This window comes from Apus apus, chromosome 1 (assembly GCF_020740795.1).
Source record: "Apus apus isolate bApuApu2 chromosome 1, bApuApu2.pri.cur, whole genome shotgun sequence".
Classification (NCBI taxonomy): domain Eukaryota; kingdom Metazoa; phylum Chordata; class Aves; order Apodiformes; family Apodidae; genus Apus; species Apus apus.
In genome coordinates, this window is record NC_067282.1 from 73,207,394 (window position 1) to 73,271,387 (window position 63,994).

Below are 63,994 nucleotides of genomic sequence, written 5' to 3' on the forward strand. Positions count from 1 at the left end.
TGACTGAAAGAACAGGGAAAAGAGAATATTTTTTCTCAATTCTGATTATCTTCATTTTACTTACATGATGAAATGAGAAAGCATGTTTTCAAATGGAATTATTTGGAATCAGACTAAATGCAGGATGTGTCATTCATCTGAGATGTAGAAACTTCTGGACTTGTTTAGGAAAGCATTGCTTTAAAGGGAGTTCCTCAGAAGAAAGCAATTAAATGTAATTTAGGAAAAAAAATACATATTGCGGCATAAATGATGAAATACAATTGCAAAATTTATAGCTTTCTCTCCTGGATTTATTTTTTCTGGTTGGACCTTCTCCACAGACCTGGATGTATCCTGAGCAGCAATGGCTAATTTTACTGGGAAAGTTTTTAGTGGTTTTGGGTGTGGGAAAATACCTACCAAAAGGACTTCTTGCTGTTCAAATCAGACTTTCAAAGTTCTGATCTGACTCAGATTTGCAAGGGTGAAAAACAAGTGTATTGAAAGCCTATAAAAATCAATGGCAGTCTTTCTTTTTTACTTCACTGACCTTTAAAAATTACTTTGAAGTTGATATTCTGCCCTCACTAACTTTGGTGATTCCTGGATGAGATCCACATAAAGTGTTTCCTTCCTCTGGAACACTTATTTAAAAAACAAGGAGCTTCTCTGTACCAGCACCACTGGTAAAGTGGAACCAGAACTCAGACAACTTTACATTGGATCAATTGTATTTATTGATTAAAGTACTTTGAGCAATCCTGGTGAATGCCTGTATCCCTCCTACCAAAATATTGCAGATGCTGAGAATTTTTCTTCTTTATCCTTGATTCTCCCCAAGGAATTTCTGCTGTCTTCCTCCACGGGGCTCTGTGCACGCACTGACTGCAGATTGGAAAGGTCATGATGTTTTAAAAAGTGACCTGAGTTTTCTCCTTTACAGGTGGCAGTAAAAACCTGGATATTTTCTTTACAGCCAATGATTTTGTATAAAAAACAAACAAACAAACAAAAAAACAACAACAAAAAAAAACACAAAAAACCCCCAAACAAACAAACAAAAACACACAAAAAACCAACCAACCAAACAAAAAAACAACCAAGAGAATTAAGACTACATTCTCTCATGTAGCTTAAGTACTGCCTACCCGTAAACAACTACAGTGGCAAACAGGAAAATACGTATCTGTGCACACACTCTTGTGAGGTTGATTCCTTTGCACTTTCATGGCTACTACAGAGACATTTTCCTGGTTTCAACGTTAGAAGCTGTACTTCAAAATGTATTAAGGTACTAAATGTAAAGGCAGAAATGTCAGTCTCAGGTGTCCATTCACTTGATCCCAACTAGTTGGGACAGAGGTTCATATGCTTCAAGTGGTTGTGTTTAGAAAAGCCTTTCTTTCTATCTAAAGTTACCTTCTACTAGCACTGTCACAGGGTACAAGTTCTTGGAAGCTGTACTAACAGGATTGTTTCTCTTCCTGCTTGTGTGATCATTTTAGCCTTAATTATAGCTGTTCATTTATTAAAATAAATAGCACAGGAATATAATAATTTTTACATTCCAGCTGTTCAAACAGTCTTTTTATTTTCTTTGTGTGCATGGTTCGGTAGGCAATTTATTGTATCCGTGTTCCTTTTATATTTATACTCTTTTTTTGTAAGAAATGTGCTTTATATTTTCCAGATATGTTTGGGAACTATGTATGGAACCATCAGTAGTTCAACACAAGGCCAAGCAAAATATGATCTTTGGCCTTTTATTAAGAGCACAGGTGACCAATGATGTTAATAGATTTCTGATTCAGATACTGATTTACATGGTATGCTTGAGACTGCTGCTGTGCAGCTTATTATTCCACCTGTCCCTTTGCTCTTCCCTTTGTGAATTACCTTCTTGCCCCTTGTGGAGAATGGCCTGTCTTCCCCCACATAAGACTAAATAAAATGCCCTTTTCCCTAGACTTGGCTTAAATGCTTATTAATATCCTATGTGTCTTCTCCTAAAAGGATACTAGTACCTGCCTTTGTGATAAACACCACACTCCATTTAACAGCCTCCTTTGAGCTAAGAAGCTCTGTTTCCTAAATCAGACAGCTTACAGTGGATGAGTGAGTGTAGATTCAAGGCCAATGCCTCCCCATCCTCCTCCAGTGAAGGCAAAGGAGGGCTTCCTTGTTTCCATCCTCTAGAAGAAGAGTCAAGAGGGCAGAGAGGATCTGACCTCAAGCTGTTCTCCCATGCTGTCAGTCCTGAGGAGACACAGGGAAGGGGAGGCTTCTTGCAGCAGCAGAGAGATTCAGCAGTGTTGGTTGGAATTCAGGGATGATTCAGAGCATGAGTTACAAAAAAAGTGGTTAGGAGCTGTTTATTATTTTGATCCATTTTTATACATTACTAACTCAGACTGGAAGGAGAATAGGATCACTGAATCTAAGTGGGGTCTTTAAAACAGAATTCTTCTTTTGTAGTTTTTTGTTGTTATCTCACCATCTCACTCATCAAACCAGGCTAATGGCTTTCTTGCATTCAGTGCTGGAAAACACATAATGAAGCACAGTTCTGGTTATAAAAAGATAAAAGACAAAGGAAATGGTATTTTGCATCTACTAGGGAAATGGGACACAAAATATGAATGCCTTGATTTTCATCAGCATTTAAAGTTGGCAGTACATTTGTCTGGTCTTAAAGTGGATATAGACCACTTTTAAACCCTACTTTAGTACTGGAATGGTGTAAAATGTTCTTCTAAATCAAATTAAACACAGGGTCTTCTGACCATTTGTCTTCTGACCACAGACACTGTAAAATTCTCATGTAGTCAAGAAATCCTGCAGCTTTCCTGCATGTTGACAGGTTTAAATAACCAGGAAGAGTGCATACAAGGTCTGCTTCAGCTAACTTATACATGGGAATGCCAGTTGCCTACTTATAGCATATAAAACTTCTCATATCCCAAAAACGGCAAGCCTATATAATTCACCCCAAATAATCCTGGAATCCTGAGTCCGATTTGTGAAAGGAGCCAATGAATTCTGCTTCAAGATTTTAAAAATCAGATGTGTTTCCCTTCAAAAGCAAGAAAGAAAATATTTGTGAAAGTGTGGTTGCTCACAGAAATGCCCCCTCAACCTGACTCTCTTGATTTTCTCTGTGTTCTCCTTCACACAGACCAATTGTCAGCATGTTCTAAGCATATCATCCAGCTTTCAGCATACTGTAAGATGCTCACAGAGGAAAATACGCCATTATTATGAAATACAATGTGCTGTCCCATAGGAGATACTTGGCAGAAGGAAGAAAATAAAGACAGTCTGAAACTACAGCTAACATTTGCAAACTCTGTTACAGAGCCTGCAAAATAGGAGAAATACTAGCATGTTTCAGATATATTGGCTCACCTATGTGGGGAAGAAAAGAACAGTTTCCCACACCTATGTTATGCACCTTGTGATCTAGACACAGGTCTAACCCCCAGTTCACAAGTAGTCATAATGGGAGAGAATAGATTAAAGGCAAAGAACATAAAGACACAAAAGAAAGAGAAGAAGCTCTCCTATTTTATGATCCGGGATGTCTAAAATGAATCGTAAAAGCTGGCCTGTCTTCAGAAATGTTTGGTTGAAGTTCCAATATCCTGATAATGCTTCATGAAAAACATTTTAAGCACTCTATGTAGTGGCAATTGTGCATGTGTTTTTACGTTGGAGGGTCTGCATTTTAGGTCTTCACCTTGGAACAGAAGTTCCTTTTTCTGCTTATGAAGAACTACTCATATGGTAGTGATACTGGTGTTATAAGCAATGTACTGAAATGCTGGTAACCTAAAACAGGAGCTAAAATGTTAAGATATCAAGAGAGGCAGAGTGCTTGTCTGGAAAAATTTAGAATGTTGCTCTGAATAATAAAAAAATATCTCCTTTCCACTTAGACAGTAAATAAACTAAAACAAAAATAAATGCTGTCCACAGGTATGGCAAAAATAACTGATTCTTGTGACAACCATGAACAGATGCGTGAAGAAACCTTCTTCCCAAGGTTCGCAAAGTGCTGCTTCAGGGCATCAAAAGGCTTTGTAGCCTGGACTGATGGCTGATATTCTACTGAATACCACACACACGCTACCAACCACCAGGGAAGTTGGAGATAAAGTGATTTTGTCTGAATCCTTTCCCCTCACTGCTTTGCACACATCAGCAGACATCCAGTCCCATGCAGAACTTTCCAAATTGCAATCACACGTTGTGCTTCCCTGAAATGTGCAAGCCATCTGCCACAACTCTGTTTGGTTTTGGGCCATTTCTTTGTGAATAGGTGCTTATCAGTTTCTCTTGTTATTATTTGTACTTTGAGGTAGGCAATGCGGAATCCAAGACCACCAACGCTGTCTTTGACCAGATGCATACAGAATTATTTTCTATAAATAATGGAAGAAGTTTCTGAAAACTGTATTCCTATTTATATTTCTGTTGGATTTTTCATTAGTTCTGGCTTGCGCGTTTATTTTTTAATGTGTCAATGAATAAGAATTGCAAAGTATTCTAAGTATATTATGACAATAGTGCTCATAACTTCAAAGAAAAAGACCTGGTTTATAAATAAGGGTGAAGACAGAGTTTATGATTGGCTACAAATGTATGTTAGTGTTTGAGAACCAGTTTTAGCAAGTGTTTTGAAGTATGTGAAATATTAGTAAGCAGTACTTTTTTTCCCCTGTGAATAGCTGAGATGGCCATCATTGATATATGGGAGGCAAAAGGACAGTTTTGTTTTGTTTTCTTTTGTTTTGTTTGGGTTTTGAAGAAAACCCTGCTGAAGAAGTGGCTTTTTTATTCCTTTGACCTACATGAGCTTAAGTCTTGGTCTGCTCTCCCATGAAGAATTCCATAGCCAGTAGTTCTAATCCCCAAATCACTCTCCCTGAACACTGCCTAAAAACCAAAATACGTCTTTCCACATACTGTCTCAGTAGGGCACAGCTGCTCTTTGGGTTGTGGACAGAAAGGTGATTTGATGCACACTTCCTTTGTACATGCACATGAATATGTGCATCTACATTACTTTTTTCCACAGGAGTTATCCAGAACATAGTAGAAAAAAAAAAAAAAGCTATTTTCTCACAAAATGGAAAAGGACTTAATGCTGCAATAACTTGAAGTATTAGTTTAATGGAACTTCTCTTTGAAGGTCACAGGTTTGTGTATGTGTGAAAATAAGATGTAAAGTCAAAGAATCATGAAATAATTTGGGGTTAGAAATGACTTGCAGAGCAGAGCCAAGTCTGAAGTTATTTCAGGTTGCTCATGGCCTCATCTGGTCTGGTTTTAAATACCACCAAAGACAGAGAACTCACAGCCTCCATGGACACGAAATGTAATGTTGTCAAATGCTTCCATATTTTAAATGGGAATCTCCATGGCCAGCGTAGTATTTCTACAGAGTATCTAACATTTCATATCCATCCTTGCACAGTTAATTTAGATTTTCCTTTTTCAGAAGACTTCAGGGCAAGGGAACATCAGGCAGGTCTAGGACAACTATCTGCTGCCAGCTGGCTGCCAACGCCATCTGTCCAGGAGACAGCTGCCCACTGGACACTTCTATATCACCAACTCTCTGCCAAGACAGCTCTACATTGCTCAGCAGAAGGTGTTCAGTTGGCAGTGTACAGTTGGCAGCATACAATTGTCCCTTTTCAGTGTCAGACATACCAGTGTTTAATAAATAGCCACACAGATAGGAAGGCAGTAGACACAACTTTTAAGCTCAAGTACCTTTAGTCAGACAGACTGAATCTCTAAAAGTTTTTTTAATTTTTTAAATCAAAAGTGTTCAGTCCATTTGGGGCCCAGTTGCCAGGAATGTTTTAGTAAACAAACTTATTTTAAAAGAAAAAAAAATATTCAGAGGAAATTAATTTAGACGTTTTAGCCAGAAACCTGAACCTGAGTTTTAAGTTTATCCCATGACCATAATGCTCCATCCAAAGAAATAAAAAGTGTTGTAAGCTTGCAGAAGACAGCAGTGCAAACAAATGACAAACTGAGACTCAGTAACAGATAAATTCAGGAAGATTCGCAGGTATTCTGCAAATATATTTCAAGCAGAAAAGGCAGCAATATGTGACAGACTCAATACTTATAACAATTCTTCATACACCTCTTACATGGTTGCAGTCTGGAGAACATGTTGTTTTAGGAAACTACAAAACCAGGTTGGCTGCTTAGTTACAGAGTCATCCAGTTTCTTAGTGTTTCTTTCTTAACCTACATTGTTTGCACCACTTCTAACAATAATCACTAGGGAAATCTCTGCCATACACACAAAATTTGCAATGATTTTGTCCTGAGTGGAGTCTCACTGGTGCTCTCCTGTACCAAACCACTGGTGTTCACTATCTTCCAAACTGTTTACGGAGGGCGGGTACGAGGGGAATGCTTTGAAATGTTTGGCAGCACTTTAAAATCACTAAGGTAAATTCTTTTAAAAGTATATGTCTACCCATAAAGCCAGATGCCTTAGAATCTTGAATTCAGTTTACGGATGTCTGAGAGAGAAGAGGAAAGTGTAAGTAATGCTTCTTTCTCCATCTCATTTGAAATGTTCTTATGCTTGTCTGGATAAATTTTCACAGGGTGATTTTGAAGTATGGTATAATTTAAGGAGGAAAAGGAAGCAGTTCTCCTACTGTGGCAGGCCAGAAGGCCACCCAGTCCATCAGATAGTCCTGTGAATGGGCACAAAGTATTGGATTTTTAACTTATCAGACATCTAGGAGTAAATTCCAGTTTAATTCCAGTAAGTTCCCATGCACGCTTGCCACCCAGAGGGCCAACCACATCCTGGGCTGCATCAAAAGAAGTGTAGCCAGCAGGGCCAGGGAGGTGATTCTGCCCCTCTACTCTGCTCTGGTGAGACCCCACCTGGAGTGCTGTGTACAGTTCTGGTGCCCTCAGCACAGGAAAGACATGGAACTGCTGGAGAGGGTCCAGAGAAGGGCCACCAAGATGATCAGAGGCCTGGAGCATGTCTGCCATGAAGATAGGCTGAGAGAGCTGGGGCTGTTCAGCCTAGAGAAGAAGTTTAAACAATTTGGTGGGGCAAAGGGAATCACTGTTCCTACTGTTGGTAGGTAAGTTGTCCAGTGGCAGGAGTTTTGGATTTATCACTAAATCACTATCTTGTTAGCATCTAATCTTTCTCAGGTACCTCCTTTTAGGGCTCTAGTCAACCCTTCAAAAGTGGTCTTTGCTGCAGTCTAGAGGAAGCTGTAGGAAGCAGAATACAGGCTGGATGTCTGGGTTCTTTTGCCAAAGCTTCTTGGCTTTTCTGTGCTGAACTTGACTCATTTTTCTTATGTTTTGACCTCTTTGACACTGTTCTTTAGAGGCTCTGTATTGCATGTACTAGAGTTGCTGATGCAGCTGAAGACCAAACAGTCACAGCAAAAATCTAATGGCTTATTCATCAGGTTATCAAGATCCAACTTATCTTTTAATAGCCAACACCTTTCTTAGCTGCAACTGTACGTTACTTGGTTCTGAAGTACAGAGGCAGCAAACATTCTCTTAAAATTATTTTTTTTCATTCTTTTCAATGTGGACAGAAATGGTTAATGGACTTCATTACATTTTTTAATCACCCAGTCTTTTTATAGCATGATTCTCATTAAAATGTCCTGACATTTCTGTTCAACAGAAATAATAATAGTAATTTTTATTCCTTTTAACACTTTTATTCCCAAAGTGCTTCAGAGACTGATAAACTACAAATAATGAGTAACCACAACTGAAATGCAGCCAATTCTGAGGTAAAACACAGCAGCTATAAAATGGCAAACCATAACATTTCAAAATTGGTTAGGAAAGGACAGAAGGAGTAATAATATATGCAAGAGAAAAATCTGAGGAAATATAAGAATACAAACCAGAAATTCGATCAGTACATGCCATATTTAAAGCTCATACTAAAAATAAGAATTGCAGGGGGAAGGTTAGTAGCTGAATGTTCTTTTGATCCTACATTCAGCTTATTGCCAGTTGCACTTGGTGTGTGATAAAAGCAACTGGACTGTGGGACCAAAATGTGAAACATTAGGATTTTGTTTCACATCACACCTATTATTAGGAAACCGTTTTTTCCAGTAAGAGCTATCCTATGCAAAATAAATAACTACCCAGGAAGAGAAAAAGGCATGGGGAGGATCCATCAAGTTCAAGCCAAGGAGCACTCTGTGTTGGTCAGCACTCGTATTCCCTGTCCCACCTCTTCCACAGAGGGAAGGATGTCATGGTTGCTAATTCACATTAGGGCACATGGTGACTTGATGCTTTCCCGTGTTCTCCCTCAGTAATCTGTACGGAAAATGAGGTATCCAACCACCCACCATTTAGTTTGCAACTGTTACTATAAGAGGCCCTCAGTAAACTCTGCCTTGTCTGTATTCTTTTGCATTGGACAATGTAGACCCAAATGTGCTATTAGTCTTTTCCTGGCAATTTTTCTTCATCCACTTCCTGCATTTTCTGAGGTAGTGCTTAGCAGCCCCTACTGCAGAGCACCATGGTGCCAACCCCTGCACAAACATCCAGCTCACAGGCCCTGTTGGTCAGTAGGTCTGTTCCAAGGGACACCATAAACTTGTGACACTGGTGAAGGAAGCTGGTAACAACAGCTAAATGGTGCCTCGTACAGCAAAATCTTGACTTTAGGTTGCAATAAGACACCCCAGTGTTGTACATCCATGTCAGCCTAGGTCTAGTTCAGCAACAGAAGCAGACCTATACCCCAAGCACTGTTTTCCCTGAACAGCTCAGGGCACTAGGCCCAAGTGAAGGCACAGCTCCAGGGAAGGGAGACCAGGGGTGGGCAGAGCTGCCTACCTCCACTGTTGGGGGGACTCCAGTAGGCACCCTACTGAGGAGAATATTGTTGATTCCTATGATTAAACTCTCTCCTTTTTCTATCCCTGGGCTGGCATTGTCTCTGGAATCTGGAGGAAAACCTCCAGATGTGTCTGGGGAGAGAGGGTGAAGAAGGGAACTGCTCTATCGTTAATCCAGGGTCGAATTTTGCCACATCTGGCCTGAGGACAGAAAAGGAATTTGGGGCATTGTTCCTTCCCTCCATCATTAGGACAACAAAATTTGATATTGCATATGTTGCTAGAAAGTCTGGAACTAGCTTTTGATAGGCAGTAGAGCTTTAAGTCTTTTTTTAGATCCCTGCTGCTGTTTAGCTTTCTTGAAAAAAAAAACACCAAAAACACAAAAACTGATTTAGTGCATAGCCTGAAATTCAGATGGATACTCCATGTCACAAAACTATTTTGCTTATTCCAGCTGAAATGTGAGGAAACAACCTAGCCATTGACCATATATTAGACCCATCTGCTAGCCATTATAACCTCCAAACCCAGATGTCTCAGACCAAATTGTTTAGCAGATGGACATTTCACAGGAAAAGCATGGTGTTCAGTCTGTGTAGTAGGTGTGATGGGAAATATGCTGTATTGGTGTCCAGCTAGCACAAAGGCCAACTTCATTCTCTTTCCTCCGTTGACATTCTTCAGCTTCTTTTCCACATTTTTTTCTATTTGTTCAGACAATCTGATTCTCAAAACGATGGAATGATGCCTGCAGCCTCCTGGGTAAACTGGTGCTGTTAGCAGTTCAGCCAAATGCTTTACTATAGCTTAAGATTCCACCAGAAATCCGAAGCACTCAAGTGTCCGTACACTCCAGCTCAAGCAGACAGTGTGTAAATGTTTAGTCTGAGGTATTTTATTTTATTATCTTGTTTCTCTTCTATTTGAGAACTAACATTTAACCTGTCCTGGATTTTTACTCTTTTTTAAAAATTATTGTTATTCTGTAGTGGTTGAAAAATATAACAAAGTCAGTTTGCTGAGCCTGTGTCCTCCTAGTTTCAGAGAAAGAATAAAAAATTGTAAATTCTCTAGGTTGAGGGTGTAGGACATTTTTGTTGTGGTGTTGTGGACTCTGTTTCTGCAAAATCTGCGATTTGTGTAAAAATAAGTCCCTTAGGCAAAATATTTTCGGAAAAAGTTGTGGGTTTTTACTTGTTGAGAATTTTATTCAATATGGACAAAACATTTTTCCATTAAATGCTGGAGAGGTTTCAATGTAATGGGCAGCTGGGAAACATTATAGATCAAATTAAAACCTTCTGAATTTGATTTTTCATGGTGGTTGGTGATTATTACTTATTACAGTACATGTTAAATTGCCTTTGCTTGCTCCTGATGATTTAACTTAGACAGTCACTCCTGAGTAGCTGAAAGGTTTGAGCAATGGATTTGATTCCATTTGGAAAGAGGCTCCCAGACTTCAGCATAAGTTATATCTTTCTGATCAAGTATTTCCTGCCTTTCCTGGCTGGAGGTTTTTCTTACAATGAGATAGCTTGAAAGGAAGATCTCATTGTTATTTATTGTGGTGATGTGTGGGTGCTATTTTTTAGTTTTACTAGGTGACATAATGTTGTCTATCTTAAAATAAATGCTTTTTGAGAACTTCATTTTCACAGACATTTCAGATCAAATCCAGCTGAATCACTGGGCCAGCAGCCACCTCAAATAATTGAGGCCATTAATTTCAGAGTGACATCAATATTCAGTCTTCCCAGGAAGCAGAAGATTCAAGATTAGTTACCTAAGTTAGGATGTTGAATTGCTATTTAGGTTATTCAACTCACTTAAAGGTGAATTAAATCAGTGCTGGAGTATCCAGTCACGTATCATGGAAGCAGAGAAACTGACCTCATTGGTCTATCTACAGTACATCTTTGTGTTTATAGTTGTGGTGACCAGTAGTACCACAGCTAATGAGCTTTCAGAATAATTTTTATTTATATATTTTCAAGAGATCTGACGGAGAGCAGCAGACTCCTTATTTAGTAGATCGCTGGTCTAGAGGTACTAGTGAAAAGAAAGAATTTTCAGTAGCATGAATTCTTGTGTTGTTCACCACGTAATTTATTCAAGAGTGACTCCGGGCCTAAAAATGCTCAATAGGAGCCTTTCTTCTGCTCTTCATCCATTCAATTTCGTTTTAATTTGACATAAGATTTGACAACTGCTTCAGCAGTATTTTTTGTTAAGTCTGTATTTAACTAGTTGGGCAGAACTGCAACAACTTGTAACAAAGAAGTCTTAAAACTAAGAGGAAAATATTCTAAAGCTTCAACCAAAGTGGGCAATTTCTCTGTCCACCAAAACTTCCTTATGATGTAAGAACAGGCAGGATTAAGAACATGAACTTTTTACTTCTCTGTTTAAAAATAAGATGGTTCTTCCTTGTTGCTCAGATCCTTTACCTTTCTAAACTTTATTCCTTTTGGCATTGTACAAAGGTACCTCCATTATTTAACTTAGCAGAAACACAGAGACTTGGTGCCCCAGAGTTCAGGCAGGGTAGGAAAAATCTCAGGCAAAGTACTGCTCTGTTGGGTTGAAAGAGAAAGCTGTTTAACTCTGTTGCCATGTTACATGGGGGAGGAGCGTGAGCCACACATTTAAAGGGGGTGCTAAAGCCTTTCTTGTTACCCTTACTAAGTAAATCCATGCTCCTGGTTTCTAATGTCAAGATGGATTGCATTCCTTTAGTGCACTGCTTTCGGTATTGACCCAAAGGTCCATTAAAACCACTGGGTTTTCCATGTGGCCTTCACGAGAAGAAAAAAACAAACAACAAACCCACAAAAAACCCTTAAAAAATTAAATGTATTAAACAAAAACTTGAAACCCTTTTGAGAATTTTGTCTCCTTCCCATACAAACCTGGGCAAATATTACAAAATATGTTTTGTGAATTTTCATTCTAAATTTTAACTGGTCGCTTAATACAAAAACAATCAAGATACTTATCTGCTTTGTTCTACCCAATGTATGGGCAAAACTTCCTATAAAACAAGACTTTGTTAGTTCTTCCTCTGTAATCATATAGGAGCTCCAAAAATTTGACATTTTTTTTGCCCTTTAGTTGTAATGTAATGGTCTTCCTTATGATATGAGAATGAGGATATATGGCTGTGCATCTGGAAACTTTTTCTACTTATCTCCAAGATCTTAGTACAAACGATACTAACAGGCGACCAACCAAGGAAATTATGATGCTTGGACTGTGTCTTTGAAAAGGATGTTTTGAGTGATGCATGGCTATAATTTTGCAGATTGCATTCAGATGTCAGAACTGGCAGTCGCTTCTCCAAACAGCAGGTGTTCAAGCTGACAGACAAGATGGTAATAATAACCAACAGAAAATCTTACAAGGAATTCTATATAGCACAAGGTCCATGTTTGACTACATGCAGAGTCATTAGGCAGTGGAGGTTTTATTAAATCCACAGGCTGATAATAACAGAGACTGAATTCAGTCACTGAACTTGGGGAAAGACAGTAAGTGATGTTTATGAATGCTTCTTTATTCCTTATTGAAATGGCAAAGACTTTCCCAGTGCAATCTCCATATATTTACCCCAAGGCTATTCCATGTAAGCACCCCTGTAAGCACTCCTGAGACAATTATCTGTCCTAGCTTCTGGGACTGTCTCTCTGAAAAATAAAGTTAACAAAAAGATGGCAATAATATATGAGCTATGTCCCGTAAAAGTTCTGAGGCATAGAAGAGGGCACAGGAGACAAATTTACAATTTGATTTATCTTTAACCAGACTAAGGCTACATCAAAGTGTCCAAAACCTTTCGTAATGCAGCTCACATAGAAATGCTATGGGATAGTTTAGAAAGAATCAACAGAGTATTTCAACATAAAATTGGCAGAACAACCACCAAAGAAGCATTAAAATAAATTTAAAAATGCTACAACAACAACAACGGAAGAGTCTGTTTTGATGATGTCTCTGTTTTCAGACTATAGAAAAGATGCAGGGCTTGTTCTAAACTGCTGGATGATCCTTGACAGACCTGTGCTCCTATCCTGACACGTACATATTCACTTAAAATATACATTGTCAAAATTTCTTCCAGGATAATATTAAGCTAAAAAGGTGGGTGATCCAAAGAAAATGTGCTTGCTGTCCAAAATGCCTGTTGTTCCCTCACTTCAAATATTGACATTTGTCTGGGTGCTTCTCGTTGTTTAGGTTGTCCACAGACCAATTTAACTGAGGCCAGCTTGCTGAGAAACAGGACTTGTTTCAGTAGGAACTTTCTTGATCATTACCACTTTTTACTGCATTGTCTCATTTAATTTTTTAATTGTAATCAGTCAATGTAACTCCCAAATTGCTGAAGCATGCTACCTGAATTTTACCATGCCACACTGTTCTGCCTTCACAGTAATGTTAAGTGCACCATTTTTTCTACATTTGTTTTCACTTAATATTTAGGTATGCATTACTAGATCAATGTTGTTCAAGGGTCTGTTCACTGGTATGTTTCTTGGGTGTTTTAATTCACTGCTATATGTTTGGTGTCAGAGAAAGGCATTAAAATAAAAGTGTCACACATTATTACAGATCTATAGTCAGACAGAAAGTAGCTTTCTTTCTATAAAAATGTTTATTTCAGTCTAGTCTTCACGAAGAATGGCTGAAAGATCTTGGGAGAAGACAAATTCTCATAAAAACTTGCATTTTTTAAATGTGCTTTAATCTGTCTTTCTTGTTTGTAGCTTTTGCTTTACAATTACTTTATAAATTACTTTATTGCTCCTATAGTTATATTGTCATTTCAAGGGGCAAATTAATGGCACAGAAGAATACAAAAAGCAAGGAGAAAACTTATTTGATTCCAGAAAAAAAAAAAAATTCACAGTGAAGGAGATCAAACACTGGAATAAGATGCCTAAAGAAATATTAAAATCTTCATCCTTGGAAATATACTAGATTTGGCTGGATGGGATCCTGAACAACCTGCGCTAACTTCAAAGACAAATCTGCATTTAGCAGGGACTTGGACAAGATGACCTCCAGAGGTTCCTTCCAACCTAAATCATTCTCAGAGTCTGAGAATATTTTGTTCTTTTGTCAATAGTTTGTGAAGCAACTGCTAGCATACAAAGGCTTATAAAATACGAATTTTTTAAGGACAACAATAAAATGATAATAGTGTTGGGGTTTTTTTGCCTCTGAATGTTCTTTACAGTGTCACAAAATATTTCACCAAGTAACTAGAGACTGAATTCACTATGATTTGTACTGGGGAGGTTTCTACTGCTACTCCCTGGCTAATGGGCCTAACTCCTTTTACTTTTCGATGGCCTTTACCTTCCACTGATTTTGCAGGCACTTTACCAATTAAAATATCATGGATGAACGTCCTAATGAATGGTTCATTCCATCTCCCAGCAGTGGAAGAATCTTTCCCGCTGAATGCTGATAGTGCTTTCCCTTGTCCAATTTTAAGTCTCCCAAATGACAGGGTTTCTACTATCGCGTTCCATTGCATTTGCCAATCTAATTATTAAACAACAAAGAGATCTCAATCTCATGAAGTTTTCCCTAATCCAACCTATGTTTTCTCCTCTTATCTTTTCCTGTTAATCTTAATTCTATCTCCCATATTATATTGATATACCCGTCTCATTCCTTGTGTTTAAATTCTTTTCATTCTTTTTAGCAGCTTATATGTTATCACATTCATTTTCCTCTGGTTGTTGCTCTTCCCAGCCATTTTTTGCCTGTCTGAAGTATTTTTGATCACTGGGCATATGGAACTAAGCAGTGCCTTCAAAGCCCATGTGTACTGGAGCCAAGAAGCATTTAGGTTATTTTTCCCTGGTTCTGTGATGAGGTACCTCTGCAAAAACAGGACAGAAGTGCATGTAACTTTCCTTTCCTGAATTTACAGTGCAGCTGTAGAAATCTATCATCCATGGTCTCCATCAGGGCTCCTTCAACATTGCTTCTTCCCTATGGAACAGTCCCACTGTGCAGGTGTGCTTTGGGACGTCAGTGATGGTTCTTTAAGGGAGGTTGTTAAAATCACTGGGTTCATACTTCTCATTGGAAAAATAGAAACAGAGGATAAATGCAGTGAAATGTTCTGTATGCATTGAAACCAGCCAAGCCATGGGATCTGGCTCTAGCACAGCCTTTCTTTCAACATGTTTAAAATATTAATAGATGCTACCTACATGCCATGCAACTGTATGAAAGCACAGACTATGCAGAGATTTTCATGCAGCTCTTAACTCATATCATGTGTTATAAAAAGGTAATCTGATGAACATGGGACCAAGTGAGAAATACTTCAAGCACATGAAGCAAACAAGCAGAGAAAGGGAGAAGAGAACCAACTCAGTGTGGGAAAGGGGTGGAGGGAGCAGGCCAAGGAAATGATAACTCCCTAATGTAAATATGCCATATAGCTGTCCCACTCAAAGTTCACAAGATAAACTAACGGCTATCCAAATTCTCATTCCCTTTGCTCCTGCCAATCTTCACTCTGTCTGACTCCAGCCCTGAGGAGGCCTGCTGAGTGTGTACCTCTGTGTGTGTGCAGAAAAGGACCACTTGTACCTGCTTATCTTTCAGGTATGTTCTTCATTCAGCACTACCAGGAATATGTTTCTGTTTAGCCAGAAAAAAAGAACATGTTCTACTTCACATTGAACCTCCCTTGAGGGAAAAGCAAACAACCATGTTTAAATTGCAAGAATAAAAAGTTCACCAATTGAAAATAGTCTGATGGATCTCTAAACTCAAAACAGAAGCCTGGGAGGTTTGCCCACCAGTGCGAAAATGTGAGTCTGAATCACCAGAAAGTGAGGCCAGCATGCCAGCAAAGCTCTTGCTTCACTACATCAGGAGAAATCTGGGGCCCTGTGTTAACTGGCAATTCATCAGTCTCTGAGAGTTATCTACACACAGGCAAAAACTCTGCGCATCTACATTTCTACATCAGCCATGGTGAGGCATGCTGGCAGTCTTGCAAAGAGATGAATATTCAGACCACTCCCCAGGGGTTGTTACCACACTAAGTCTGACCTGAGAGTCACAGATACAGAACCCAACGTGCATCGTGTAGTGGCCCATCTACACCAGCTTCTGTTTATTATGAAGCTTGACCATAGAATCTATTAGATAAACCAGCCTTTTTTAAGCCTCTAAATAATAGCTGTGCTGCAGTTGTAAGCCAGTCACGTCTGTCAAAAGCTTGGGAAAAGCTGTACTCAGTTCAAAACAGTACTTTTATTTCCAACTTTTTAACAAAGACCAGCTTCTAAATATGATATCTTTTTGCTAGGGTTTCTGGAAGTCAACCTTTCTGAGTGTTTTTCTTTGGCATCTACTATTCCAGCGAAGAATTATCTTAATAATTTTATATAGAGTTGGTTAGTTTTTCATCTCACAGTTATTGGAAAAACAATGCTTATGAATTGTCAGTTTTTCCAATACATTCCAGTGTGCATCTCTAAATTTAAAGCGATAATGATTACCTTTTTTTTTTTTTTACTTTTTTTTGGGGCACATCTTAGGAACAACACAAATTTTCACTCTAGCCTGCCTGTGACCTCTGTCCTGCCATGTGTTTTGCAAGCAAGCTTTACACTGGCCTCTCTGCTTGTTCTTTGTGTTAAGTGATAGCAAAAAGTCTTCCTCTCAGTGGACAAAAGGGTTATCACCTTTTTGCTCTGTCTGGCATCTGCTCACAAACGGAAAACCCACAAAAATGAGAGACAGATTTCATAGAGATGGATCAGAGCTCTAAACTAGTTTGCTGGACTCAGCAACAGAAAAGCTACTAAGCAAGACTTTTAGAAAAACCTCTTCTGATGCTGCATCTCTCAGATTAGGAGGAGTGGAAGGTACAATTACATACTCTAAACGAGTGTGATTTTCAGGAGATACAGATTATGAAAAAGTTCCCTTTAAAATTATGTCAAAGTATGAAATTCTCCTCAAGCCTTTTTTTTAACAGCAGTTTTTTTCCTGTCTTTCTTTTGTCTGTGCCTGATCAAAATAACCAGCTTGTTCTAAGGATCCTTTTCTTTAGCTGTGTAATTTCCACACGTAATATGTAAACGTCAAGTAAAGAGATGCTGATATCTCAACAGGATCTTAAAAAGATGCTTCCCTCTTTACATCTAATATTTCTGTGATGCAGGAGTAGGCATCTCAGTTATTGACATAGATGTGAAAAGATGTATTTTTTATTTGTGAGACTGTAATCTGAAAATGCTCATTAGATTATATAAAGTAGTTATTTTTATTTCCTTGAGAATATTTTTGGCAAAAAGTTAATTGTTCAGAGATAAAAATCTTAGTAAAGCATGATTTTCCCATAAGGTGTATGCTCTGTTTTACTTTTTTGCTAATCTTTGCCCTTTTGCCAAAGGAAGGTGAAATATCATAGACCCATTGAATTATATGTGTTGGACCTTTAAAGGTCACCTAGTCCAAATCCCCTGCAGTGAGCAAGGACATCTTTAACTAGATCAGGTTGCTCAGAGCCCTGTCCAACCTGACCTTGAAATCCAGGGACAGGGTAGCTACCACTTCTCTGGGCAACCTGTTCCAGTGTTTCATCACCCTCATTGTAAAATTTTCTTACTTACATCAAGTCTAAATCTACCCTTTTTCAATTTGAAAACCATTACCCTTTGGCCTATTGCAATATTTGCAGTTCATTGTCAGGGAGCGAAAAGGATCAACTGCTCCCTAATGGCTGGGACACTGGGAGAGCTGGGGGCTGCCAAGGACAGCAGGGCAAGGCCTCATCAGTCCTTGGTCCATCCCACCACAAGGCCAGGCTGGGGGGCTGTTGGGGGCAATCCCAGCCCTGGGCGTCAGGCGCATCTGTGGTGATATGGCAAGTCCAAGGCTAAGCTGGAAGTGTAATGCAGTGAGTCAGGGTGAGGATTGTGTCTCATGAGGATAACCAGGACCAGACACAGCCTGTTGATCACCAGGCACATCCAGCATGATGGGCAGGCATGAGGCCAGACTGTGGGGTCAGGATATGGGTCTGGATCAGTGGAGTCCATGGGCAGGCACAAGGTGCAATGTGGTGGGGGCCATAGCTCAGGCTGGGGCCAAGCAGAACCTAAGCTTGGAGCAGCTTCCACAGGAAGGGGTGGTCATCCCTGGCTGAGTCCTCCTCAAAGTCTCCAAAGGAAGGGGCCAGTCCTCAGCTGCACTACTTCTAAGTCAGCCACAGGCCCCAGCAGCCAAACCTATACGACAAGGGATGTTGTCACAGTGCTTACATTCCTTTTTTTAGAAATATTTGAAAACAGTATTTTTAGAATCCACAAAGATGTCTGTTTCTGGTGAAGACTATTATTATTCATAGAAGATCTAAGGCCAGGTAGCTACATTAATGTCTTTTTTAAGGGGTGACAAAATTCAAATGAAAGACATCCAGTTGCCTAATGTGCTTCTCCATGCAGTAACAAGACACCTAACCCGCAAGGACTGTGTCGTGTATTCCATAGATCTTTTTAAAGAAAAGGTGTCTGATGGATCAGAAGAGGATGAAAGGGGCTGAGCAATGTGGTCAGGCTATAAGTATAGAGATTGCTCAAAGCTGACCATAAGGAAAATACTAAGATTCTACTTTACTACAGTTTGACAACCTCAGCATAACTCATTAGATACAGCAGGCCCGTTCCCTCTCTCAGTCTTTGTGCTGAATTCCCAGTTAGAGCTTTTCTTGAATAAAACCAGTAAGATCTTCAGTTTCCTACAATCTCTTGCAAGGGACTTAAGTTGACATTCAGCTGAACTCTTTGGAGCTGAGAAGCCTCACATTATTCTTCATAATTTCTTCAGTGTAACAAAAAGGATAACCATCAATCCATATAACCATGAAGCAGGGATTTCACACACAGGTATTGAACTTGAAAGGATATTGATCATTTGTGATGTTAGCAACTTGGTGCTTGTTGTAGCACCTGGTTCTTTGCTGTATTGAACACCTACCCAATAAAATTGCCTCAAATACTTAAACAGAGATCAGGCCCTAAAAAAAAGCAGAAACCCAACTGTACTGTCCCAGTCAGCCTCTCTTCTGTTCTTAGTAATGAACTGGCTCATTCTTTCTCAAATTATGTATTCTCACTTCTCCCTGTTGAAGACTGTTCCATTGTGAACTCAGACAATTAGTTTAAAATTGTCTCCTCTGCCTAGCAATGACCTGTTATGCAGTCTGGCTGCAGCACAGTAAGAAAGACTCTCTCTTTCTGGAACAGCAAACATAATCTTCATTTCTCACCCAATCCCATATGTGTTTTAGCAAACTGGGGGGTAGGGAGGAGGCCAGGGGAAGGAAGACAAGAGGAGAGGAGAATAGAAAGAACACTCTTTTGCATTGTGTAATCAATATAGTAGAGGCCCTGGAAAGCTTAACTCCTGAGAGGTTTGCCAAAAGTATTCTTAAAGAAAACAGTGAAAGAACTAATTATATGGTATAATTCTGGAAATATAGAGTCTCTGTGTTGCAATACTATGGCATCCTTATACACCTGGAGATAATATGATTTGCAGTAATTAAAAATATTTCTTATTTGGCATTTTTTCTGACTTGGTCTCTAAGTGTTTCACAAACCAAGTCTCTCATCTCCATTTTGCAGATGGACTAAGTGAGTTACTGCCTACAAAGGATTACCCCAAACACGAGTAGTAGAGCCACAATCAGAATTTGAGATTTGTGGGTGCTACCCTTTGCACAGAGTGGATAGCAACGTTGCCCCTGCATGGGCACTGACACTACCATGTGAGACCAGCAAATGACAGGAGCAATTTCTTTGGAGTGGATTTTGGAGAAGTTATCTGCTCTCCCTCTAGTCAGCTGCAGTTCTGTTATTGGAATCAATGGGAACTGAGTTTTAGATCATGAGGTTTTTTTTTAAGAAGCCCGTATCTTTAGTACATCTGATGTGTAGCAGCATCTGTTAGCAGGGTACCTGTTTGCCTTGTTCAGTGTGAGTGAGTCCCACAGGATTACACCTTTGTAGCTGAAAGCCTGTTCTAAACTCCACTTTGGGATGAAGGACCTGCTCTGCAGGCCATTAACTTCTCCACACTTAGAGATTAGAGATAATACATCAAACCTAATATTCCATGAACTTAGGGCTTGCTTACAGAGCCATAATTTTATTGTGTAAATAATCAGTCAAGATTTTGTCTGTCTGGTTGTGGTCCTGCTTCCAAAAGGGCAGGTGGTTAGCTTCAGAGTGCCTTGGATTTTTCTCCTGGCTGCAAATTAGCCCGAATCTTCACTAATATGGGAACTCCAGAGCCCCAGTGGAGTACCAACTAGTATATTTCAAAATGCTAGAGAAAGGAACACCTTTGAAGCTCTTAAATGTCTTCTCTCCTACTGACAATGTCTAGTACAGCCCTTCCTCTCCGCTAAAAAGAAGTCATGCTCACCGCATCCTTTAAAAATAGGGATAACAAAAGCATTTAGTGCAAAATAATTATTCCTAAAAAGAACCTCCCTTTTTTTCACCATAATTCAAACAGCTGCAGCCTTCATTTCAGTCCTGAAGGAGGTAATTTTAAAATTACCTCTATTCTGACATTTTGTATTTTGCAGCCAATTATATGTGGAGAGATGCATGGCTGAATCAGATTGAATTGAGTTGAACTGCAGCTAGTCCTGGATACTGCGACCACTAAGTGACTAAAACCAGATGCCTAGAGGAGAGCATCAAAATGGGACAACCTCACCCTAATACATTTTTATCATAGTTGTGTCTTTCAGCAACCTGCAATTCAGAGACTATGTGAAGCAGAGATTATCCTGAATTTAAGTTCTATCAGGAAAAAGGGAGCATTGGCTGAGGAGACACAAGGTCTAGTGCATTCACATGTCTACTACATTAATTTTAATTTTTTTAATGTCATATCACTCTTTGTTTTTCTCTAGTTCACATAACTTTGTGATTTATTTTACAAAAAGCCCATTCTTGCTACTTGGCCACAGTAGAGAATTTTTATTACAGCATGAAGAATTTTTCTGATCTGATGTCACCTAATTCAGAAGTATTTTCCCTTCAGCCACATGTCTACCTACTAGCAGTGTTTCCAAAAGATGCCAAAATAAAATCCTGTATGTTTAATGTTTAAATCATTATCTATCATATCTTGCAAAGGACAAATCCTAATGGGAAATAAACATATTCCTTTATTATAAGCTCTTATCAGTATGTTCAGCTTTTTTCAGGAGGACACTTGCATGTTTTGCCAATTATGTATTATAATCTGGAATACTATAGGGGGTCCTCCTGTTTGTTGTTTTTTTTCCATAACAAGACCTGCAGCTTCTTCTCCAAGTTGCTGGACAACAAATCCACTAAAATTGGGGTATTATGTTAAAGTTAATGATGTGCTATATAATTAGTTCCCCAACTTACTTGACTAGTGTTAATGTGTCAACTATCTAAACAATCTCATTAGACTAGTGGCATTCTTTGAAGGAAAATCTCATTTCAGCTTACATATGTAGGAGTGATATGTATTCCAAGCTTATTGGTAAGAAAGAAGTGGAACTATATTTACAATATAGAAGTTAAAGTTTTCTTTCTTAGCAAGTAAACTTATTGTGATTTTTAGCAATAAATTGTACTCATACACTGGTATAATTATGGTTATGTTTTCTCTCACATACTCCAAAAGGCTAGTATATCAGTGTGCATTGTACTATTGTTGTTCTAAACTAACTGAAGTCACCAAAGGAATAAAATGAAAAATGAGTTGATTCTGTCTGACGCAAAAGCAACTCCTGCTATTAAATACCTTATCTCAGGCTTTAGTCCATATGTAAAATGCACATGTATCTTTCTCAGTATTTTGCTACATTAGAATCTCCCCCATGTTCACTCAGTGAAAGTAATTCACAGTGCAATTTGACTTCTCATGCATGTCATTGTTGCACTTCCTGGTACACACGGCACAGGAGGCGAGGAGTGAAAAGGTCTGTGTTAATATGGCCTCACATCTCAAGGCAGCTATGGCAGCTGAATCATCCTCTGGTAGTAATACGAGGCTTTGTTTTTCTACCTTATGGTGCTCTGTACAGCCATGCTGCTGCTTAGGACCGGCATGAGCCTAAATACAGCGGGGCCACTAAGGTACACATCTCATGCTGCTGATGTGAGAGTGAGACACTTGGCCCTGTCTCCTGATCCCCAGCCTCAGCTTCTGTAGCTCCCTTGTTTGCCACACAGCGTATCTCCTGCCCTGGCTGCACATGGGATGCTGAGCTCTAAACCCGGAGAGAAATGCTGACGTGCTGTGCTGACGCTTCAGCTGTGCATCTCAGCCAGGCCCTCGCTTCCTCTGCCCTAAGCCCCACTCAAGAACAACAGTGAGAGGCCAAGGCAAGGTCCTCTCTTGCTCCTTTATTTTGACAAGAACTTCACATTTCTCACCACCATCCTAGGAAAAGTCCCGTCCCAGAACAGGCAGGGTCTTCTCTGAGGTTCATTCATTTGTATACTTTAGATGATGTTACTTTCCCTGCTGCAGGGATAATCCCAGTCTGCCTGGCCATTTGACTCCATATGAAGAACTTAGAGACTTCTTGCTGCTACAACTCAGGAAGGCTAATGCCCTTCTGACAAATGAACATGTTAGAAACACAAATACAATTATTCTTTCAGTCCTCATTTGGGTGCTTTGATTTCAAAAACATTGTTTTCATAGCTGACTCTCTAATATTGCTCATTACCTTCCTTGCTGCTTTGCACATTGTTTTCCTTTTCACTTAATATGTATTACTTACAGTGGGAGAAGTTCTGTGGCCAAAAGTCTGAGAACAAGGCCAGATTGGCAGGAGTTCCCACATCCAACATCTAGTTTGCCACTGATATTATGTGTGGCCTTCAGCAAATTGTCTAGTAGCACTGCTTGTTGAAGTCCCCTATGCATTTGGAAAAGGAATAGAAACAATAAGTTCTACCCTATGGTGATATTCTGACTGTCTCTTAAAGATTTCACCAAGCACACAGTGCCCCGTGCTTTGCAGGAGCAAACTGCATTTAACAGAAAGTGCGACTTAGACCCCTTACAACTTCATTGCCTTACCACGGCAGTTGTGTTTGCACACTCCAGCAGACACATCTGCCTCTGTGTTTTCAGGGGATTTAATCTGAAAATGTAGCATGGAAAAGAGGGTGTAAGAAGTAGAGTAATGCTTCTCACCAGCATCAATCTCCCTAAGAGGAAATCTAAGACTGGCCTCTTAGTTTAATGCCTTCTGTGGTGAGCTTGATTACAGCTGTTGTTGGATACCTGTGCTTATGCCTCATATAATTTTTTTCCAGTGGAACAATTCTGTATATATAAAATTATAAATATTTTTTATTTTTATTGGAAGATTTTTTCCATAATAAAACTAAAATGTTTTCTAACTGCTACATAACTAAAAGCCAAATTGGTCAATACAGTCCTGCTGATTTTTTTTTCACTGAAGTTGCCTTCAGGTGTGAAGAGTGTGGTGGGGAGCTGGTCAGCGTTTGGCAAGTTCTGCCAAGCGTCATCTTCTTGAACATGGCAGGTTTTTAATCTAAAGCACAATGTTTTCCATTGTGTATTATCCCAAAGCTCAAGTGACTGGCAGAAAAGAGCAGGTCCATTTACACACAGAGAAACAGTATACAAAGATTATTGAGTAAGCCTTTTTAAAAAGAGTAGCCTGCTATTTTTTCTTGATACTAAAGAAGAAGGTGAATTTTTTTAAGGATAGTTTCCTTCAAACATGAGTATCAGAAAAATAATATAAGAAAACTTTTTCTCTTGTTACAAAGTATTCATGCAAAGCTAAGTGTTATTATTTGTGTTATTACACATTGATAAGAAGGATGAGCCAGGGAGCCAGGGAGTTCTTTATGACAGCTTTCCTATGGGCTGTTTTCTCAGGTGTAGGAGAAGCAGTGCTGATGTTTTAAAAACACAGTTCCCTAACTGTTTCAGAAAGAACCCAAAAAAAGATTTAAAAATAGTTACATCAGGCCCCTCTGCTCATATTTCTTATTCTCCTGTGGAAGCACCTGTAATTAAAATCCACTCTCTGTGTTATCCCCATGATTAAGCCAGAATTATTATTGGCAACATTTTCAAGCCTTAGATGCCTAGATTTAAACATCTAAATATGTGGCTTGATTTTTGAGGTACTGAACACATGAATCCATGCACACGGGCATAAACACATGTTTTATTGAAGTCAGCTGGAGAAGCTGGGTCATAAGCATTTTTTGAAATCAGGGCACTTATTTAACTGTCTAAATATGAATTTATGAGCCTATCTTTAGACACACCCAAGTCTAGTTGTAGGCTCTCACAGATACTAGTATACAGTCCCAGAAGTGTGTCCCCTTCAAACTTCAGAGTGACTAATCTTTCGGTCCCATTCCAGAGCAACACTTCTTAAAATTACACTGGATGAAGAAAAAGATATCTGGGATAATTATTTCCACAATTTAAAACCAATTACTATTATTATTTTAATTCTAGGACTGAAAGGCTATTATCATTCCTCTGCAGTAACTAGCACCTAAATATTGTAGCCCTATTGCTAGTTGTGAGAATCAGAAAATCAGACTAATTGATTGCAGTTTTCTCTTTAACTTCTTTTAATTATTACAGTGCTTACTGAAATCAGTGGGGCAGCTTGTGATTACTGCTTATAAAGAGCAAGGGGGATCCCCAGTTAGCCCTTGCGATACCACGGCAGCACTGTAATTACACACTAGTCTGCTCCAGGCTCGGGACAATAATGCTCCAAGGGGCCGTAAAATCGACCACTGAAACCCATTTTACTAAAATTTTCCTGTGAAAGCTGATGTTAAGGTGTAATTATGTGATTAGCACCTGTGGAGGTGTTTGTCTATAGTGTGAGTTCATGCAGACATCAGAAGGGCAGGGTTTTTGCCATGCCTGAGAGGTCTGTTTTCAGACCTTCTTTTGTTCCATAAAATCTATGTAATAAAATGTGTCAGGAAAGTGTAGAAAACTATCTCAATCACTGCACATCTCTCATACAGTTCAAGTATATTAAGTGAAGTATTTGTATCCCAGTTGACAGCACAACATTGACAAAATTGATCTGAAGAAAGAATTCTTGGAATCCTGGTTTGTTTGGTTTTTTAGCTTTGAGAATTTTTCCTTCATCTGGCATTACAACAGCTGCCAGTTCTGTTCACCAGGCATTTCCTCCACTGATAACTTGACTGTGTCCCCCAAACCTGCCCAATGCAGAGCAAATTTAATTTCTTCTTCCTTAGTGGAAGGATCTGTGTGTTCTCAAAAAACAGTATAGTTCATAGTTGAAGGTGGTTCAGAAAATATATATGCACAAATAGATTTGTCTGGTTTCATTTAGCAAGATATTTTATGGTTTAGTTTACTCTCTCAGTTACCTTTAGATCATTCTTCAATGCCTTAGTTTCTTCAAAATAGAGGATCACCGGCAAGGCTGGAGTAAATAAAAATAACTGTGAGAGGTCAGAACACTCAACTGTGTAAAATTCAACAATATTTTTATTCCTAACATTATCTTTTAGAAATACATTTCTAAAACAATTGCCTCTGAGCTGGAAAAGATACAAAGATTATTTTATTAAAGTATGATAGCAAGGTAAGTTGAAACATACAAAGTAATCCTGGAGAAGCGCAACCATCTCTTTGCTTCTTTCATATTACAGAGGTTATAAATGTAGGGTGTATTCATCCTTTTTGAATCTTTACAGACTACAAATCTGTTATGTGGATGGTGTTTGTCTAGATTTGTGCTAGTTAATGGAACAGAATCACACACTTAATGTTTCACTGAACAAAGTGCAAATTCAGCTGGTTTGGCCAGTTCAGCTGATGTTTGTTCTCTCTCGCCTTGCCACAGAGAAGTCGTTCAGTGCAGAGGGCACTGCAGGGCTGAAGCCATCTGGACTAGAACTTTTCATCAGATCTGAAATGGTTCTTTTCCTTTCCTCGGGACAACTTTGTTTCCTCTGCCTTCTCAGCATGTAATTTATAAAGCATGCTCTAAAATTACCAGAGTCCTGAAAAAATAAGAGCTAAAATTCAAACCAAAGAATGATTTCCAATAGCTGAGTCCACACAGGAAAACACCTACGTGAATGTCAACAGTGTTTCATGGGCCAGATGCTAGAAAGGTCCTAATTTTCTTTATAAAAGAGTTGATGTACTGTCAATTCTAATTTTGTTTCTAAAAATTCCCAGAAACATACATTTAATAGAGAATTTCCATTTATACCATTTTACTCTACTGCAAGATGGGTTTCCCTGCTACCATTTCCATAGTGTAGCATTATATTCCTCATCTTCTTCAGTACCTCACTTCCTAGATGATCCTTACTCCATAAACAATGAGTGCCAGACTAAGTGGAGACACATTAGTTGCCACTGAAGTCTCAGACAATAAATAGCAGGAGAAGCTAAATTTAACTCAAGAATAGCAGACAAATGAGAGAGGTATGGTTCCAAGTGAAGAGTGCAATGTGCCTGCCAAGACCACAAAGGAAAACTGGGATGTTTCACTCCAGACACCCAGTAACAAAAGCTTCAGTCAACAGCAGCACGAGATTCCCAATTCAATTAAATGGCAACAGTGTCAGGGCTTGACTTCCTGGATAAAATATCACAACAGGGTAAAAAGGTGCTTTTAACAGCATCCTTTTTTTTTTTTTTTCCCCCCATGCATCTGTCCACTCACCATTCCATGTCATCCCCCTGCTTCTTGCTTACAGTTGTCCTGTCTTGTCCACAAGAATATTGAGATAGTACGTGTGCCATCTGCTCATCTCCTTGCTTAGAAAGCCAGAGGTCTTCAAGACAATAAGGTGGCCTGTACAGGGAATATACTCCACAGCAAAGAGGTAAAGTGAACTTGATAGAGTGATGATGATGGCACTCTGAAAAGAGTACAGGGAACCATGGGTGATACAGTCAAACAGAAGCACAGGTACATAGAGAGTATTAAAGTCAAATTACTTAGGTTGTTTTCAGTCATGAGAACAATTAACATATTGGTGTAAGGTGACCTCTGGTACTTTCCAGCACATAAACAGGCTGTCTCACAGTCTGGGAATGATCTGGGAATCATCTGAAAAGTAGATCATTTGAAATAATTGTGCCAACCCTGGACAGTGAAGCAATAAGAACATTTAGAATTGTGAGGAAGGGAAGGTTTTGAGTAAGCAACACTATAAAAAGAGATTAAACAACAACCAAAAAATGCATAGGAATTTGAGATTATGTCAGAAGATGAGATGTAACAAAGGTCACTTGAGGTGAGAAACAAATCAACATGTTTCTAAGATGTTTCTAAGATGTTTCTAAGATCTGGAACGGTACAGTAAGCAAAGCATGTTGCTGTCTGAACCACAGCAAAATTTTCAGTCCCCTGTTACTTTCATCAATACATATCCCATTAAAATGAAAGAAAATCTCATATCAGATTTTTTTTGGCAGAACGACATTTAGTCATACAGACCTGCAGGTTACATGTAGTGCAAAGCTAATGGTCTTATCAGCAGAAGAGGGATTGTGCTTTTCTTATTGATTGCTCTCAAAAAATTACAGAACTGAGCATAATTTTTATTTAGAGAGTAACACATGCAAGCAGGACTATGTGAAGAGGTGTTGGGCTGATGTAGTGTAGTTCAGGATTTGAAGGGCAAGGTTGGTTAATGTGTTTCTATGTTCATAATTAGGAGAAGCAGAATTAGTAATAAATGCCCCACTTAGGAGCACACTGAGTTTGGTACAAGCACAGAGAAAAAAAAAAAAAGTAAAAAAAAAAAAAGTAGTTCCTTCTTCAGAAAGCATTAAAGCTTTGGCTTTTTCTTCAGTGATAATATAGAAATTTTTTGAACACACTTGAAATTAGACAAGCTAAAGCCTATATTTTACAGGCTTAGAAGCTTGAGTTTTCTAAAGCGACCTTGAATGGAATTTAATGTAAATTTTTCCCTGCTTCCATGCCCCCTTCTACAGTCATGTGGTCTCAAGATGCTTCTCACTATCATTAAAAACTAAGTACATAAAACTATCTACCTGTCTGTCATGACCTAAGTAGGGCAACCCAGGGAGATTCAGATCAGACCCTCTTGCTTTCTAAACTTCTCAGAGAGGAGCCCAGGTACGGCTGAATCCAACCTTGGTCTCAGACCTGGCCCTTCCAGGGAGAGTGACTAATGTCACAGTCCGAGGAAATGCTCGACCGTCCAATACGCCTTGATCAGATCAAGGTGAAATGACACTCAAGGTCTGTATTTGAATACTACGTTTAATCACAATATACAAGGAATACTGATAGTTCAATTATTAGCTCAGGCTCCACGATCATAAAGGCTGACATTTAGACCACAAGAGTACAATACCTATTTGTTCAAACTGCTTGACCTTGGGAAAAAAGATAAAAATGTGGTTAGGCCTTGCATTACTTTATGTTGTTAGGAAGGAAGAGAGAGTAGAAGAAAAGTTGAGAGAGATAGATAATAGAAGGTGACCAGTCCTGGATCCAGCCTTGGGCCAGCCAATGGGGGAGAGTTGGTGTCAGTGAGGCTCCCTAAGCCCATCATTGCAGCCCCCTGTTTTACAGGCAGTTTCCTTGTTTCACAAGGATGAGCAAGTGTGTCTGAGTCGTAAGCCTGAGCAGCTGGAGTGGACCTCTGCCCACTCCCACACCCCTCCCACACACCCCCCACATACGCCTCCCCATGTACTGTCCATGTACACAGAACACCATGCTCTGATTTGCATTGTATATTTTTTCCTCTGTTATTTGCTCACAACTTTTTTTACCAGAGTCTGGTCTTCAGCAGTATAGTATTAATTTGCAGCCTTAATGCAAACACGGGTGCACTTAGCTGATTTTCCTTATCCATGTGAAAATTAGAAACCTTTACATTAAACTTTATAACAACAGACTAAGTAAGCCTGTGGTGTTCTACTGAAACACTTCACTAAATCACTATAGAAGACCTGGATTCATTCTCCTATGAATTTGGCTTTCAAAAGAACAGCTATACCTGAACTGCTTTTATACAAAGGCTTTAGCTCATACTGAAGCTTATGACTCATTAAGCTCATGCTTAATGACTTTTCAGAAGGCATTAAGAAGCTTATGAATCTGAAGTTTCCTTAGTTTCCATAATAGTAGTAATCAAAAACAGATTGCAAAGAGCACCACTTTTTCTCTGTCTTCACCAAATTCTGAGGGGTTCTGCTACTGTTCCCACATTTTTTTTAAGCATCTCTGGGTTGATGTCATCATATGAGATGGTAGTGAGGAAAAGATTTTCTCTGTCCTATAATGCAGCCTAGCATGGTAAGGCTGAAGTGAGATGTATTTAGGTCCATTTTAACACTGGAGCTCTATCTGCCCTTGGGAATAATTTAGTAAAGGTATTTGCTTGATCTCTTTTCAGAAAATGGAGTGCTTCAAGGACCAGATTCTTCTGGGGGGAAGAGTGATACCAATCTTCAGCACAGACATTGCAGCAGATTGCATGCAGAAGTCAGATATGTGGCAAACAGATGCAGTTGTGCACACCAGCCGAAAAAAAGTCTGCTTGTCAGAAAAAAAAAGAGGCCTCACTTTTTCCATGTGTGATTTGTCAGTCAAAAATATAGTTGATATTGTTGGTGCTATATGAAAATATGAAGTTACTGCCTGTAAAATGTCAAAGTTAATGCCTGTTTGAGAGGATACCAGAAAATGCATATGTTTCAGTCTCATGCTGCATATAAATTTGTTGCCAAATTAATAAAACACATTGCTGATGATGTTTTGTCAGCTGTGAATCCTGTAGATCCAGGATGTAATCCTGGCACCACTGACATTGGAGTAGGGGAGTTTTGGTCATTTACTTAAAGACTGAGCTGTAATACCAGAGAATCATGACTTACAAGGCTGCCAGGCAAAAAGGTCTTCGACTTAGCATTGCTTTAGAAGAGGATAACTATGTAAGCATGAACAGAATTTGAACTTATTTACAGGTGACCAGGCCTAGTAGGTAGCCTACACTTGAGTTACACTGCACGCCAATAAAAGCCAGTGAAGTTGCATCAGTGTAGCTGAGAAATGAAGGTTCATTTGTCATTCCAGCACAGGCTGTCTCCAATCATTGTTTTCATCTGCTGCTGCCTCTGACCCACCAGCTCTTTCTGCCTGAGAATGTTTGAATCCTTTTTTTCCTCACCACCTAAACCGTATCCAATGGGCAACATATTTTCCCTCAGATATTTAATATTGATTAAGTAACTGAATTTAAGTTTAAGAACTATGAAGGTTTGGAAACATCTGCAGACATTGAATAAAGTCTGTTTTCTCTTCCACAGTCTGCGAACAGCTGGAATCCTCAGCCTGAAAAGCCTTCTTTGTTTCCCAGGTTTCCATTACACATTTTTGTACCACACATCCAAACTATCCAGGACCGTGAAGGAGGGACAATTCTTATTTTTGTGAAAGATGTTTGCCATTTTCCATTCTGCACTCTTCAGACCTCTTCTTGTCCAATAAATGTTAGTTGTTAAAAACATTCCTATTTTTCCCTCTGCAGCTATATTTTTAGCACAGATACTCAGCCAAAGTTTGGTTTTGCACCAGATTTAATCCTGTCACACACAATTAATTTCAGCAGGGTTCCTCTAGATTTGTATTGAGGCATGACACAAACTTACTTGTTGTTAATCTATCCCACAGAAGCTGTAGAACAAACAGGGCTTGTATTAACCACAGTACTCTCTAATAATGTTATCAGTAGATTGGTGAGGACCTCTATGTTCCTTTTTTCCCTCATATTTGTAAATATAAAGTACATTAGGTGAAGATTTATAGACCTTACTCTGCAGTCTTTTATTGAGCATAATTCTTGTCTTGAAATCTGAGTTCACTGATGCTCCTCTAATTTTCCATTATTAGGCCTATCAAAGACTGGTCTTTAATAGCATGCTGTGCATGTTGTTAATATTTGAAATTCTTCTGGAATTAATATGTTACATAGATGACATTTGCTTTTGAGTATTCATCAGTAGTCCTAAATCCTTGGAATAATAAGTGTCTGTTCAATAATGTCTGTTCAATGTTTGTCTTATTTTGTCCAAGGTAACAGAATTCTTTTCAGCATGTAATACTTGGTTAAGGAGTCATTGAGTATAGATAGAAATGTCTATGAATCTGAGTGATCCCCACTTCCTAGATTTATATGACTGTTTTCAAACCTAGTACTAAAAGCAAAAGACTGAGTTACAATATGTAGATATTCTTTGTCCCTTCTATTCTAAGCTCATAGAAACAGAGAGGAACTGTAGAAGGTTGCTTAGTCTACCCATTACTGAGGGCAAAATGAACTACACTGTACTGTACTATACTTTTACTTATTGCTGATGGGAAAAAAATCCAGCTTGATAATAAAACCTGTTCCATGAAAACTCCATTGCTTTCCCATGCTGTGTAGTCCAGACTAAAATACTGATGCTTTGAAGAGTTTTCCTATGTCTTCTCTGAATATCCACCTGTGGAGAACAGCATATATGTATCCTCCTTGCAACCACTTCTCACTTTTTAGAGATTGTGCCTTCAAAACATTTTTTAATAGATGGACAAAAAGATTGTGATCATCATGACATTTTGAGTGAAATGCAGAGCAACATGGATTCAAAGAACTGCCTTTTGATGATTGTGGCCAGTGACACTTGAAAAGATCTGGAAGAAATATAAATACAGCATTTATCTGTGCCATGCTTTTAGTCAACCTTCTGTGTAATCTGGAGAAGTTACCAACTCTAGATTGACTAGAAGGCGGTTTTTTAGCTGAAAGAGAAATCAGGATCACATAGACAGCAAAGTGCAAAACTGGTTTTTAAAACTGCCTTAAAATCATGCCTCTGATTAACAGAGAGGGAAATCAAAAGTAGCCCTACCACTAGGGACATAGATTAACTAAAGTATGTAATTTGGTTTTTTTTATTACACCACCAGAAGAAAAAGGAGAACAGCATACACTAATGGCCAAACTACTTAAAGACAAGTGTTCTAGGTTTATTCCCACTGAGGGCCCAGGTTAAGTACAGGTTCATGAGCTTTTTTAATCAGTCTGAAACTAATATTTGCTGAAACACTTTTCCACTAAACCCTCACCTTTTAATCTGTGTACACAATCCCTGAACAGAATTGACTACTCATAGAAAAAGTTCAAGCACATATTTTAAAAATAAAGTTTCTTCATTATTATTAAGCAGATATTTTGCATTCACATCACATCTGTCCTGCCCTGTCAGGAGATAAACTAATTTCAAAGTGACCTTTTCAAAAAGACTCCTGTGTTAGCAATTTACACCAATTTAATTTCATAAAACTTCCTCCTCTTATTTCTAGGTATTCTATCCCTTCTACCTTGTTACATTGACAGTATTTTTCTTGGTCATAAACAGAAATGTGACATCTCTGGATTTTATTTTATTCCACTTAAGGCAAAAAGAGCACAGGAGCTCACATAAATTATAGCTGTGAATAATACTAGTTACAAAAGGATGCCAAAACTTCTTGGCGACCACATTTGTGAGCCAGAGCCAGAGAACCAGAAACTAATGTCTAGTAAAAGATGTCAGATTCAATTCTTGCTGCCAATGTCTGGCAAAAAAAATCTGCTCAATAGATGGTTTACCTCATATGACCCAGTTGGCACTTGGAACAACGATGCCTGATCATCAGAAGGATAGTGCAGGTGAATTACAAGGAAAGCATGTAGTACTTCCCATACATTATATTTCTTACATACTATTGTTCTCTGGATTTTAACACTAGGCATTTATCCATGGCAGTTCTGTCAGGGGCTTATAGGAACCTCAGTCTGCTTAGAATAGTGAAATATTTGGGATTTGAATCATTGCTGGCAGTGGATGCCACCCCAGTGGATTTAAGAGAGCTTCTGCTCTTCTTCACTGACACTGTATCTCCATTTTTATAAGGGAGTGAAATTGTAAAGTCCCTGTATGTCTGTGAAAGAGTAAACTTTCTCTTTGGCTTTCCCGCTTCCAAATGAGATACCTTTTTCCTGGTTTGCTATGTCCTGCAAGTGATTTAAATTCCACAACCTCTCAATGGAACTTCTTTTTGTCTCCCCAAAACCACAGGTATCGCAAGAGAGCAGTTTAATTTGCTGCTCTTGTGAGGGCTTCTATATATGTAGAAATATTCCTCTAAGACAAAAAGGCAGAGAAGGGTGTTAGCCCACCTTTTGTAAACATGAACAGGGCTGATCATCCTTGTGACAGCCAGTCAATACATGAGTGACACTGTTGCATTTTAATGGATGTCTGCAAAGATTATATTCTCTTTGCCTGGTCATGGCGCGCCCTGCTTCCAGAGGCATTGCTGAATATTGCCTCCCAGGGACCAAGGAGCAGGACTTGCCTGGGTCTGGCTGCTCCTGGCCATGGAGACTATCAAGAGAAGAGGATGATTGAATATAAAGTTTCCTGCTCTGCCACTGTTATCATAGAGAAGGGTCGGACAGAGACGGCAGTTTAGACATGCGTAAGTCTCAAAGCGCAGCTGCAGGTTTCATTGTGTGTTTCGATGACCAGCACAGGCACACCAAGCAGTAGGTCCATGGCTGCATTGCCATCTCTCACCACTTCACTGCCTCAGCAACTCCCCATGTGGCCTGTACCAGAGCAAGCTCTGAAGCTGAGCAATCAAAGCCATATATTGAATTGTACAGTGTTATTTTAAAGGTCAGAACACATGATTTCTGTCAGACACATCAAGCAGAGCTAGCCACATTTCAGCCCTTGTTCCAGAAAGTTGGGAGAGTCTGTGCTAGATTTTGATGCCTATTGGAGCTATTATTGCTCACCCAAGAAGTAGCCTTAAGTAGGTGCTCACTTGTATTGTCTGTGATGGAACGGCATTAAAGCAAAAATGGCCAGCAAGTTTATCTAATTAGTGGCTACTTGGCAGTAACAGGAGCTTGTATCTCAGAACTGTGACACCAGCACCAAAGTGACATCTCCGAGAGTATGCCCAATCAATTAGAGATGGTGTTTTTAAAATGTCATTTCCCTCAGGCTATATAGAAGCTATTCCCCACACAATAAGCTCAGTGTGCACAAGCTGTCACAGCTTGGCAAACACATGCTCCCCAAAAAAGTCTGAAAACAAACTAAGTACCATCTTCTTTACATACTCTTGAATGGATCTCTACCACACAGTCTGTTACCTTGGCACCTTGATCATAGTGAGGCCAATCTGATCCAGCTGACTATTTTTAAAAAGTAGATATGAGCACATCTGTCTTGCTCTCGACAAAAGAGGGAAAATAGAGTACAAAGAAAAAATCCTGAGTCCTTGGTAAAGTAACAATACAAACAGGCCAAAATGTATGCCTACTTACCATAAAAAGCCAAATAATGATATTCATATCACCTGAATTCCCTGAATAGCTTTTCACTAACATTCCAAGAGAGCTCTGCAAAGCCAAGAGATCAAAATGAAGCAAGAAAAGCATGCCTAAAATTAAGCAGAACTCCAGTTTGACCAGTTATCACTGATGGGCAAAATGTTAATCAAGACCAAGCAGTTCAGTGCTTGCATTGGTGAGCAGAGTGCCATTCAGGCAGGAGATCATTTCTCTATGATGCCTAAAATGTGCTCTGCTTCGGTATCAGTAGTTTCTGTGGTCATCAGAAGAGGCCAGTCCACATTAGGGCTGCCCAGCACATTTAGTCCTGCTGGCTGGAGACATGCCGTTTTAAAAAAAATAAATGTTTTCAGTGCTGCTTACAGTGTTCACGCCTAACAAGATTTCTGACTGACTATGCAACTCCCAGATAGCAAAGACACAATTTTCAGTTTATAAAATCTGATGAATAAGCTGTCCCCTGGGGTCTGGCAGGAGTTACTAACTGCCTGAGATCTGCTGTAACTTTCTCCACTTGGCCTAAACTCTCTGGTATGGGATGCCTGAAAGTTACACAACTAAAAGCCATCTTTAACCACTCAAAAGAGCAGACTTGTTTTAAAGACTCTAAAAACTACAATTCCAGCAGGAGCATATGGGAACAGTTGCCATGAAAATCAGGCCATTGTCATAAACGAGTGCTTTAGGCACACAAGTCTGGAAAAAAAAGGCCAATAAACTGAATGGTATCATTGGTGAATGACCTGCCAGTGGCATTCAGTCGAAAGCTTGGAGATAGCAGTTTGGATTTCATTCATTAAGATTTGCATGCAACTATTTTTCCCATCTGCTGTTTGAGGAACATTGTGGAACAACAGTGAGAATTTTTTTTTTCAGTTTGGGTTCTGTGCTTTGAGTGCATTTTTTATGAAGTATGTGTTTGGCTAATAGTTGCAATTTCATCTTAGCGGCCTCTTTGATGACATGCATTTTTGAAACAGATGCTTGTGTTGATGGAGTAACACATTCCAGGGTTAAGTGGGCCCTCCAAGACACAGTTCTGCCTGCTGCTGGGGTCACTAAACTACTTCAGTGGGTTTATTTTAGCTCCCTGAATGACACCCTTTCTGATGGCTTCTTTTGCTTTCTACGAGACTTTTCCTGACCTTACCATGAATGCAGAGGACAGGGTTCTAACAATGCAGTCATGAATAGTTTCTTTTTTTTCAGAAGCATTATAATTAACCATATCCATGGGTTACATGTTGATCTGCCTGCCAAAAACCAATACACAGCAGCACATGAATATTGTCAAGTCACATTTTTAGAAGCCAGAGTGATCTAGATTGCAGCCATCTTTCATGAAGAGACGCACACGTCTCCATTCAGCGCTTAAGAAAGCTTGCAAGAGAAGAGCAGTCCAGCTGCCTACTCAGTCTCTGGGGACCCCAAGTTGTTCAACTCACAGTTTAGCAAGGCCATAATCTTATGTTTCTTGATTTGTTGTTTGATCTCCCAGTGCTTCAGATCCTTCTCTGTAGGATGAGAATACTACCACATCCCTTATAGTACAGTCTGTTGTTCTAAGGTGTAGCTTTTCAAAGACTGGGAGGCACCCTAATAATATGGTAGGAAGTACCATAATTTTACTCCTGTCTACAACCCATCCTGTCTATGCTTGTATATCTCCCACTTTTAATCAAACTTACTCCTAAGGAGTCAAAAGCATCAATCAGAATCAGTAGTTTTCTCTATTCAGCACTTTAAGGAAACCTCACTATTTGCCTTCCAGTTCTTTGTCTGTTCTTCTTCAAGTTCATCTTTCAGGCTTTGTTGTATGAGAATAAGATAAAAGCAGTTTTGCCTAGGTCTGAGGTCCTTTCCATCATTCCCTTTGTCACAGCGTGTAAGTACTTCGTAGTCCCTACTGTAGCTACCCTTCCTTTACTCCTGTGAAGTAGGTAAACAGCCAGTACCCGTTTCACAGCTAACATCCCCTGCCTCTCATGAGGTGCTTTTTGGCAGCAGCTCTAGAGGAGCACTAAAACCAGTTTCCCTGTTTTTCAAAATAAGCAAAGAAAGCAGTACAGATCAAGTGCACAATGCCCTTTTTTAGCTCTGAAGTGAGATTTAAACAGACTTTAGGTGCCAAGTCCAAGTGTAGAATCTGACTTTATTAAGACTCATATCCTCTAGCTTTGCCCAGAAAGGGGCTCCCAAGCACTAAACCTGTGTTTCTGCATATGCTCAGGGCAGCTTCTGATATGGCAAGGCTCATCCACCCTAGATCTGCTATCCAAGCATTTCATCTGGCATCTCTGATAATTCCTACCCCAGTCTTCTGTTACAGGCTAATTCAGGTATCATTTGTAAACTGCTTTTGGTAGGATTCATGAATTACAGGTCAAACCAATTTGTAGCATTAATAATGCTGCTGTAGGAGCACAGGCAGATCTCCAGGGTTTACTCCAAAGCAGTTCATCTAGTTTACCCCAAATTCTTGAAAAAACATATATTTCTTCTACTCACAATTGATGTCCAGACATCATTTTCTACAGCAAAACATATGGATCTCCTGAAGGTGTTTCCAAGATCTTCTAACCAGACAGGCATCACTTCCTGCAGGGCAAAAATACTACTGATTAATTTGTTCTTATGCAAGACAAGTATCCACTGGGAACCAGAAACCACCCCATCTGCACCAGAGAAGACACAGGTAGAATACAGTTGGAAGAGAATCAGCATACAGTTGTAGAAAAGGCAGTTTTTGAGATCTAGGATGTGTAGGACTTTGCATCATTGCTTCAAAACATGGAAATGAGAAATCAGAGAGGAAACGGAGGAGGCGTTATATGCCAGTTTCCTGTAACAAGCAATAGTTAAATAATACCTGATATTCAGATTAACCAATATTTGTTAAATATGGTGATCAATAAGCTACAGCTACAGATTAAAGCATTTTGAAACTCACTCCACATAATTAAAGAATGAGTGGAAAATATTTTTAGTCCCAGCACCTGCTGTTGAATTCCCCTGCTTTTCTGTGGTTTTACTATTACATTTTCCAATTTTAAAAGAAGTGAAGCAGACTAGACACAAGATATTGTCAAATGCCCAAGGTAAATAAACTGGAAAAATGTTAAGACTATTCTGTATCATTTTCTGTAACAGCAAAGGGAATATTAAGTGGACAATATTAAATTAAGAGAGGATTCAGACAAGAAAGGTAAAAAGTTGAATGGTGTCCCTTTAAAACAAATCTCCAAAGTGTCACTGAATCCTAATGAGTGGAATCTTTCTGTGTTGCTTCAACACAGAATATGAAATATTAATAAATCTTAATTTATGCAGTAGTTTAATTACACATTTTAATATGAATCAGATCTCTCAGGTTCTGTACTTACAAAAATCACCTTTATTGGCCCTATATGAGAACTCAGTGCCAAGACCACCCAGTGACATGGTTTTACTTTGAAAGATGGAGGAAACAGTGTAGTCTTAAATTCTCATGCAAACGCTGATTCTCAAATTCCTAACTTACAGGACAGGAAGATGGAAACTCATAGCGCATTTCAATAAAAACACCCTCTGCACCTAGAAGAGGTCACTTGTGAGGTTCCCTTCTGGGTTTTCCTGTGCTTCTCTGCTATGTCCCCAAAAGGATCAAAAGAGCTCTCATCTCAAAGGCAATTATACTACTTCTAGCCCAGGGCATTGTGTAGGTGCTTGAGAAGCTGCATCATTGAATCAGCTCTGCTGTTCTGCAAGGGAAAGACCTAAAATGGAAAGAAGGCCAGTACCATGTTAAACTACTTAAGAGGTCAAGCAAATCTGACTGCAGCCAGCAATGTTTGGATTTTTCCTTTGGCTCAGAGAACATGTAAATCATCCAGTAAATGTGTACTCTACAAGGGGTCAGAGGAAAAAACATCTGCCCATACTGGGCAGCCATTTCAGTCCCCTCTTTTGCTAAGTTCCTAAAAAGTGTCCAGAAGCACCTAGTCTGATATACTAGGTCTCCTGCTTCTTCCTGGGCTGATGGGTTCACATCAATCCCAGACCTTTATGTATTAAACATGACATGGAATACAGAGAAAGAAAGGAAAGAGCACTCACAAAGCATTTGCTTATCTTTCTCCTGACAAGGCTGCACCTCTTAGGTTAAGTTTTTTATCCCAGTTTGAAAGGAATTGTGGAAACCTTGAGAGGGAGAGAGAGAGCTCCTTGCTCCTTTGCTGGTTTGTGTCCAGCCCAGAGGATTAAAAATCAAGTATGTTCCAGCCTTACCCTGATGACATTTTGTCTACTTGCAGGAAAGAAGATAAGATTCTCAGTTCAGTGGAGAGCATAAAACCAGCCCACTTCCACCACATTCAGCCTCAGTAGAAAAGCCAGCAAATCAGGAGGTGATGGAAGCTTCCCTGGAGAGCATAGCAGCATAGGAAAAGTCCGTGGCATTGGATGTGCTGGTTGCATTAATGTTGCCTGACCCATGTTTTTCCTGCTATTATATACTAAAATGTGTACATAGATTTGTGTTTGTGTATATATCAGTCTCCAAAGCTTCCAAAGCACAGTATTTGTAAGTAACAACATTGATGAACTTCTAGCAAAATCTGCTGTTCTGAGACAAACCGTAAAGAAGAGTCATTTCATAGATGTGGAGAAAACTTTTTCACTTTTGTACACTTGTATCTCTGCTATGTTTGGGGCTGATTGCTGACAGGGTAAAGCAAACGAATGTAGGGAGAACTTCACAGTGCATCCAGCACCCTGAACTTTACAGCTACCAGCATTCATGAGATTTTTAGTGTTTCGATATGGTCTGAGATGGCAGTAGTCTGCAACAAGCATGGAAATGATTTCTCACTTTTATCTGAATGTGCTATCTACCAACCTGAGCTTACTGAAAATAATTGAGATTGGAGCAGGCCAGGGTATTTGGCTTCCTGCCTTCACCTTGAGCTTTTCTTTTGGTGTGTTTTGTTTTTTTTTTCCCCGTTAGGTTTTAAAAGCTCAGCAGTCTGCTTAAAAATGAAGAAGTTGTGACACCTAGCGGTGAGCTAAACATCAATACTTTCCATTCCTACAGAATTCACACTAGTTTCCGCAGGCACGTTGCTTTTGTTCAGATTGTAACGTGAGAAGTGTGGGCATTACCGGCAGCCTCTCATTTCTTTCACAGTCCCATGCAGAGTGTGTGTGTGTGTCTGTGTGTGTTGTTGCATCAAACCCGTGGGCCCCTCCACAGAAGGGTCCGTTCATTAAGGCCCAGTGTGCAGCCCGTGGTCATCCTCCTTATTGAACATGCCATTTTGAAAAGCCGTTTATACTGAGATCAGGTTAAGTGCTTTGACTTTGGTGAGAAAGGGAGCATGGCAGAATTCTGGAACAAGACCAAGTGGGAACTTCAGACTTTTTCTTCTTGTCAAGAACTTACTCATCAGGGCTGTTTTTAGATGGTGACTCAAAAACACATTGTATGGCATGCAGCAAATTCCTGGCAGTCAGTTTGAACTGACTCAGTTGCTGGCAAATTCTTTTGCTTTTGAAGACTACTCAGAGTCTGCCTTGGTCAGCAGCAGTCAAAAAAGTATATACTGGCTGTGATACCATGACAAGAAGTCACACTGAAAAGCAGTAAACCAGTCTAGACATGTGCAAAAAAGTTATAGGTTCTTTCCAAACAGTGGCGAGCCTTGGAGATGTTGGGTTGTTTTTTTTTCTTCTTTCAGGAAAACAGAACATTGTTGAGTTATGCTAGTGGTAACTAGGCTGCAATCACCAAGTGGCAAGGTTTCTTGGCTTGTTGAGGGAACTGGTTGGGGACTTGCCATTTTTTATCACAAGAATGAGCTTTGGTGCAAGAAATTTCAAGTCAAAACATCACTGTATGTTGTTTGGGAATCTGGGTGCGTGCTTCTTTGCATCTGTAAGAGATGTTAGCAGTGCAGCCTCCCAGTTTCATGTCCATATTTGTGCATGCTGTATCAAGCATACTTTCCATTGCCTTCAATGAGACAAACTCCTTCCTCCTCCTGTGTTTTTCAGAAGCGATGCCTGATAAAATTGCATGTTGTAACCAAAAAAATGGGAACTAGATTACTTAAATATACCTTATTTTCTTTATCTAAAGATTTATTTTACCACATGTCCACATGTATTAGTTCCTGTAACTTCCCCACTTTGCTGTCTTGGGTATAATTAACACTTCTACCACCAGAGAGTCTGGATATAAGGCAAATGAATATAAAAACATCAGTTCTGTCCAACATGTTCCAGTTTCCATCCCTTGAATTATCAGCAAGTGAGCTACTCTGTGCCAATATTAATAACCATTTCTCATGGCTTTCAAACAACTCAAGCCATTTAAAAATTAATTCTGTTTACAGTACTTTCTAGAGGAAGTATTTTGTAAAAGTGAATAACTCAAACTGACTAGTGGCTACCCACAAAATATTACTATCCAGTAATAAAATGAATCATTTAGAACTAGTTGGCAAAGAATGGACATATTGTTGGAGAAAATATCAAGTGGTGATCAGATCCAGCAACTGGGAGCCCCGGGTTCTCTTTCCACTGTACCATATATTTCCCAGGGTGCTCTGACACAGGCAGGCCTAACTGCAGTGGTGTAGGCAACCACTAGACCCAGTCATCCCAAATCACAGTTCACTTTTTGCACTGGGCTGTAAGCAGTGGGGCTGAAGTTAAGTGCTCAGTTTGGCTGTCATTCCTAGAAACACTTGCAGTCATGAGTTGCAGCCCTTAGGCATACTGGCTTATGCTTTGCCTATGTTTTTTCTTCTGTAAAATGGAGATGGCCACCAACTGATGCATGACAAGCTTGTCTGAAGTCCCTGGTGTGGACCAAGGGATAGCGTTACTTCATCTTCACTGGCAGCGATGCCACTGCCATTGCGGAAGAGAACCTAATACTAATGCCTGAGACCTGTAACTGGAAACATGTAATGCAGTCCCAGACAGAATAAATGTAACATCTGGCACAGCAGAAAGTTAAGTTCTACTAAATCTTTGGGTGCCATTTGTTCCATTTTGTATTTGCCATTGTTGCTACAGACTCAAAGAAGCCCCAAAACCACTTACAAACAAAAGTAAATCTTTCTTCTTGTAGCCTCTTTAGGAGAAATAGCTTGACAGGTTTTTAAGGAGAGGGAAGTTACACACTACTAGCATGGCTCTGCTAGCCTGTGAGGCAAAGTTTCTGGACTGTCAAATAGAAGATGTGAATTTGGGCTGTAGGTCCAGCAACAATGACGTGTTTGATTATTCTCATGCCAGGCAGTACTGTCTGCTGCTGTTTGTGTTACACAAGTACACCCAGAATTTCTGCTGTCTCTTGCTCTTGCACTTTCATGGTTCCCCTACTGACAGATGGGACACAAAAAGAGTTGTGAGGTACAAAGTAGCTGTCAAAGATGGCACAATGAAGTAAATACCTAGGCAATATTCACTTGCATAAGATTTTGGATACTCAGCTAGGATGTGCTTTTGGAGCTAGTGTGTATTGAGTGCAGAGGTGATATGGACAGTGAATCCTGAGTGTATCAGACTCACTTGCATGGCTAAGCCTGCAATCACAGAATCACACAATGGTTCGGGTGAAAGGGACATTTGGAGATTGTCTAGTCCAAATCAGTTTGTTCAAAGCAGGCTCAACTAGAATGTATTACTCAGGACCACACTCAGCTAGATTTGAATATCTCCAAGAATGGACACTCACAACCTCTGGGAAACCTGCTCCAGTCCTGGATCACCCTTGTCACAAAAAAAAAAAAAAAAAAAAAAGGTTCTGATGTTTAAATAGAATGTATTGTACTTCAATTTGTTCCCATTGTCTCTTGTTCCTACCACTGGATACCACTGAAATGAGTCTGATTCTTGTTCTCTTTACACCCATCATAACAGGTACTCATAGCTATTACTAACAATTCCCACACATCCTTCTCTTCCCAAGCTGAAACAACCTCAGCCCTCAGCCTCTCCTGCTATGTCAGATGCTCCAACCCATTTGTCGTTTCTGTGGCCCTTCACTGGACCAGCTCCAGTATGTTCATGTCTCTTGGACTGAGGAGCCCATCACTGAACCCAGCACTCTAGCTGTGGCCTTTGCAGTGCTGAGTGGAGGTGGTTAGTCACCTCTTTTGACATACTGGCCACACTCTTTAGGCATTCACAGACATTCTTGGCTGCCTTTGCTGCAAAAGCACATCGCTGGCTCACGTTCAACTTATGCACCAGGGCACTCAGGTCTGCTATCTGACACCTAGTTCCATATTAATGGCCAGTTCCAGCTGTAGCTTTCTTCAACTTCCTAGATTTAGTGGCTAGATTTAATGGATGAACATGCCTGGTCTGTTGGATAGCATGGACTGTTTCTGCATCAATGCTATTTAATTATGCAGTAGCACTGAGAGGTCTAAAAAGGCCTCCAGACTGACCAGATTAACAGACTGGAGGCATGCTTAACTGCCTAGACCAAAAAGCTGCAGCAGCAACTTACTGTGTTTTCTGTTGAACCAGGATAATAGCAAAATAATAATACCAAACCTTTTGCTATGCCATAAGCTTTAATGACATCATGATAACTGTATAATAGCTTGAATTGAGGGAGGAGCTCCTTTTCCTAGTAATCTGATAGTTGTACTTCTTCTGGACCAAACAATGACATGTTCTCTGCATATGTATTTGGGCCACTTTTCAGAGAAGTTGTGGCTGCCTGCTCCCTGGAAGTGTTCAAGACCAGATTGGATTGGGCTTTGAGCAACCTGGTCTAGTGGGAGGTGTCCCTGCCCATGCAGGGGGGTTGGAACTAGGTGATCTTTAAGGTCCCTTCCAGCCCAAACCATTCTATGATTCTGTGATTCTTAGCCCTACAGCAGAAAGGAAAACTCGCCTTTTCCCTAGTAATGAAGTGAAAGACTTCTACAAAAACACAGCTGCGTTCTCTAAAAAGCAACAGAAGTGGACACTGGGTTAACACTCCAAAAACAGGAAATACCCCTAACCAAAACTCTATGTCATCACATAGCCTAGATTTCAGTTGAGAATTTGGGTGTTGTTTTAGATAACAAAATACAACATGTGTTCATCATTAATCTTCTCGAGCATTTGTTTGGCCAGAAACCGCCTCTGATCAACCCACTTATGTAAACAGGTCTATGCGTCAGACAGAAATGATGTTATTCCAAGTACTTGCATTATAGGGAACTCTCCTTAACTCTAAGGAGATACATTTAATGACAGCTTCAGTATTGGTGGCTGTACTCCAAAGACTTTTATGTTCAGTTTAAATTTCAAAATCAAATAAAAATTTGCCTTGCATCAAAAGGGAAAAATATTACTTATAAAAAAATCTACCATTTGTCCCTACTTTATGTGAGGTTTCAATATCAAATACACGTGCAACTGGCTTGCAAAGATTGGAAAACATGCCATTTCCTACAAGCTCTTGCTCCCCATAGTTGGTCTCCTTATAGCTTTTTGTTACAGAACAATACAAGAAAGAGCACACAGCTTCGGTCTTGCTGGTCCAGGGGCACTGCATGACTGGGGAGCAAGGCTCTCCTGGAGTTGTGATCACTGCAGCTGCTTACTGGCTCTGAACCTTACCCAAACATCTTAGTCTCAATTTCCTCAGTTGTAAAATGTAAAATATAGTGCCATATACTTCTTCACTAATGGGGAAGTTCTTCACAATCAAAAAGAGTTAAAGCTTTGACTGCTTGAAGGACAATTAAAAGCTTTAAACTGTCTTACAGGATTCATGTCCAGGTATCCCAAGAGCCAAGTTTGCAATAAACACAGCCATTAGAAATACTTATCATTGAGTTAGAACATTGAAGAGGATTAGTCTCAACTGTGCCAATTCCAGAACACAGTATCTTAATTGCATTACATATTTTGGATGTTGTCCTGAAATGCTTCTGAAGATTGTAGAGATACAGAACTCTTGAGATATGGTTTTGTTTTGTTTTTAAATCTGGAATTGAATTTACTCATGATAGTTGTTTTAAGAATTTCTTACAAATGGCTGCATTCAGTAGCTGGGAAAACGGTACAGAAAATGCTGTGTTGATAGATATATTGAGTAATATGGAAAGGACAGAAACTAGAAGGAACAGAGTAAGGAAAAAAAGACAACTGCACTGGCTCATTTCAAACGTCTGGAGGGGAGAGAAGAAAACCGAGCTATTTTTGTAGCTTTGTAGAAAATAATTTGGTATCTTTAGAAAGGTGACAGCTGCTGTAAGTGACATGGCAGGCACTGCTACTTCTTCTCCCTCCTCTTGACAGAAATGTTGCTTTCAGCAAACATGCTGCCATTCAGCTGCATTTTAATGGTGGTACTTCCAAGGTGAAGTCTGCAGAGCTTGCAGGCAGAGAATCAGAAAAGCTGACAAACAAAAGGCATACCTCTCTAGTTTCAAAAATATTTCCCTTTTCCATTTGGACTTCCGTCTTGATATAGTGAGCTGAACAGTTAGAAGTCTTCAATATACAGTTTTTTTCAGCCAGGTATTGCTCTGCAGCCCCTTCATTTATGCAGTTTGGCCATACTCACTTCTGTTATGACCAAGCTTTATTTATACACATTATCCCATTAGTATCTACAAGTGATTGAGATCCATAGAAGTCTAGATTTGTTGTCTGGAGTTGTCAGAAATTACAAAAGTCCATCTTAGCCCGTTACATAAACTTATTCTGGAAACAAAAAGAAATGAGAAGCAGATAGGTTGGCTGTTGTAAAACAGATAGGTTAAAACAATCGTGATAGTGAGTATTTACAACTATGGAAGTCATGCAATGATAATGAGAAAAATGGGAGGAAATGTTTGCAGCTAAAGTCACAGAAATTTCTCTTAATTAATGTTCTTGGATAGCAGTTGTCAGCTTTCATATTGTTTACATGAGGGTCAGAGACAGAGGAAAACTGACTGGGAAGAGCTAATGTCATTGTGGCTGTCATCCTAGTGTATCTCAGAGAGATCCATCCTTACACTAACATGCTTCCAATAGAAGCCCGCTCTGGCACTATGTGTGGATTTTGTTTGGATTTACTCAGTGAGAAAAACTCACCTGGGAGCCCTCATTTCCTGAGTCACAGCTCTGGAGCACACTCATATCTGAATAGCTTTGGGAACAAGAATGCTAAAAGGGCCAGCAAATAAGGTCTTGAGCAATTTTTTCCTAAAACAGAACTCAGAATTCAAACAGCTTCAAGGCTCCCTCTTACAATTTTTACACTCAGTCTTTCAGGATCCACTATCCACAGGTGTCCTGTTATAGGACAAGGGGAAATGGCACCAAGTTGCAACACAGGAAGTTCCACCTTAACACGAGGGAAAACTTCTTTACTGTGAGGGTGATGGAGCACTGGAACAGGCTGCCCGGAGAGGTTGTGGAGTCTCCTTCTCTGGAGACTTTCAAGACCTGTCTGGACATGTTCCTGTGTGATCTGTCCTAGGTGTTCCTGCTGCAGCAGGGGAGTTGGACTTGATGATCTTCAGACATCCCTTCCAAACCCTATGATTCTATGATTCCTACATTTCAAATATATGTAGAAGTTTAAGAAGGCAAACAGAACCGAACATCTCCAAGTCTGCAGTCAAGATAATTTTGTTTTGACACTGCCAAAATGTAACATTTAGATTATGGGAGGTTTATACATTCTCTTCCAAAACCAACTTCAGATTTCCTATTTTTCTTTCTGAGGTCGTATTATTTCCTTTCTCCTCTTCATTCAATCCCTGTCTAATTTCCTTCCTAAAGAAGATCATTACTGTGAAAAGCTCCATAGTTCAGCAACATGGGAAGAGTGAAATCATCAAGAAAAGTCCAGTAAAGTGATGTTGTAGAAATGGGATGGAAGAATCTGAATTACTTGGAAATAGGATCTTAGCCATGAACAAATTTCTCTATAATGAAAGGAGAAACAAGCTGGGAAATGACCAGTTACTTGAAATATTCTTGGTTTTCTCTTAAGTATGGTATAATTTCTTCATGTTCTGCTCTTTAACAAGTAAAATTTAAACTACCATTATCTTCATAACAAGCCTACATCTGGAGAATTGTGTAAGCCTGCCAATTGCTCTGGATGCTACTGTTTCAGTAAGTGGAGATCTATAACAGTGTTAAATTTCTGTTAGTTTCTGTCTCATTTATTAGGGAACCAAAAGAGTTGCATAATTTTAGAAGGGGATTGGATGGAGTACTTGCCTAAAGTAGTACTGACTGTGAAAAACCTGACGTGATGTCCAATCCAGGCTGAGCAGACTGGGCCTGAAACTGTTGACAAACAGTTGCAACTCAGGTGGAGGTTTGAAGTGATTCGTGCTCCAAGTGGTCTTGGGTATGAGAAACATAGTGTGGGAAAGGGATTAATTTTCTCTTTTCTAGTGGCAGTTATCCGAATTTATTTCATGTACATTCTGTACACAGTACTGACAGTAAAAGTGTAAAAACACTTGATGCTGTATTTCTAAAGACCTAAATCACTACCCATTTCTGAGAATCTTTTGAGTATTCGAGTGGCCTGAAAAGTGTCCAGCTTTTGCAAATGGGCCTCTCTCTCCAAATGTCCTCTCTCTTAGTGATCCAAATGAAAATCCTGACTCCAGCTCTCTCTGTTTTGAGGACATTCCCACTTTAATATCTGAATTTTGCTGCCTGATCTTGCCCTCAGAAGCAGACAGCCATACCTGTCTACTGCTCATATAGGCACTTCTTCAGTTTCCAGGAGCTGTGCCTGCACTTGGAGGGAGCAGCCAGACTGTTCTCAAACTATGTTCAGGGTCATGCTGAGGAAACACCCTCTTGGAAGCTGCCTGGCTCTTTGTTCCTTCCATCAGTATAAAATAAATGTCATTGAAAGTATCTCATTCCTCTTTGTGTACGCAAAGACCATGGGAACATTTACAAGTCAATCTCTTTCAGATACCGCATACAAAATCAGAGGAAATAACAATGTTTGGGTCTTTCAAGAAAATCCAGACTGTCCAGATTTCTTTGGCAGGCATTCCCACTTTGTTTTTCCAGGCTGAGAAGCATGGAAGTACTCTTTCCACCTCTTTCCACCGCTCTGTCACTCACAGGTTCAAGACTGATGATGCTTGGACTCAGATATAAACTTTACGAATTAATGGAAAAACACATCCAGCTGACTTGAAGGAGAACTGCAGCCTGTACCTGCTACTGTCTTCCTCCACATGTTTTTACCTTCTTTCTGCAGCTTAAGTGACTCACTACATTCTTCTGCCATTTACTTATCTTCTGTTTTCTCTGTGTGCACAGCAAATCTCTGATGCTTGTGGGACAGTTCCAAGTTCAATAAAATTTCATTTTCTGAAGGTTATAAGATTCCTCAAACTCCAGTTGAGATCTGGAGCCAGATGGGGTCTGGTTTGCATAAAATCAAAACTCTGCCACAGGCAAGTGACACATACAGGTCATTAAGAAAGTCCTCCATCTGAAAGTGTTATTTTCTATATGGGAAAAATCAGCTTAACTGACTATAAGCTGTTGCTGAAATTTTAGTTGGAATTACGCACACAGTCCTGGCTGGCAGAAGCAGAACATATTTGAACACACATCCATTGTCTTGACCCACAGACAGAGTTCAAACAAACACTGATGGCAAAATTAAATTAGGAGTACAGGATATTGTCCTTCATTCTCTGCATTCAGGCTACTCAGATGGCAGAAACTGAAATTTACATGGCATTTTAATCGGTCATAAACAAACTCAAAATGATTCCAAGGTTGGATCTGAACAGATTTCATACATGAATATTTAATATTCATAACACTGGCCAGAAGGACAACTCTGAATGTTGAAACTTTGCAGTCATCAACAAAACAAAGAAAGCAACAGAGATGAATGGTGGAAATTTATGTAGAGTACCCTATGAACATGCTTCATGTGCTCCTCTGTGTTGTGCTATGGTGATACAGGAAACAGCTGAAGTTTCCAAATGGAAAAGTTGGGGGGAAAATTACTTTGGAAAATCTGACACAGGAAATAAAATTTAAAATTAGGGTTAGTGTAAGCACTTGTTTTGTCCCAGCTAGTGTTTGTTTTAAAAACTTTCTTTGATATTTTAAAATTAATATGCATTTTGAATTTAAAAAGGAAAGAACATAAATATTTCTTTTTAATGTTCAAATGAAACAATGTCACTGCTAGCTACCAGCCTAAATAACAGCTCAAAACTGTGATTCCTTTGTTGCCTTCTTTTCTTTTCAGCAAAAGGATTCTGTTCAGTCTCAAAAATAATACCTAAAAGGATCACAAAAGCATTACCTTTCCTCAGACCCCTGTTAACAACTGCCTCTTCAAAAGCAATCCCCAAGTCCAATCACTATCCTACCCCAACAAAACTGGCAGCATCACACTTCCCCAGATTCTCCTTTCCAGCCATACTGAAATGAATAGTAATTCACCTTTCTTGATGTCAAGCTTCATCTCAGATTTATAGAAACCCATGTTGAACATGGAGAAATTACTGAAGACTTAAAGCAAATTCCAATTTAAAATCTTGTCCAGTCTTAGTCACACCCTATTTTCTACCATATAATAAGCACCAGCTCTTCATGATTGAAAACTGTAAAATGATAATTACTTGCCTCACAGAACCCAGGAGCAGAACAAGCTTTTCAGACTTTGTTTACCTCAAACACAGCATCAACGATGGCTCTCCTCTCAGTAAAACCCTTACTTAGCCTTACAGAAAGCATACACCCTTCCTAACTGTAGCTTTCTTCCTGCCATACAGAACTGAAAGACTCCAAGAATAAGTTGACCTCTGTAGCCCATGTTTTTCTGAACTGCAGTTTTAACATTAATCTTAAATTCCTTCATAAATTCAAAAAATATCTACTCCTGTGTTAGAATGACTCCTTGTTCTAGTCCTCAGTGCCCTGCAAGAAACCACACTAATATTTGAATTTTCCTGCACAGATTCCTAGGTCCAAATTTGGTCTTATTGGTCACCTTATCCAAAACTCATTCAGCTTTTCCTGGCTTGTAATTGATCATCCATTACTCACAGATAGGACGAGCCACAACCTGTTAGGATCCTGCAAGGAACTGACTGCCTAAATTCAGCTCTTTTTTACCTTAAGCATCCAACCTTTACATTGCCTTTAGTAGCAACACTCTTGTCCCCAGTTTCCACCACAACTAGCCAGAAGACATACGTCCTATCACCAGCTCTCATCCTAAACCCACCATATTGACAAGATCCTACAGTAAATATATTTGTTCAGCTCTTCCTTTCCTGAACCCTAATCCTAAGTGTAGCCACATAGCTTCCCCACTACTTCAGAGCACCAACCCTGATCTCAGCCATAATTGTAACCTTAACTGTAGCCAGTCACTTCTCTCTCCTACAGAGCAAAACACCTGGAGACTAATAATCTCTCCACAGCTAGATGGACAATCTCAGAAATTAGGTTTACAGGGCAGCAAAATGCCAATACAGGAAAATTATCTTCCAATGATATGTTTCTTTTTTTTTCAATTGTTGCTTGAAAACGTATTTTTAAAGTTCCTTGTTGTCAGTTTTAACAGTTTTTTGTTTGAAGCCACAAGTTTTAGTTTTAGTGTAGCTTATTAGTTCTTTAACAAATCCTGGGCTAACAGACAATCTTTGTTTTCTGGCTTACTAGGAGAAAGGAAGGCTTCTTCAATGTAAGTAATGCTATGCAAGGACAAATAAACAATACTTCCAGTAAATGTGCAAATGTTTTACCAGATCTAAGCCATATAGAGCTTTGTTGGACAGGATTTTCATCTTCATCTTTCCTTACATTTGTATGTATTGGAAGATAATTTAGTTTATTGCAGATAATTTTAATTTTTGTAGGTGAGAAGCTGGACATGAGCTGCCAGTGTGCTCTCACAGCCTAGAGGGTCAACCACATCCTGGGCTGCATCCAAAGAAGTGTGGCCAGCAGGGCCAGGGAGGTGATTCTGCCCCTCTGCTCTGGTGAGACCCCACCTGGAGTACTGTGTACAGCTCTGGTGCCCTCAGCACAGCAAAGACATGGAACTGCTGGAGAGGGTCCAGAGAAGGGCCACCAAGATGATCAGAGGCCTGGAGCACCTCTGCTATGAAGACAGGCTGAGAGAGTTGGGGCTGTTCAGCCTGGAGAAGAGAAGGCTCCGGGGAGACCTTATAGCAACATTCCAGTATCTGAAGGGGCTACAGGAAAGCTGGGGAGGGATTTTTCACCAGAGAAGGCAGTGATAGGACAAAGCTCAATGGTTTTAAACTGAAAGAGCGTAGATTTAGGTTAGGCATCAGGAAGAAATTCTTCACCATGAGGGTAGTAAGGTGCTGGAATATGTTGCTCAGGGAGGCTGTGGATGCCTCTTCCCTGGAGGTGTTTAAGGCCAGGCTGGATGAGGCTTGTGCAGCCTGGTCTAGTGTGAGGTGTCCCTGCTCATAGCAGGGAGGTTGGAACATGATGATCTTCAAGGTCAACCTTAACCATTCTATTATTTTATTCCAAATTTATTCCAAAAACTTTTAATAAATTATTAAAATCATATTCTCTCTTTTAATCTGTAAAATTCTACTAAGAGCACTCACTCCTATCCATGCTTACTAAAAACTTGTGATTCCCATTAATATTAATAGGCACTGGAAGAAATTGCAAACCAGTACCCTATAAAATCAACAGCATGACCAAATAATGTCTCAGAATTAACATAAACACTTCTCTTTGTAGATGCATTTCTTCAAGAGCAATTCACCGAAGGAAATACACTCCATAGGTTTTCCTAATAGTATTTATTTTTTGGTAAGAAGTCTTTCTGCAAGGACAATATTTTCTTCCCATTCATGTCAAAGATAAAAATTCTCTTGAGTTTCATGGGAACAAGAGTATTCTAAAAATAAAATTGCTCCTCTGATAACCTTTAGTGGATTTTTTTTCCTCTCAGAAAGGAAACACAACTATGATGACGTTTTCATCGGTTCCATTTCTATCCTCAGGGTTTAATGCTGTTCAGTGCAAATGCAGTTTAGGGATATGTGGAGGTACTTTATCTCAACTCACACACCCTCTGGATTGCCCTGAGGCTACATTGTCCCTTTCTGGTGGTGGTTTACAGCTGCTTCTGGGCAGAAGTATAGCTTAGGAGCCTCCTTCTAAGTAGGGTGGAAAACTTCTATAGTCTTTAACTGCACCACAGTAGGGGCAACTTTTTCTTGGACTCTTGCAATTTCTCGTAAGCTCTGGTATGATGCCATGATTACCACAGAAGAGGCTGTAAGTCTGTTCATAATCCCTGTGAATTTTTCCTGAGGATGGTAAGACATCAGCGTGCCACAGAGAGGTAGAACAAAGTACTAAACTTGTATCTCAGCCACACATCAAAAGTCAAAAAAGCATCAAAATCTTTACACAGATTCAGCAACAGGACCACCAAGGCCACTGTGCTTGAGAGTCTCTAGCTGTAAATCCTTCAGCTCAATGCAGACTCCCACAACAGACTTCATAACCTAAGCCTTCCAGGATAGAGGGGAAGATTAAATTTTCCAGATCTTACTTTAGGTAAAACAATGAGCAATCTATTTGTAATGAATGCTCCCTGTGTGCTCTCTCATCTGCAGTTTACTCTTGTAGTTAAACAAGGCACTGCAGGACATTTCCTAATGTCTTTTGGAGGCTCATTTGTTGTTCTGCATGAATATATAGTACTAGTGTTACCTTACTCCATGGAGCCATTTAGCTGGGTGACCATGCTGGGCTGAGCAAACACTGTTTGGTGCTCCACTTAGTTACCCAAGTGGAGTGAGGGAGAAGGCCACACAAACACAACCCATGCCTATCAAAAAGCACTGTCAGCCTTTTCTAGAAGGTCTTTGCAAGCATCTCTGCTAAAATCAATGCTGCCCATTGCATTACCTGCTGAGACAGAGGCTGGGGAAAAAAAAAAAAAAGAGTATTTGCTTGTACAGGCACCATCCTGCTTCATTTCTTCTGTTTTACTTAAGGTGGATTGTGTCCCCTAGTTGGATTTTTAAATGGAAGTAGTGACTATGTGGGTAGATCTAACTGTGAGAAAAGGCTGTAGAGAAGGATGTTGAAGATGCTTGGGAGAACTACCATAAGAGTATGTTGTGTGGGTGTGATGAGGCAAGTCAGTTGTTGTGTTAAGCTTTTGAGCACGTGAGGTGAACCAGACAATAAAACCTTGAGCAAATCCAGCCAAAACTGAATCCTCCTGCAGTAAAAAGAGTGCTGTGCTCTCTTGGCAATCAAATTCCATTCTGAATTTGCACTATCTTCTGTATTGAGAAGTACATGGGGAGGCTCCGAAAAGACAGGGGACCAGATGAAAAAATGCAAGATGAAAAAATGCAGTGCTTTGAGAAGGAGCTCCACATGGGCCACAGGAAGCAAGTGGGCGCCCAGGGCAGAGGTCTGACCTGTGTGAACTGGATGATGAGCAAGATGGATGTCTGCAGCTGTATGCTGGCTGTAGACAAAGCAGTGAGGGATAGAAAACTATCACCTGAGAAGCAGAGGTCAGAGCCTGGAGAGCTGGGACACTCAAAGAAGAGTAGCATCAAAGGTGGCAAATGGAGGCTCTGATACACTACAGGACGAAGTGTAAGTGTGAAGTACTTTTATCCAGGAGAGGAAAGGCCAGGCACCAGCTCCCCAGCTTTTTGCAGAAGACTTGTCCCTACCAAGCTGGGCAAGTTTTGGGAAAAACAAATCCCTCTGCAACTCGTAACCACCAGCACCCCACTTTCTGCTCAGCAGTCTGGGCTCCCAGAGCTTGGAGCACCCCTGTGTAGTAGCCCACATCTTCCTGCCCTCCCTGAAGCCCTGCTTGCTGGAGACAGAGCTTGGGGAGAGAGCCCCTGATGCTGACCCCATACTTTTGTGTCCTTGTTAAGTCTTGTGGACACAGTGGAAGGGCAGAAGAGGACCAATATGGCAGGGACTCGGATCTGAATAGCCAGGATCTGAATCTTTAAAGAGGGTAGATTAAGACTAGATGCAAGGAAGAAAATTTTTACAATGAAACACTGGAACAGCTTGCCCAGATATCCCATCCCTGGAAACATTCAAGGTCAGGCAGGTTGGGGCTCTGAGCAACCTGATCTAGTTGAAGACGTCCCTGGTCATTGCAGGGGGTTTGGACTAGATGGCCTTTAAAAGTCCCTTCCTGCTGCTCTGTGATTGTATGATTCTACGAGTATCCATATTTGAGTAGTTCAGAGTACCTGTGTCATACAGTAAATAGAGCAGCACTTTTGTTGTTGTTGTTTTAAATAACAAATTGGTATAATTTTAGCCATTATTAAAGTAAACTTTGGGAACCCATTTTCAAATGTTCTTCTATATGGCCTCTAAATTTGCAGCTAAAATTCAGATGATTCATAATTCCAGTTACATGAAAATTCATGGTATTTTCTATAAAATGAAATAAAATAAGGAGAATTATTATCAATGGGAAACATTTTCCTGCATATATAGTAATGGCAAAATGTTTAAATTAAGCTGCTGGGTTTACTTAAGACAACTGAAAGATTAAATAAAGTTTTTAGACTCACATAAAAGTTATATGAAATTTATTTAATTTTAAGACAGGCAATACATTTCTTCCTGTAGCTATTACATCTTTCGTTTAAAGTTTATTAAAATAGCTCGCATATAATTCAAGCATCGCTCACACAAGTACTCAAGCACTTCTAGAGCAATGTATGTTCTTTACCAGTAGAGAGCAGCACTAGCCTAACTATGGTCTCAATGCAAAAGTTGCTCTATTTTTTCCCTCCTCTCTTCACCCAAAAACTAAAATCAAAGGAAATTTCCACCCCAGCTTTTTTTTCAAGTGGAATACCCGGTCTCATTACTGAATGTTGTGCACTGAAGTAAAATTGAAGCGTATGTTTTATCACTGGCAGAAATCTCTAGTGATCACCTTACTCACAAAGCCACTTTTTATGTTTCCATTTGTATACAGCCTGGGCAGTACTCTATCTCCCTGTTTGCATGAGTCCTATTTGGAGGTTTTTTTAAGTAATCAACAAGATTTTTTTCCAAGCCAGGCTGCTTAAACGAAAATATTGGGGTTTAAATCATTCTTTCTTTTGAATGAACTTTTTGTGACCTGAAAAAGTCTGCCCCCACTCTTTCATACCCAGAAAATTCAAAACTGTAGTCAACACCTTCTAGTCAAGAAGTACTTATGTGGAGTAAGGCATCTGTAGCCACATGCAGTGGTGTATGGGTGGATTTGGTATGAATTGTGAAAAATCTGTGTCTAGATGGTATCTGATGAGTGGGATAATCACTAGGCTCTAATTACTACAAGTGAAAGGGAATCCAGCCTTGTCTAATATGGCTGGGTAGGCAGGGGATGTGATTTGTGTTTCTCTGCTTCCCTTGGAACAGACAGGGATGAAGCTGAGGAGTTTGTTCATTCCTCTGGGTGCAGGAGAAGCCCCTCTGGTGCTGTGGAGGGACCTGGTGGACTATGCCCTCCCTGCCATGGGGGGTACAGACTGCCCTGGTTCCTCTACCTCCCCCTCCTCTCCTGGGGTGGGGCAGATCAGCCTCTGTGTGGAATTGCAGCCTTTAAAACTGTGGGAGGCCAGGTTGGACGGAGCTCTGAGCAATCTGATCTAGTGGGAGGTGTCCCTGCCCATGCAGGGGGGTTGGAACTAGGTGATCTTTAGGGTTCCTTCCAACCCAAACCATTCCATGATTCCATGATTCCATAAAATGGCTTTCCTAGCTCAGAAGCTGTAGTACCACTGCTTTAGCAATTAGGTAAAGCTTTGTTAAGCCTTACAGGGAGTCCAGGTCTGGCCAACGAAATGAGAGTTTATAAATTAAGTTTATAAGCAGTTTCTTCCATCTAATAGATCTGTAACTCTTGAGGTAACATAATTCCTCCTGCTTCGTTGTACTTCTGAACCACAAGTTAGTTTACTCACAACATTTTTTAAATTAGTTTTGTGCTCAGAGAGGATGTGGATGCTGGGTTGTTGTGTTTTAGGTTTGGGGGCAGGGGAGTGTCAGCTATTCCTTAACAAAATAAGAGAGAAGTGTAACAAAAACTTCCTACTAGTAATATGTTTGCTTAGAAATATGTCATCTTAACTTTTATGCTGCAGTCAACATCATTGTGTCTCCACACATTTTTGGCTAGCTTTCCTCCTCAGTCTATGTGCCTTTTTTCTTCCATAAGCAGGAAAATGGAAAAATAAATCATGGCAGGTGGGGTTTGCTGACATGACTAGCAGTAAGTTAGACCAAAACCAAACATTTCTGGAAACCATACCAAACTGATTGTGTACATACATGCCAGCTATTTTGCTTTTAAAAAGTTCCAGATGGTAAATTAATATAGAAAAAAAAAAAAAAATTATTGTAGAACTGTTTACAGAATAAGTTACCTTAAGCACAAGTAAGGTTTTGGTCCTAGTTGGGTCAGAACACTCTTGGAGAATGAAACAGAAAAAAGACCATCTTCACACAAGCCAATGCACTTTGTAAGAGTGCCGTGTGGTGAGTTACTAGTATTCAAACCAATTCAATGCATACAATATCATAAGTCAAACCACTATATACCACAGCAATTGAAGGGAAATATTTAGCACACACAACAATGTTCCAGCAGGACATTGTAGAAGTTTGTGGCATGACCAGTAAGCATAATTTTAAAATAGAGTATGGTATTACTTGTGCATAAGACAATAGGTTTGATAAGATTTTTTATCTCTGGAGAAGTAAAATAGATGTAATTTTATAGTGGATGCACATTACTGAGGTCCTCTGAGGACTTAGCAGAGATGGGTTAGCCCAGCCTTTGAGAGCACTGGCAAATCTTAGTTTCTCTGGTTGGTCTTTCAAGCTGTTAGCAGTGATGGCTAACTCAGAGCCATGTGTGAGTCTAAAGCAGCCTGGTCAGTATTGCCTCAGCATTAATTATATGGGCAGCAGTAATGTACCTTGAAGTCATCTTTTCAAATGCCTCATCTCTCCTCCTCAGATTTTGAGCTGTGTGTTCAAGTGCAGGCCCACTTTGCATTTTCTGTAGCCTCTTAAATTAATCCTAACAAATCATGATAGATGGTACACTGTAAGTTACGCATCTTCTCTGGCCCACTTACTCCAGGGATCTCTCTTCAGAGCAATAATAAAGGGCTGGGAAGACATACAAATGGCTTCAGGGAAGTTTTTGAAACTGTCAGCAGCTAATACACATTCTAAGGTCTGTTTGGGTTTTGTGAAGATAAAGCAATACCTCCTCAGCAATTTTCAAAGCACTGATCAGCCTGCAATGCTAGCAATCCCTTTTGCTCTGTTAAAGTAACAGTATCCTTTGTTCTGAAGATCTGTTTGTGTAGGAAAAGAATCTGACTCAATATGAATATTTACTAACAATGTTTATTGCATTCAGACTCTTTAGGTTGGGTGGAATATTTCTGTAGAGATTTCTTTGTTAGCTTTATGTAAATACTGCCCACTCAGAGAGATGGGAGTTAAATTCTTAAAACCATGAGGGATGATACTACATTTTTATTGCAACACATCTCCCTGCCTGGTGATGGAATCTAGCTACGAGGAGCATCTGGAAATTGCATAGCCTCCCCATGGCTTTGGTTGTTTCAGGCAAACTCTGGGGTATATTGTAATCCTTATCTGATGTTCCTTAGGATATCTGAATTCTTTTGTTTGCGAGTAACAGAATTTCATCTCCTCTCCTTCATCTCCTCTTTCGTAACAGTCTTTTTTTCTAGAAAGGAAGAAAAGAATGTCACAAATTAAATGCTAGGCAAGTAATTACCCATCTCTAATGAGCAAGGACAACTACCAGCAAGTATTTTACCCTGTATTCTTTTCGCAGGAATTCCTCTGCTCTTCCTTGAGGCCATCAGGCACAGCGGAATTTAGAAGTCTGTGATAATTCTTGGAAATAGCATTCTCTCATGGAAAGGCAAATTTCTTGTATCACAGATGCTCATCTAAATGCTCTGACAGCTCGATCAAAAGCCCAATAACCCTAATATTGCCATGGACTATTTGATCAGACCTTATAATAATAACACTTTTAGCTTGAAGGAATAACTGCTAATAGGAACTCCTTCTTTTTTGTTTTTAATTGTTTTTTTAAAAAAAATTCAAAGCCATCTATTTACTATATAATAAGTAAGAATAAAAATCAACTCTTATTGTCAGTGCACTCCCATGTGTTTACCCCAACTGCCAAGCTAAAATCTGTGTTACTAAGGTGGCCATCTTTTCATTTTAGCCTTTAATATTAATAGAGTGTTTATTCCTTTACTCTCTTTAAACTCTGCTCAATCACATAGCCTTTCCACTAAAGGAAATTACAGGCTGTAGGGAAATCTGGATAAATATCTGTGTTTTAATACTAGCTGTATGTCATCCAGGATCCCACCGGAGATGACATTATTGCTTTTCAATGGCGAGTGTTGGTCACATGGGAGGTGATGTTTTTATTATAATCAGCTGCAGAGAACTGGTGAGGGTGAGCTCATCTGCAGCTGAGTATGTTTGAACTTTTGTACCTTTCAGTACCTTTCTGTGAGCATTGGAAACTCTCTCCAACTGGGATGTGTTAGAGATTTACGTTTCCTGTAAATGTTGAGATGTTAGAAAATGGCCACAGGAAATGAACTAGAAAGAAAAGAAAATTGAACTGGAAAAGTTTGATGTTGATCATTGAAGCAAAGTAGACTCATCCGAGTTCAATAGGAGAGGATTATTATGGCTTAAGCATACAATTTGATCTTAGTCTTGCATTCACAGAATTACTTAAAAGTCTTTTTGAATCTATGTCGTAGTACACAAAGCAGATTTCACTTACAATGTGGCCTACCATTATGCTGGGAGTCATACTGAGCACCCTTACTACTATCTGGAGATACAAGGACTGGTCTTTAGTCAAAGCCTCGATAAACACATCACATCTGCTTCCCTGGGACAATTTCCAGACAACACACATTTCATTGACTTTCTGTGAGGAATAAATGGAAATCTAGTGGCACATCTGGTGTTGCCTTCAAATCAATTTACAGAAGTTAAGTAGATTTGAATTGGCACTGACTCACATGAAGAACCTTTGTTCACTTCACCCCGCTAACTTGGCTATTAAACAATTGCATTTACCTTAATGCAGATTTTGTTGGGGAATAAAAGATGACATTTTGCACATGGCTCAGCTTTAAGGCAGTTAATGAAATTAAAGGAAAGAATTTCCAGCACAGTAGAAAACCCAGATAACAGGAACAATCATTTAGTCAGCGTATTTCTGTTCCCATGGGAGCCAAGGTTAATTATCAGGGCCAGGTTGCACCCAGAGGGGTGGGGAGATGACAGCACAAAAATTTCTCTCTGCACAACTGCCCTAGTCAAACTTATTTACATGTTCTAGAGAAACAATACTTTTTAAAACATTTTTTTCCTTGCAAGCTGGGAACTGTAGACAATGGAGCCATGTAGTTGCCCTATCAAGTTTTCACAACAAAAGCAGTTTATGCAGTTTATCCTGTGCCATCCGTACGGGTTGACCCTGAGTAAGTTTGGAAAAGACATAGCAAAGAATACAAGAGTTTACAGCGGGAAAGGAGGAAAGCAGATCCAAGTCTGGAAGTTGTCTCCACAAACAGACACCTTTTTTTTTTTTTTTTCTTTTTTCCTGATTTCAGTAAAAGCAAAATAACATTCCAGTCATCAAAGTACATTCTCTTATCACAGAGCAGGCCTTGGGTTAACAGGATAGTTCTTGATCTTTCTCTATTCACTTCACTAAACCAGATCATAAAAGGTGAGAAAGAGCAGTTTTGTCTAGAGCACTTTTATGAGTTAAAAGCATCAGTTTGTGCTTAAGGCACTGGGCCAGATCTTTGAACATCTGGTTCAATTCCTGCCTTTTCCATAAACTTCCTGTGTGACAAAATATATTTGCACTTCAATTCCCTAACTGCTAGGCAGGAATCATGTTGTTTCATTGTTTTACAGAGGTGGTGAGTTCATGGAGTCTATGTGAGTGGCTCCATGGCCCAGTTCAATGAAAAGTTGACTTTAAGCTGTGGACAAGGGTTGATCACCTGATATTCTGAGTGTCCAGTCCGTGCTTTGTCACTGTAATCTGTGGTTTCAAAGTACCTCTCTCTCTCAGTATTGCCACCTGTAACATGACAATAATGCTGCTTTCTTACTTCCAAAGGCAGGTGTGTGAATAAGTTGTTTGCAATGCTTCCTATTGCTTAGACAAAGAACTGTGAGGTAAAAATGGAAATTACTTCCAACATGAGAATCCTGTGTGCTAAGGTATCTTTTTCCTAAGAGTCCTTTCACTGTCAGTTTTGCTGCTTCTCCTCACACACCTTCTTCCCTGTTGTTTCCAATATTAAAAAGTTCCTTCGAACTTCACACATTATTATCTCCTGACTTTTAGATGTACAAATCCTGCTGGGACAGCATGAAAGAGCAAGAATGAGCACATGTTGGTTGCAGTCTGATCGTGGCCAGAATGCAGTTAAGATTTTATCTTAACAGTGCCTTTGGTGTCCAGGGAAAGGCACTGACCTGCAGGCAGTCTTCCAGCTTGTGCCTAAAAGGAATGCTGGCCCTCAGCCAATAGCCCAGCAGAAAGTCAAGTTGTGAAACAGGAGAAATATTTCAGTCAACTCCTGAAGTAGGCGGAGCAGTCACAGGGAACAAACTCTATTTAGCATTCACTCCGGGCTATGCTTCTCTTCCAAAGATCTTATAATTTCTGTGGTATCCTGATAATTTTTTTTTTTTTTTTGCAAGAGTACAGTCTCAGCCTACAAAGCACCAGGAAGATCAGTCCTAGCTGAAAATGATCTGTTGTGAACTGACAAGTTTCTAGGAAGTTTACTTTTCCCTAAGGGGGGTCATTGTTCGAACAAATGCTGCAGACATCTCCTTTAGTTTGACAATTTCTGCTGTGGGTTAATTGAGGAAAATTATTTAAATTGCCACACTACTGTTACTTCCCCAAATGTAAATATGTTAATTAGCTGCACCTGTTCTTACAGTCCTACAAATCTTTCCGTTTAAGCTTTCACTGAAGAACAAGAAACCTATTTCCAAAATTATAGAGTCAAATGTGGTAACAATCTTTTCATAACAAAGTATTTCTTTAAACTGTGTGCTGGTCCTGTTACTGTCTCTGTCTACCTGAAGGGATGTATTTTCTGTAAAGAAGGAATTTTTTTCACAGTAATGCAGGGCTCAGAAATTCTGTGGTGCACTGAGCAAATGGTGTCAATATTCTCCTTGAGCTGAAAAACAAAAGGAAAGCAAGCAGGCAGACTTTTGAGGAAGGATTCAGCTTTTCATTCCAGGGTTCTTACTCACAGCAATACACATTCCACAAGCCAGCCTGCTGCTGATAAACATAGAACACACTTTGCTTTCTTGGGAAAGAACATTTTCTAGTAATTTAAAGGTGAATACTGATGCAATTATAAGCTAGCTGTCTTGAAAAAATGCATAAGACATATGCAGATCTGGTCATACTTCTAGAAGCACACCTTATGTTGTGGAGTTCCTCAGAATCTCATCCATGGGTACTCCAAAGTACTTTCTGACACATGAAACTTTGAAGGCTTTTTTCAGGATTCCCCTTAACCTGGGGAAATAAGGACTAATATTTCTATTGTGATGAATGTTGAAAAGAATGTGATCTGATAATACAACACAGCACCTGCTTCTGGAAAGCAGAATATGGAGAAAAAGTAATAAAGACAGAGCACCAGAGACTGGGAATGTTTGAACAAGCACAGTGCATATACACAAGCCTAGAAATACTTAGTAAAAAATTAAAGAAACAGTGTTGAGCAGTTCTAGATTCAATAATTGCTTAGGAGCTACCCTGAAGTACTAGGCATGGCTTTTAGAAAGTCATGCCTTTCATTAGACTATACATTATAGAAAAGATTTGCAATATGAAAACGCGTCTGGGTTTTCCTAACTATCAGCTGGTCTAGAAGGAGACTGCATTTACAGCATTAGGCTATTGTGGCTGCAGCAACACTGCTACATTTTAATGCTTTTATGGACTCCGTAGACAAAAAGGGTAAAAAGGACCAGCTTGTGAAACTCTATGAATCTTCAGCAACTTCAGCAGAGTTTTTCTGATTTATGTGAAATGTGAATCAGTCCTCATCCTGCATATCCATCAAGTCCTTACTTCAGGCCACTGTCAAGTCTGGTGTAAAAAAACGAGTGAGTTTCCTTAGTTTCAGAACAACGATCCAGATGGCTAAATAGATTTGAAAAAGTAAGAGGAAAAGGGAAAATCTGTAAAATGAAAAACTATAGTAGCATCTTAAAAGACAAAAAAAATTTGAAGAAAAATAAAGTCTGGTGACAAATAGTGTAAACAAGCAGGACTTTTACATCTGAAATTCAGTGCAGAGAACTTCATTCTCAAATATAGGTCAAATTTCCAGATGCTTCCTGATAATGTGGGCGGCACTCTCTGCCTGCATGCAATTCCTCACTTAGATAATGCATAAGAAACAAAATGATCTAAACTCCCAAGGCACTCGACCCTGTGTGCAGTTGTCTAGGAACAAAATTATGTACAAAATACGCAGATATTATCAGGCCCTTGTGTATATCGTGATGCCATAGCAATGGAATTTACTGAAGAATTGTGGTCTTGACTCTTGCTTATTATTAGATACTATATGAAAGGGAATGAGACTTTTGAAAGTCCTCAGGGAAGTCTCTGTGGTGGGCATTTTGCAGACATTTAGTAAATGACAGTCCCATCCCTAAATGAACACAGACTACAGAATGGGAACATGCACCAAAAGGTGTGAGGAGAATGAGCTCCTTATCATCTCGAAGGGATGGGAAGTGAATTTGCAAAGGAAAAATGTTAATTTAGAAATGACACAATTAACCATATCACTGCAGAGTAACACTCTCTTCTAGTCATACTCATCCTACAAGCCCAGGTTGCCTTCCCTACCATCACAGGTGTGAAACGTCCCCTCTGCTTTCTGTCTAGCTGTCAGAATTTTCAGTTTCTGCCATGTCAATGTTGCAACTGCCAATAGAATTAAATTAATATGAAAATATATGGAGAAAGTAAAAAATTAATTTAGAATTAGTATGAAACTGAAGAGCTTCTTAGGATTTTTTTAAGTTAATACTTAAAATATTTTTTTCTTAATTCTTACGTTTTAAAATATAAATGAAAAAGTTGTGGTATTTCTAATATGCTATTTCAGAACATTATACCTGAGTTATTAGGTACACATCTGTTCTAGTTTGGTTTGGTGGGTTTTTTTGGTTGCGGGGGAAGGGTGCCAGGAGTGGCTCCAGTAAGAAGCTGAAAAGCTCCCCCAGCTCCAAAACCCAGGCAAAGATCCATTAGGATCCAAAGGAACAATTGTTGCGCCTCAGCGATTAACATACAAAGCACTGAGATAAGAGCTGAGCAGAGAAGGACTTGGGGGAGAAGAGCTGTGCTGGGGAAGGTGGTTGGTGAAGAAGAAGGGGAAGAAGGTGCCCAAGCAGAAGTTTCCCTGCAACCCATGGCAAGATGGCAGCTGTTCCCCTGCACTCGTGGAGGAACGTGGTGGAACATTCCCTGAAGGCACCAGGAAGGGTGAACTTGGCCACTGGACTTGGATTTTGTGGCCAGTATTTTTGCTGCCAGTGGACTCTTGATTCCGACTGAGCAGCTTTGGAAGACCCCGGCACCAGGGGAGTTTGTTCCCGAAGCAGCCCGTGACTCTGTGGGAAGCCCAGGCTGGAGCAGCTCCAGACCTCGTGGGAAGGACTCATGAAGGTTCGTGGAGGACTCTCTCCCATGGGAGGGACCTTGTGGGGAAGCAGGGCAGGACTGTAAGGAATCCTTCCTGAGGAGGAAGGAGCAGCAGGAACCACCGGCCTGTGAAGTGACTCTAAACCCCATCCCCTGTCCCCCTGTGCTGCTGGGGGGAAGGAGGGAGAGAAACCGGGAACAAAGGGATTTGGGCCTGGTAAAAAGGGAGGGGTGGGGATAAGGTACTTAAGCACTGCTCTTTGTTTTGACTGCGTCCTGTGTGTGTTTGATGAGTGTGAAATTAAATTATTATTTTTCCCCAGGTTGAGTCTGTTTTGCCCAGGACCTTAATCAGTGAAGAACCCTCCTTGTCCTTTGTCTCAACCCAGGAGCTTTGTCCTCCTCATCCCAGAGTGTGTGTGTGCGGGGGGAGTTGAGTGAGCGGCCATGGGGCTGTTCCTCTGTTGTCGTGTTGGGCCCAAACCACAACAACATCCAATGAGATTATGTTGATTTTTAACTAATTATGGATACCAATATCAGTAATATAACTGAAATCTGGTGGCATAGGGCAGATTCCAGAACCCTGGAAATAGACCTGCCTATGCTCTGATGACATTTTACCTGGGAAAAGAAAGAGGTGCTTTGTACACTTTTTTCCAAAAGTAAAGTTGGTCTGTTAGGTGTGGAAAGTGAATCTGTGGACTTGTCTCTGCCTTATGCATATTATTCTAAATGTGATTTTGTTAATCCAAAATTTGACTGATAAGGTTTCAGACTGGCACAGCTCCACTAGATGAACAGTTGTCTGTCCT

The 63,994-nt window shown here is 39.8% G+C and overlaps 1 long non-coding RNA gene across 1 annotated transcript; it reads right to left on the reverse strand.

Moving 5' to 3' along the window:
* Nucleotides 1–759: 759 nt before the first annotated feature.
* On the reverse strand, nt 760–25,658 carry LOC127379971 (uncharacterized). Its single transcript, XR_007888397.1, has 4 exons — nt 25,571–25,658; nt 25,337–25,392; nt 2,089–2,521; nt 760–867 (listed from the first exon to the last, which is right to left on the reverse strand). It is a non-coding gene; the product is annotated as an uncharacterized LOC127379971 (long non-coding RNA).
* Between the last annotated feature and the right edge of the window lie 38,336 nt (nt 25,659–63,994).